This window comes from Dipodomys spectabilis, unplaced genomic scaffold, assembly GCF_019054845.1.
Source record: "Dipodomys spectabilis isolate Male_0828 unplaced genomic scaffold, ASM1905484v1 ptg000057l, whole genome shotgun sequence".
Lineage (NCBI taxonomy): Eukaryota > Metazoa > Chordata > Mammalia > Rodentia > Heteromyidae > Dipodomys > Dipodomys spectabilis.
In genome coordinates this window covers 4,143,578-4,215,666 of record NW_024870734.1, presented here as the reverse complement: position 1 = coordinate 4,215,666, position 72,089 = coordinate 4,143,578, and the positions used below count along the sequence as shown (strand labels likewise).

The window sequence follows — 72,089 nt, the reverse complement described above, 5'->3', positions numbered from 1 at the left end:
AGTATGAATGATTTCCTGTTTATTATAATGTTTTGAAATTATTATATGATGGAATTAAAAATTTGTAGAGTCTACTGAAATTATCTCATTTTGTTTGGATTTGTGATGCTAAATCAATAAGACCATGGTTTCCTGAAATTTATGCTAACAGACTATATCACCAAATTATATTCTAATTACATCTTATTCTTGTATTTTTATATAGTGTTCTACTGTTGCTGTTTTATGATATAGAAATTTGTGAAGCTAGACTGAAACTTGCAACCCCACTGCCTCCAGTAACAATGTTTTATCACCAGGTTATGGAGGCTGATAAGTATAACTCTAACTAATCAGGAGTTTGAGACCTGAGATTTAGTTCAGACAGCCTGAGCATGAAATTTTATGAGTCTCTTCTCTCCAATTCACTACAGAAAGCTTGCAGTGGAACTGTGGCATAATTGGTAGATCACTACAGTCACCAGAAATATACTCGGGCTTGTCATATAGCCCCTGAATTCAAGACCTAAAACACAGATATGCAAAACACACCCTCACACACATACACACACACACTCCAACACACATGTACACACACCTTCTCTGGCAATGTTGTATCTTAAATTCTTATCCAGAGATTAGGCAACAGGCCACTAATTTGTGAAGGTTTTTTTCCTGATTATTTTGAAGGAGGAGGATAGCTCATGGGACAAAGATGACAAGACTTTAGTAAGGAATTCTTTATAAACGACTAGCTTATAAAAAGAAACAAGAGCACAGTTTTTATATTTAAAGCTTACATTCCTTCAACTATAGTATTTCTCTATAATAATCATTGAATTATGAGAAGACAATGCTCCACCTCTTCCCTCCTCCCCTTCCCCTCTGTCATAAAATATGACAAAAGTATCAAAAATACTCTCTTATCTTACAAGAATGTACATCTATAAAAAGGTCTGACAATATGTGTAAGGTTTATTTTTAAATACTTGTATGATTTTCCCACCTCTAAGTACTTACCTTTTTTCCAGATGACAGCACACTGGGGCTTCAAGGGCAAACAAGATTTGGAAACAAAACCTAACAAAGTCCTAGGATGTAGATGTCAAAAATAGATGCAAGAAGTACATGGCAGGCTGAGAGGGCTCAGAGAGGAAAAATGATTTCTGGAGGATGAGATGAATAGTGACAAATAAGGCATGGATCTGACCTAGGAAGTGTTCCTTTAGGCTGAGAGCATACTAATTCCCAGGCCTAGCTGAGGATATTGGGATTTGACAATGTTCACATATGTATAGAGTGATGTGGGAGGGGAGATTTCAGTCTCCAGTATGTCTTTGGGATGGTCTTATGTGAGCCAGCAGCTTAGATCATTGGGCTCTGAGAGATGACACTCTCTACCTCATAATGGAATAGAATATGGAACTCTGAGAACCAGGCAACTGTAACTGACAGTCAGCTCAAGCCAGCTCAAGTGGCCTGTAGCTCAGGAACAAGAAAGATATTCCTGTGTTGTTTACAAAGTTCAAGAGACTCATGTCTCAGGCATAAGAGGTGTTAGTGCTACACTCAATGCTGTAGACCTTGGATCAGTGCCAAAACACGAATCCATATTCTCAGGCCTTTTTTAAATTTTTTTTTTTAAATTTTATTTTATTTTACTTGAGAACATACTGTACAGAGGGGTTACAATTAAGATACTATACAGAGGGTTACAGTTACATGAGCAAGATAATGAGTACACTTCCTATTAAGCATTGTTACCCCCTCCATTGTTTTCCCCCTACCATCCCTTCCCTGCCTACCTTCCCCGAGGTTCTTTTTTTTTTTTTCCTTTAATAGTGATTAGGTGATTATATAATTTCCCAAATTTCACAGTATTGGGGAATAATGATGCTCATTTAAAGTCACAAGTTCATTCTAATTTTCCTGGAGCTAATTGTCTATCACAGTCTATAACATATAACGGTGTACCCATATACACCATACATGTGATCATCAGTATGGGGATAATTAGTATTGGTTCGACCAGATGAGTGCGAGTTCTTTGTTTCTTAAATCCTGTTAATTTTGTCATAACACCTAACATTTTGGATTTAGCATCCACTTATTAGGGAGACCATGTACCGTTTGTCTCTTTGCTCTTGGCTTACCTCGCTCAAAATGATTCCTTCTAGCTTCATCCATTTCCCTGAAAATGCCATTATTTTGTCATTTCTAATGGCTGCATAATATTCCATTGTGTATAGATACCACAATTTTTGGATCCATTCATCTGTGGTGGGGCATCTGGGTTGTTTCCATATCCTAGCTATTGTGAACAGTGCTGCAATAAACATGGAGGTGCACGTGTCCTTGAATATTGGTTCCTGTTGTTGAGGATAGATGCCTAGAAGTGGTATGACTGGGTCATAAGGGAGGTCAATCTTTAGCTTTCTAAGGACCCTCCAGACTGCTTTCCAAAGTGGTTGTATAAGTGTACATTTCCACCAGCAGTGTAATAGGGTTCCTCTTTCTCCACATCCCCTCCAGCATTTATCGTTGGCTGATTTGTGGATGTGGGACATTCTGACTGGGCTAAGGTGGTATCTGAGGGTTGTTAGTTGCATTTCCTTCACCACCAAGGATGATGAACATTTCCTCATGTGTTTCTTTGCCATTTTTATTACTTCATCTGAGAAGTCCCTCTTTAGTTCCTTTGCCCATTTAATAATTGGTTTGTTAGGTTTGGGAGGGATTAGTTTCTTGGGTTCCCTGTATATATAGGAAGTTAACCCCTTGTCTGATATATTGCTGGTAAATATTTTTTTCCCAATTAGTTGGTTGTCTTTCTAGCTTGGTTGCGATAGATTTATCTGCGCAGAAGCTTTTTATTTTAAGGTAGTCCCATTTGTCGAGTCTCTCTTCAATTTGTTGTGGCCCTGGGACTCTGTTCAGGAAGTTCCTTCCTGTGCCTATTAGTTCAAGGGTCTCTCCTACTCTGTCCTGCAGGAGTTTTAGAGATTCAGGTTTAATGTTAAGGTCTTTAATCCATTTTGAGTTGATGTTGGTGCATGGTGATAGGCTGGGGTCCACTTTTAGTTTTCTGCATGTGGCTACCCAGTTTTCCCAGCACCAGTGGGTGAAGAGGCTGTGTTTCTTCCATTGTATGTCTTTGGCTCCTTTGTGGAATATCAGCTAGCTGTAGGCCTGTGGATTTATTTCTTGATATTCTATTCTGTTCCATTGGTCTTTGGGTCAGTTTTTGTGCCAGTACCATGCTGTTTTTGTCATTATAGCTCTGTAGTAGAGTTTGAAGTTCAGCATGGTTATCCCTCCCATGTTGTCTTTATTCCCTAGAATTGTTTTGGCTATTCTAGGTCTTTTGTTGTTCCATATGAATTTTTGGACTGTTTTCTGTATTTCAGTGATGTACATCACTGGGATTTTAATAGGAATTGCATTGAATTTGTATATTAATTTTGGAAGTATTACCATCTTTACTATATTAATTCGGCCTATCCAAGAGCATGGGAGGTCTTTCCATTTCCTAGTGTCTTCTGCAATTTCTTTCTTTAACTTTTTATAATTTTCATTAAATAGTTCTTTTACCTCTTTGGTTAGGTTAATTCCTAAATATTTTATTTTTTTGAGAGCTTATTGTGAATGGGTTTGCTCCCTTTATTTCCCTCTCTTCTTGTACATTGTCAGTGTACAGGAAAGCAACTGATTTTTGTGGGTTTATTTTGTATCCTGCTACTTTGCCGAAGTGATTTATGATTTCTAAGAGTTTGGGGATGGAGGTTTTGGGATCGTGAAGGTATAGTATCATGTCATCTGCAAAAAGGGACAGTTTATTTCCCTGAAGTATGAGGTTGGAATTTTGAAAGGTATCATGTTGAGTTTGTAGATAGCCTTGAGAAGTGTTGCCATTTTCACGATGTTAATCTTTCCAATCCAGGAGCATGGGAGGTCTTGCCATTTTCTAAGTTCTGTTTGAAGAGGCAATCCAAAAATTCATATGGAACAATAAAAGACCCCGAATAGCAAACACGCTCCTCAACGGAAAGAACACTGCTGGAGGAATGTCAATACCAAATTTCAAACTCTACTATAAAGCCATAGTAATCAAAACATAAGAACAGACCTCAGGGCCAATGGAATAGAATTGAAAACCCAGAAATGAACCTATAGACCTATAGCCATCTAATCTTCGATAAGGGATCTAAAAAAAATAGAATGGAAGAAAGACAGCCTCTTCAGTAAATGGTGCTGGCAAAATTGGTTAACTACTTGTAGAAAACTAAAGCTAGATCCTTATATATCACTATGCACCAGAATCAACTCCAAATGGTTCAAAGACCTCGGAGTCAAAGCAGACACTCTGAAAACATTACAGGATGAAATAGGAGAAACCGTAGGTCTCCTTGGCACAGGCCGAAATTTTCTTAATAGAGACCCAGAAACACAACAATTTCAAAGAAAGTTTGGACAAATGGTATTGCAAGAAGTTGCAGAGGTACTGCATGGTAAAGGACATAGCTAGCAAGATCAATAGAATGTCCACGGATTGGGAGAAGATCTTCACTAGCCATACAACGGACAAGGTTCTCATATCTAAAATATATTTGGAACTCAAAAAATTAAATTCCCAACCAGAAATCCTCAAAGAAACAATTGCCCAATAAATAAGTGGGCTAAAGACTTCAAGGGAAACATCTCTGAAGAAGAAAGAAGGATGGCCAATAGACACATGAAGAAATGCTCAACCTCCCTAGCCATAAAAGAAATACAAATCAAAACAACATTGAGATACCACCTCAATCCAGTTAGAATGGCAAAAATCAAGAACTCTAACAACAACAGATCCTGGAGGGGATGTGGACAGAAGGGAGCCTTACTTCATTGTTGGTGGGAGTGTAAACTTGTTCAACCACTTTGGAAAGCAGTATGGAGGTTCCTCAAAAGACTTCACATAGAGCTCCCCTATGACCCAGCAGTCACACTTTTGGGCATTTACCCAAATGTTTACAAACAAGGCCACACTAAAGCTACCAGCACAACTATGTTTATTGCAGCATTATTTACCATAGCTAAGATATGGAACCAACCCACCCAGATGCCCCTCAGTAGATGAATGGATCAAGAAAATGTGGTATATATACACAATGGAATTCTATGCCTCCATCAGACAGAATGACATTGCCCCATTTGTTAGGAAATGGAAAGACTTGGAAAAAATTATATTAAGTGAAGTAAGCCAAGCCCAAAGAAACATAGGTCCCATGGTTCCCCTTATTTGCAATGTCTAGTATATGTATGAGTCAAGCAATAAAGATCAGATAATGTGATGTTAGGAAAATGAACCTTTAGATATGTATTTTAATGTTTTTTTTTCTTTCATGCATTTGTTTCTAACGCATTTATAAGATTATTTCTTTGTTGCTTTGTATGTCCCTCCCCCACAGTATATCACCTGCTTTCACTATATTTGATGTCGGTATAATTTGTGGAACAGATGGGGAAAAACAAGTCGTTTAAGGATACAGGTGGACCTGTTGCAACAATGAGAAGTACAAGTTGTCATATCGAAAACGAACTTTAAAACTTTGGTGCGCTGCAGGGGGTGGGGAGAATTGGGTGGGTGGCAGGGAGGGAGGCTGGGAAGGGATGTTAAGGGTAAACAAATGAGGATGATAAGAAATGTACTCTTTATCTTGCCCATGTAATTGTAACCCCTCTGTACAGTATGTTGAAAAAAATTAAAATTAAAATAAAAAAAGGGATAGTTTAACTTCTTCTTTCCCTATGCATATCCCTTTAATGTCTTTTGCTTGCCTTATTGCCCTGGCTAAGGTTTCCAGGACTATATTGAAGAGGAGTGGAGACAGTGAGCATCCTTGCCTTATTCCTGATTTTAGGAGAATTGGTTGTAGCTTTTCCCCATTAAGTATAATGTTGGCTATTGGTCTGTCATAAATGGCTTTTATTGTTTTTAGAAATGTTCCTTCTATTCATATTTTCTCCAGAGCTTTTAGCATGAATGAATGTTGAATTTTATCAAAGGCCTTTTCTGCATCTGTGGCAATAATCATGTGATTCTTGACTTTGGTTCTGTTGATGTCTTTGATTACATTTATTGACTTACGTATGTTAAACCATCCCTACATCTCTGGGATGAAGCCTACCTGGTCATAGTGTATGATTTTTTATGTGTTTCTGGATTCTGTTAGCTAGAATCTTGTTAAGGATCTTTGTATCCGTGTTCATCAAGGAAATTGGACTGTAATTCTCCTTTTTTGGTTGGGTCTTTACCTGGTTTGGGGATGAGTGTGATATTGGCTTCGTAAAATGAGTTTGGGATAGCTCCCTCCTTTGTTTCTCTGAAGATCTTGAGGAGTATGGGTACTAGTTCTTCTTTAAAGGTCTTATGGAATTCTGCTGTGAATCCATCTGATCCTGGGCTTTTTTTTCATGGAAGACTTTTGATAGCATCCTGAATCTCATTGTAGGATATTGGCTTATGTAATTGGTTTACTTCTTCTTTGCTCAGTTTCGGCAACTTGTATTACTCTAAAAATGCATCCATTTCTGCCAGGTTTTCTTCCTTTAGACAGTATAACTTTTGAAAGTAGTCCGTATGATTGTTTGGATATCTTGGATTCGTGTTGTGATTTTTCCGGTGGCATCCATAATGCTGTTAATATGGGTTTCCTCTCTTCTTTTTTTAATTAATCTTGTTAACGGGCCATCAATTTTGTTTATTTTTTCAAAGAACCAGCTTTTTGTTTGGATTATTTTGGCTATAATTTTCTGATTTTCTAATTGGTTAATCTCTGCTCTTAATTTGGTTATCTGGCTTCATCTATTAACTTTAGGTTCCATTTTTTCTTGTTTTTCTAGCTGTTTTAATTGCAACATGAGATTATTTACTTGGTCTGTCTCCATTCTCTTGATGTTGGCACTGAGGGCAATGAATTTGCCCCTCAGGATTGCTTTTGCTGTGTCCCACAAGTTTCTTTTTGAGGTGTTTTCATTTTCATTGAGTTGTAGGAAATGCTTTATTTCTTCTCTGATCTCTTCCATTACCCAGGCATTGCTAAGGAGTGCGATGTTCAATTTCCATGTATTAGAGAAATTTCTGAGGTATGCTTTGTTATTGAGAACTAGCTTGATTCCACTGTGGTCAGATAGGATATAAGGGATTATTTTGATCCCTTTGTATTTGCTTAAGTTCCTTGCTTGAACTATGATATGGTCTATTTTGGAGAAAGTTCCATGAGCTGCTGAGAAGAATGTGTACTGTGTTGTTTTAGGGTGAAATACGTGGTAGATGTCAATTAATTCTGCTTGAAGTATGGCCTCACTAAATTCGGTAGCTTCTTTGCCAATCCTCTGGTTGGTAGACCTGTCCTTTGGTGAGTGTGGTGTGTTAAAGTCTCCTAGTATTATCTTATTGGGATGTATTTTATTCTGTAAGTTTGAGAGTATTTGTTTAACATATCTGGGTGCACCAATATTTGGGGCATATAAGTTGATGATGGTAATATCCTCCTCTTGGATTATTCCCAGTATTAATATGTAGTGTCCATCCTTGTCTTTCTGTACTGATGCTAATGGAAAGATTATTTTGTCAGATATCAGGATAGATACACCTGCTTTTTTACTGGGGGTATTTGATTGGTAGATCCTTTTCCAACCCTTTACTCTGAATTTGTATGTATGTTTGGCTGAGATGTGGGTCCCCTGAAGGCAACAGATGGATGGGTCATGTTTTCTGATCCAGTCAGCAGTTCTTTTTCTTTTGATTGGCGATTTAAGACCATTAATATTAAGAGAAAGTATACAGCGGTGCATTGTTGTCCTTGTCATTCTGTTTTCCTAAGTTTTTCTTCTTTCCTTTCCACCTGTGCTTGCTCAGTTAGACCTTGATTAATGCCTGTCTGGGTGCAGGTCCCAGTTACTGGTTGCTTTCTTCAGGTTGTGTCCCCACTCTTAGTATTCTTTGTAATGCTGGCTTAATGTTTATGTATTCATTTAGTTTTTCTTTGCTATTAAAAATTTTCAGTTCCCCATCGAATGTGAATGCTAGCTTTGGCGGGTATATCAGTCTGGGTTGGCAGTTATTGGCTCTCAGGGCTCATATGGGGCTTTCCCAGGCCTTTCTTGTGTTCAGTGTTTGTGTGGAGAGATCTGCAGTGATTCAAATTTTTTCCCATTGTAGTATAGCTCCCTCTTCATTTTTGCTGCATGCAAGATTGTTTCCTTATTATTCAGATCTATCATTTTTACTATAATGTGTCTATAAGTGTTTCTCCTAGGATCTTGCTTGTTGGGTGTTCTATATGCTTCTGTTATGTAGGTAAGATGTTCTTTTTTGAAGTGGGGAAAATTTTCACCGATTATCTTGTTGAATAGGTGTTGCATTCCCTTGCTCTGAAATTCTTCACCTTCATCCACTCCAATTATACGAAGGTTAAATTTCTTGGTATTATCTGCTTGCTCTTCAATTTCCCTTTGGCTTAATTTGAGTGATTTTTCCATATCTGTCACTTTTTGATCCAGTTGGTGTATTCTGTCTTCTGTATCTGACACTCTACCTTCCATTTCGTTCACTCTGTTGACCATGGCTTCTATTGTGGTTTGGATGGAGGAAATGGATTCCTTTATAGATTCGATGTTGGTTCTCAAAGTACTGATTTCACCTCTTAATGAGGTATGTACTACCTTTAATTTGGCATTCATCTCACTTCTTACTGAGGTTTGTGCAGCTTCTATTTTTGCATGTATCTTCTGTTTGACATCATGTATCTCTTTTGATAGTTCATCCTTGTGCTCTTTCAATTTCTGATCTATTTCTTGCTTTATTTCTTGAGTCATTGCCTCCAGCAACCCTTGGAAGTAGCTTTTGTCTTCCATTCCTGCTTTGCTCCCACTGGGGCTCTCCCCTGCATGTCTGCTGGCTATTGAGGATAGCTTGCTATCCTGGTTGATGATAAACCTTGTAATTTTTCTCTGTGATTTTCATATAGGGCGTTAAGGAGACTAATCTGCAATTTTGTTTTGGTGTGCCTGTCTTTGCTTGGTTGCTGATTCTGTATTGGTAGAGGGAGTCTGTGCCTGATCTGGGTTCTGTTTGGAGCCTACCTCCAGCTGCTGGTCTGACCTACTTAGGATTCTCGGCTCTCTGCTGTAGATCGCTGGCAATTCCCTCCTTTGGAAGGGTTGACTCATGTTTGCTCCTACGGGTGCTCTTGGCAAGATCTGATACTCTGGATGCACTCTCCCAGATGTTGGAGTCTGCTATGGGCTCCTGATTTTTTTGTTTGTTTGTTTGTTTTTTGGGCTGGTTGTGTGCTTGAACTCTAGGTTTGGGTGCTGTCCCTCAGCTCTTCAGCTCAAGGCTGGCACTCTACCATTTGAGCCACAGCATTACTTCTGACCCTTTTTGCTGATGTGATGCTGAGGAATCAGATCCAGGGCCTCATGTATCCAAGACTATCACTCTACTGCTGAGCTGCCTTACCAGCCTGAGCTCCTGCCTACTATCAGGTGCTGGTGGTCTGTGTTGCCCAATTCCCAGCCTAGAGTATATGGTTCAGTTTGGTGGGGTTTGGGTTTCTCTTATCCTGAGCCTCCAGGTCTTTTGTTGTCACAGGCATGCTTCCCAGTGGGTGTAGTTCCCTGTTTTTCTCCCTTCTGCTGAGGCACATGCTCAGCTTTTGACTTCAGTTGGGAGGAGTTGGTTGTGTTGTTCAGGTGCCGGATCCCCAGGCCTGGTTCTGGCCCCCCCACCTGGGACGTGCCGGTTGGGCCTGTGCTGCTGTTTATACCACCTGGGTTATGCAGCCTGGGGTACACAGTTCAAATGTCTTCTACTGTTGGTTGTCTTGACCCAGGAGCACTGTTCCTAGATTGGGCTGTTAAGCTCCCTTCCAGGGCACACTCTTGCTCTAGCCTGGCCAGAGGAGTATGCTCCATGGGCTGGTGGAGCTCTTGAACAGTCCCCAGTTTTAGTGGGTCCTGTGGTGCATGTTGGGGTAGGGAGTCTGGGTCAGGGTCTGGGGATTCCCTCCAGCTCTGGTCTCCCTTGAGGGCTACACTGTCCCCTGTGGGGTACTCACCCTGGAGCTAGTTGTTTCTGTGTGGTGTAGGTCATCAGTTGCTGGTGCAATCCGAGTTCAGTAGGGGTGGTTGTGGGCTGGGCTGGGCGGTGGTGGCCCTGTGTGATTCTCTTCTGTCTCTGTCTCTTTCGAAGCTGTCGGGTCTACAGTGTCCATGCTCAGGCGGCTTATTAGCGAATTATCTGCATGCAGCTCCCTGTGTATCTGGGTCCCCTGGCAGCCCCCGCCGGGAGAACGCAATGGTAGGGTCTGACACCAGTGCCTCAGGCAGCTTCTACACATGTGACCTGCAGGCAGCCCCCTGTGTCTCCGACCAGGGCAGGCCCGCCTTGTCGTCACAATCGGCGGGTCTGACACCAGTACCTTAGGCAGCTTCTGTGCTATCCGCAGACTGCTCCCTTTGTCGAGCTGCCAGTGCTGGGTGGCTTTGGCGGGATGGAACCTCTCAGCTCGGATGGAGAGTGAGGGGTGGGTGTAGGATCTTCGTGGAGACTCCCGGCTGATAGGTTTCTCTGTTTGTGGTGATCAGCGGGTCTGCAAACCGGTACCTCAGGCTGCTACTCTGTGGGTGATCTGCAAGCCCCCTGTGTCTCTGGGATTCCAGCAGCCCCCGCTGGACCAGCTGGCCATGACTTGGCATGCTCCCGCGCGCCCAGTGAAGGCTGGGGGAGGGGTCTTCGCTCTCCTCTGTTCTGAAATTCTTCTTTTCCTCTCTTTCTTTTTTGTTATTTTCCACCTCCTGTTTTTCTCTGAGTGTTCATCTTTTTGCTGTCGTTGGTCTCTTGAGGAGACTAAGTGCTGCAACTCGAACTCTCTTTTTGGTTGGGGAGAGCTGTGGCATTTCCTTACTGCCTCGTCACCATCTTCTCTCAGGCCTTTTTATAAGAAGAAACCAGGGAAATCACAAGGCCACTCAGGCCAGGTATAATTATGACAGGAAACCTATTTAATCTCATCCTAGCCCACAGTACAACCTTCTTCTTGTGTGCTTTTATATGTGTATGCTGAGAAAATATTTATTGTGTACTTTTCAATCCACTCTATTACTCATTTTGAAGTGTACTCCCAATTCCATGTTTCCAAAATCCATTCTTTTTACCACCCCAGTGTGACAACGAGTCAGCCCAAACCCTGAATGTGCCTTATAATATAGGGAGCTGGGACTCAGGCTTGTTGGAAATGCTGGTAATGGACATGGGCCCTGCCTACCAGAAAGGTGATCTTTTCTGTGTTGGAAACATCCTTCACCACTATAGAGAAAGAGACAATGGAGCAGTTGCTGGATATTGTTTTAAAAGTGAGTGTTCCTCTTTCAAACAGAGCTGATGAGACACCCTTGCAGATTATTGGAATACTTGGTACCTCTCTGAGACTGTTTCACTGGAGTCTCATCACAGGAGCTTGTCTTGAGACAAAGAAGTTCACTCCTCGCCTAACTCCTTAAGACTGGGCTGCCAGAGCATTTCATTTGCCTGAGAAGCTAGTGGAGCCTTAGCAGTTTGCTTGCTGAGAGACTAAGATTAAAGGAATGAGCCAGTGGAACCCAGTGGCACCCAACGTCCACCATCACCTAGGAAACCACTATCTTGAAGGCCTTTGAAGGAATATAGACAAAAGAAAGAATGCAACTTGAGCTTGAATTCGGGGCCTGAGTGCTGTCCTGTTCGTAGCCCTCTATAATTTGATCCCCAGGTCCAGGTTTGGCCTTCGGCTGGTTAATTGAAGTATTTTTAGAATTTTACAAATTCTGACTGTGTTCAAACTCTGATACTCAGATCTCACCCTTCTGGTTAGTAGGATTAGAGGCATGAGCCATTGTGCACTTATTTGGACAGATGCATGTAAGCATCCTCACAGAATTTCCTTGAAATTGTGTAGACATATCTCCACTTTTTGTCTGTCATTTTTACATTACTCTGTGGGACTTATCCATTCCCAAGTGTGTCTTGTTAGTTCAGAAAAAGGAGAAGCACAGAGTTATTCTCCTTCTCTCCTCCCATTGGTACAGATCCTTCTACCGTAACTGGGAGGAAGATGAACAAGATGAAGAAGGAAGTGGATGTTGGGACAAAGAGTTCTGTCCTTGAAAAAAATGGGTATCTTTGAAGTTTCTGATTCAAAGTCAACATTCTCTTTTGCACACCAGTTGTGATTTTCACCAGGGGGTTGAGGCTTGGCACTTCAGTGGATAGCAAATTACACATTGTGGATGCGGATGTTGTTTTGGACTCTCATGGATGACAAGGAGGTCTGTGTATAACAAGACAGATTCAGTTGGGAAACAAATTTCTCCTCCTATCCCAGGGAGAATTTTAGAGTATTGTATTTGAGAAATTGTGAGGAGCATACTGGTGCAGGAGTCTCTTTCCACCTCTGCCAGAAAAACGCTAGAGGCTAAGGATGTGGAAGGTGGGCTCTCATTTTCCTTGTCTGCCCACAGCATGGTTTGTTCCATCTTTCCTATGTGGATGGACTTCTAACATGATGATTTCTATGAGCACAAGTACCATGACACCATGAAAGCACTTACACAGTATGTCAAGCTCAACATGCCCTCTTCAGACTTGCTCTTCTGCTCATATATTCTTCTGGAGCAGCTGGAGGAAAGCATGATCCTTGAGATGGAACCTGAGTCTCTAGGTCTATGCCTGACTGGCCAAGAGCCCTTAGAACGCCCCAGCTTGGAAAAATGTCCTTTTATTGATATTCTTTGCCAGGTAATATATGGTCTCCTTTTGCAAGAACTTGGAAGTAATCACTCATTAGAAACACCCTACCGTCTTATCAGGGTTCAGTCCAAACTCAAGTTCTACAGCTTCCCCCATTTGATCTTCATGAAAGTTTAGTCACACCTTAACTTCTATAGTTCTAAGACTCCTGAACCTATTTCCATGCTCAGGTTTGCATCACCGTAGAACAACTCCTGCAGAACTCCAGATAAAGAACCCATCAGTGATGTCACCTATGGTGACTGATAGAGATGGGAAGCCATAACTAATCTCCAGAAAGCATGTGAACATAGAGGGCTTTTGTTTTCTTTAATTTGTGGAAAGGCCCAAACAAGTTTTGAGTTTTGTGGACATCTCACTGTTTCTGAACACCACATGTGATGCAGGTGCACCTGCACATTCAATCAAGGAAGAAGATGATCCAGAATGTCTCCCATTGATACTCACAATCCACCTAGATAGGCGCCAAACCAGTCAAAAAGACTCGTCTGGGTGTGCAGGGTAAATGTGTGCTAATGGAAAATGACCCAAGTCTATGTTCAGGAAAACCAATAAGAGAGGTCCAAAATCTAGATTCAGTTGAGGAAAGAGATTCTTTCCTCACAGAATACTCAGACCAATCTGTCCTCCTTCAGGGGATCCAATTTCCAATTAAGAAATTAGAATCTGTCCCTCCGTGGGCTCAGGAAGAAAATCCGGTCTTTAATGAAGAAGTAAATCCCTTTGAGGTCTCAAAGGCAGAATTTCTGCATGAAGGCAACTTAGAGGAGAATCTAGATTTAGAGATTCCATTCCCCCTTCCTGGAAAAATCTTTATTTTTCTTTTTGTTCTGATTGTTGTAAAGTGTTAATTCTATTTATTTTTCTAACTTTATTAAAATGTCAATGTTTTTGATATATTGTAGATTCATGAATCCTAAATATGTTTCTTTTTAAGCCTACAATCTGAATCATCGTGCATACGTATGCTGTTGGGGGGAAAACACAGAGTGAGAGGGGGCTGTACAAGAGAGCCTACTGTGTATAAAGGGAACTGTTAAATGCACTGGGAGTGGCAAAGAAGCCAGGCCATGCCTGGCTTGGGTGATAAGGTGGCTAGAAAAGGTCTTGGACAGCAGATAAGATGTCCTAGAATGCTATTCTGTCAATTGGGACAAATGACACAATACTTATAGTGGTATGTGGGACATTCTTCCAACAGTGAGTTCAAATATGTATATATTTTCTTTGTGCTTTGGGTAAAAATGGAAGAAAAATTTGGCTCCAGTAATATAAAAATCTACTTATGGTTGACATGTATACTGGAAAGTAAAAACCCTCATTAATAGAAGAAAGAAGGCTTACATAGATGAACAAACACAAAATCAGGAAGGAAAATAACAGAATTAAATCAGTTGTATGTAAATGCATGTTATATTTTGATGTTATATATAGTATATTATATAATATATAAAATTGAATATGATTTTTCAAATTACAAAGTATAAACATTTTAGTCTTGAGTAATTATTTCACAAAATATTAGTGTAAAATATTTTTGGGAAAATATAGCTATAATTTGATTATAATCATATGATTATATAAATATATATTTGTGTTTCTAGATCCAACACTGATTATAAATAGATGAATAAACATATACATATAATTGTATATATCTCTCTATGAAGTTAATATAATGAAACTGACTAAACTATGTATAAAAATGCAGCTATGAGTTGAGTCCATGAGACTCAGGCCTGTAATCCTTGTGATGTGGGAAGCTGGGTTCTGAGGTTTAGTCTCCCTTACCCCTAAGTCCTTAGATTTTCAGAGGAGGCCTGGGCCCTTCAGTGTAGCAAAGAGACACATATGCAGTGGGACCACACTCCCCAAACCCAGAGGAAAGTCAGTTGAAATCAGGACAAGCCTCTTATGACACTCTACTCAGTTTCTGTACCAAGATGGCCATCTGTAGAACATCAGATAGAAAGTAGGCCTTCCCTCCAAAAGGATCTAAAAAGAGCCTTCTGCACTATAATCTCTGAATATACTGAGTTAAACCTTATTTCCCTTCCCAAGCTACAAACACATAGATATATGGCAAGGGCTCAAGAGAGATGGACAAAGACTTACAAATACATAAAATTATATACTCTGTTTCAGTAATTCAATGACAAATCACCAAAGCATGTCTTGAATTTTTTTAAAGGAAATGGAAACATTTTCTGAGTGTATCAGGAACTGAGTGACAGTTTGGTTGTTAAATTGTTGAATGCACTGCTGAGCAAAGGAGACACATATATGGAAGAAATTATGTGGGGGTGAATGTCCTCACACAGCTTCACAAAATAATGGCTATAACTTCTATGATGTTACAGCCACCTTTGCCATAGCAACAAATAAGTGTCAGGCACTGGTTTTGCCCTGAAGTGGACTCAACAACACCAACAGGCACAAAGAATGAGAGAGAATGTCTACTAGCCACTAGAATTCAGCTTGAAGAGCTGTTCTGACCAGAAGCTAGGATAAATTGAGCTGGGGAAGGCTGATCTCCATGTAAGACTCCAGAACACTAAGGATTAGGCACTATTATAGGTATTGGAGAAGCAGAAGTGAATGTGGCTCTCTCCTCACCAATTTCATGCTAAAACGAAATCCAGAAATCATAATGATAATTTCTATATATCAGAGACATGACATTGGTGATTTTGTAGCAACAACTTCATAGTGAGGATGGGAAGAGACAACCCTGAACAAGAGATTGTTGATATGAGAGCCATCATCCAGGCAATTATCTAGGAGCAGGTACTCCAGGCAGTAAGAACAGCAAGTACATCCCCCATTGATGGGAATGGACCTGACTTGCTTCAGAAAAGGAAAACAGCACTGACATGCTTGCTTGTGAAGTAATAATGGAAATGTACAATGAAGAAAAAAGAGGTCAGAAATGAAGAGAAGAATACATTAGATAGATATGGGATATTGTGGATTACAAGAAGAAAAGTTTTGATTTTAGTATAAAACTGACATGACCCACAGGAACCAATATGCTAAAATAGCAGTCAGACACATCTGATTCTCTGAAAGAATACTTCTAAAATGTGATTCTAGCTGGGCTCTGGTGGCTTACCATTGGAATCCTACTTACTCAGGAGGCTGATATCTGAGGATGAGTTTTAAGGAAGCCCAAAGAGGAAATTTGTTAAGACGTCCAATTAAACACCAAAAATATGGATATGAAGCTGTGGTTCAACTGGAAGGTCAATAGCCTTGAGGAAAAAACTAAGAAACAGCACTCAGGCCTTAGGTCCAAATCCCAGGACGTCAAAAACAAAGAAGCCAATAAATAAAATTTGGTGTTCAGTCATTCATCACTTAGCACTCTAGTTCAATGTATTTGGTATGAGTCTTGGAAATTATGTCTTTATCATTTGCTAAGCATTTGCTCTCCCCGGATATTTTGCTTCATTACCAACTTTCAAACCCCTGGAAGCACCAGTGTCTCCTCCCAGTTAGCATAGCAGTCAACCATTGGAAATTTGAAGATATATTTTATTAATCGTAAGAATTCTAATCATCTTTCCACATATATCAAATGAGTAGTAGCTACATTCCACTATTCTGAATGTTTATAATCCTCCTTTGAATTAATAAGCATTAAAGCTTAAAAATTCGAGAGTGGTTACCAAATAATTTAATAGTCCTCATTTTTTCACCCAATCTTGTAACATATGTTTATAAAAGGAGAGATTATTTGAAAGTGTGTACATGATGACTTCTATCTCTAATAATCTCAAGGAATAGGGTTTTACAGAAACATCCTGTTTTGCCAAAGGAAAGGATAAGAGATTTAAATAAGCGACCTAACATCTCAGAAGGAAAATGCTATTGGCTTTAGAACAATTTCATTTGTCTAGAACTGTGGAAATCAGTTTCAGAAATGCCAGAGGCAAAGGGTATTATTCAAATCACATTATCATGAGGTACAAGCAGTCTGTCTAGATCAACCTTCCAGGAAATTAATCAATGAATGAAAAGCAATGCTTCTAAAACAAGCCAGTTGGTGATGGTTCATGCTTGTTATCCTAGCTAGTTAGAAGTCTAAGATGAATGGATCCCAAGTCAAAGCCTGGCCAGGAAAAACCTTCCTGTCTGAAACCAGCAGACAGGAAACATTACCTCTGTTCCTAAAGCCCAGATGGACGGCCTCTGACAACAGATATCCAGACACCCCTATTTGAAATATTATCAAATACATTCACATAATATCTCCTGCTAGGGAGATAATGTTTAAGAGATGTATCAAAGACAGTTCAAAAAGGCATTTTAAAAAGGCAGAGTGAAATTGGAAATATGTACTCACTGACTGAAATGTAAATTACTTTCAGAATGATGTCAATGGGGCTAGAGGACCATTTGGTAACTTACCCACTCAACCATCTTTCCTCACATCTTGTCAGCCTGAACAGTGAGACTTTGGAATGCAAGGAATGTGTGTGAGCATATAGCTTGTAAAAGTAATAATGAAAAGTTAGGCATTGGAAGCTCAGGCCTGTACAACTAGCTACTTAGAACTCTGAGATAGGAGGAACTCAATACAAAGCCAACTGAGCAAAAAAGACTCTTACCTCCATTTAAACAGTAAATACCGAAAGCTGAGCTGTGCTTCAAATGGTAGAGTGTTAGCATCGCATATAAAAGCTAAGCAACAGTACCTAGGTCCTGAATTCAACACCAGTACTGCCTCTCATACACAAAATAATCATTATTACACCACAGTATATGCACATGTTGACAAGGGATGTAGATGATGGGATGATGACATCAATTACCTCACCTTTAGTCTCAAGCATTCTGTACAGCGTAGCCCAGTCTGTAAAAAGCCATAGGTGAAATCTTTCCTCAAAATCAGCAGATACATCCTCATTTCCTTCTGCACATTTATATTATATATACACACATATAAAGGCTATGTTTTCTAACTAATTTTCTTTTTTATTGTGAAAATACTGTACAGAGAAATGCATAATCTTACACACATCCTTCAGAATTATGTGCCCTTGTTTAGGTTTCATAGGGAGCACAATATATCCAGCCTCTGGATCATTCTTGTAATCTTAGCTGTTCACAAGGATGGGATCTGAAGATCACAGTTTGATGCCAACCCAAGTTAATAAATCCTCAAATTCTGGGGCTGGGAAGGTGGCTCAGTGGTAGAGTGCTTGCCTTGCATTCCTGAGGCCCTGGGTTCGATTCCTCTTCACCACATAAGCAAAAACAAAAAGTCGGAAGTGGCGCTGTGTCCCAAGTGGTAGAGGACTAGCCTTGAGCTGAAGAGCTGAGGGACAGTGCCCAGGCCCAGAGTTCAGGCCCCACGACCGGACCCCCCCCCCCCAAAAAATCCTCAAATTCTTATCTTCAATTCAGTAGAAAAAGCCAGAAATGGAGATGTGGTTCTAGGTGCACACTGACAGCATTGAGTAAAGCAATCTAATCTAGAGCTCCATACCCTCAGTTCAAGCCTGAGTACTGGCCCACTAGTACTACAAAAGCCAACCTCTCCCCAAACACCAAACCAAAAATATGTCAAAATATTTTGTAACTTGTGAAGCAAAATCCAATGAGGCAACATAGTTAGTAGTTTGTTGAAGAGTTGGGGGTGAAATCCCAAATTCAACATGTGTTCAAATGACATAATGAACAAGCAAGCAAGTAAAATTCCCGAGTAAAGAAACTTCCTTAGTATTCACTGGGACCCCTGACAAAGAGAACTTTTTCTACGCTTTTTGAAAATTAGTGTTTTTTTCAGTAAGGTGAATAGGATAAACATTTACTGTAAGTTATAGGAGTCATTGGAAGCTCCAACTGAAGTGAATGTACAACAAAAAGCATACAATATTACAAGTTTCTATGCCTCTGTTGAGACACTAGAAACTTGTTATAATGTGGCCCCTCGGAAACAGAAGGGGGATGCTCAGCATCACTGGTCATGAAAGAAATGCAAATCAAAACAAAAACCACATTTAGATCCCACTCACCCCAGTTAGAATGGCCATTATCAAGAAAACAAATAATAACAGATGCTGGGGTGGATATGCCTAAATGAGAACCCTACTACACTGATGGTAGGAATGTAAGCTGGTTCAACCACTCTGGAAGGGAGTATGGAGGTTCCTAAAAAGTCTAAACATAGAACTCCCTTAAGATCCAGCAATCCCACTCCTCACAGTTATCCGAATGATCTCAAACTAGGGCACAATAAGCTACCAGAACAAATATGTTCATTGCAGCATTGTTTACCATAGCTAAGATATGGAGCCAACCCAGTGGCCCCTCAATAGACGAATGGATGAAGAAAATATGGTATATTTACAGAATTGAATTTTATGCTTCTATCAGAAAGAATGGCATCGTCCCTTTTATAAGAAAATGAAAAGACTTGGAAGAAATCATACTAAGTTAATCAAGCCAGGCCCAAAGAAACATGAGCTGTATGATTTCCATCACTTGCAATGATTAGCATTAGCCTATTACTCCTGAAAGTGGATCATAATAGCGCAGGAGTTATGAATATATATATGACCATACAAAATGATGCTAATTGAAATGAATGCCAATACATAGAGACACAGGTCTTCTTTTGTTTAGTTGTCAAGCTTGATGTAACTAATGTACTGCAGATAGTTCATTCTTCTTACTTTATTTTTTTTCTCCTATTGGTTTTATCCATGGCAATTGCCATCTGTGATTCTAGTACCCTGCATTCTGTATATTCATTTATCTGATTGTGGCAAGGGAAGGGAAATAACAAAATGCTGAAAGAAGTTTAAATGGTGATGCATTCAACCATGATACTCAGGACATTATGGAGGAAATTAACTTTACCACGGGGAGGGGGGATTGGAGGGAAGGGACAGAGGGAGATAAATAATGGAGTGGGTAACAGTGTTCATTGAGAAATGTAACTTACTCGTGTAAATGTCACCCCTCTATGCAGCATCTTTATAATAAAATACATTTTTAAAAATATAAAAATTAAATTTTTTTCATAAAATCTCAAGTTGATACCAATGGAACTTCTGAGTTCGTGTCAAAGAGTTTTTCAGGACTTTCAAGAAGCTAGTACTAAGTACATATAACCACAATTAAGAAATAATGAGAACAGTAGCGCTTTTTATTTTGATAGATGAATAAAGGAAAATTTGTTTTGTTTCTGTTAACATAGAATATGTGTTTGCTATCTGCGTTGTTCCCAAGTCAGACTAATCTCCTGTCCTTAACTTTCTTTTGTATGTATAACTTGGACATGTAATCTGAGATATAAGAAGTATTCTTTGTTCAGTTTGGAGGCACTCCTCCCTGGGCAAGAAGTCAAACTGGAAGACCCTTCACACTTGCTGTGGTTTCTCTCGCACAGCTTACTGAGAAACTTAGGAGTTTGAGAAAATGACTGCTAATTAAGTGCCTCTTACTGATAAGAATTATTGGTAGAATCTGAAAACATATTTGGGTAATAAATAGAATAGAAAAAGGTTAAATTTGCTATTTTATATAACTACATTTCTTTTTGTCTATGTGAAGCCAGACTTACCCTAATGTCCTAGAAAAAGCAAAATGGTTTATAGAACTCAGATCATTTCCTTTCACAGAAGATGACAGCAACAGAAGATATACAGGTCCACAAGTGGCACAAGGAAGTGAGAGTTTGATGTCTCTTTAAATCTTAGGGTCGAATGCTCAATGAGGAATCCTATGGACTGATGACAACTTAAGGACGTAACATTTCCTGTGTCGTTCCATCTGAGGAAGCTGTCACCAGTCTCCATTCACACTGTAGGTGCCACGCCTGACTGGTGACCTTGGCTGTGTCTTGAGAATGTCCAGCAAGGCTCTGTAATGTTCACTGGAGAGTCAGGATTACACTCTAACAGGACATACAGGAATGTGGCAATAAGGCCTGAGTCAGGGTTTTGTCAGATCTAGATGATTTTAACAGTCACTACTGTCTTCTGGCTAAGAATGTGGATATATTATCAGGGTCCTGCACACAAATCTATCACAAGTGTTAGTTTGCACCATTTCCTTATGAAAGACAACAAAAGATCATTAATGCCCTCTGACATATTCTCAACAATATTTACTAGATTAAAAGCTATATAAAATCAAGTTCATCATGAGGAAAAAACCCAGACAAAAACCAAAAATGTTTTTCTGTACATATCATATGTGACAAAGTATTAAAAGTTAATGAAGCTGGGAAAGTTACATGGATTTCTTTTTACTATGGTTGCAACTGTCTTTTACATTTCAACTAAACAAAAAGAAGGTAGGCCAATCACGGCCAGTGGCTCACATTTGTAACTCTAGCTATTTGTGAATCTGAGAATGTGAATGTGAGATCTGAGGAAAGTGGATTATAGCTAGACCAGGTTAGAAAAATCTGTTAAATTTTGATCTCCAATTAACCATTCAAAATCAAGGAGTGAAGGTTGGTTCAAGTCCTAAAGGGATAACCTTGAGTTAAAAAACTAAAAGTCAGCTCCCTGAGTTCAAGCTACATTTTTCACACACACACACACACACACACACACACACACACACACAAACACATTTTATCTCAAAAGTAGCCAGTGACCAGGAAACAGAAACAAGATGATATTTTTCTTTGTTTTCTTTCATTTTTGTCATATTTCTTCATTTATCTCTCTTTGAGAAGTTAAAGGGGTCATATTAAAAGAGAGACAAATGATGAACATGTGCAACAGTGGCATTCAATTGGTACTATATTGAAAATGACCTATGAAAGGGAAAGGGTAACATTGTCCAAAAAGAAATGTACTCAGGGAAGTAGAGCTGTGGCTCAATACGAATGCCATTCTTCAGCAAAAGAGCTCAGAGACAGTGCTCAGGCCCTTCGTTCAAGCCTGATTACTGACAAAATAAACAAATACAAAAGAAATGTCGTCATTACCACACGTATGTAACTATCCTCTCTACAGCAAAATAATTAGAAGAAGACGAAGAAGACGAAGAAGACGAAGAAGAAGAAGAGGAGGAGGAGGAGGAGGAGGAGGAGGAGGAGGAGGAGTAAGAGGAAGTTAATAAAACCAAACCAGTGAGAGAGAAAAATTGAGAGAGCAAGGGAAGGGGTGACATTTCAAAAAAAAAATATATCCATACCTGACTTATATGACTATAAACTCTGTGTAACTCATCTTTGTAATGATAATACAAAAGAAAAAACAAATATAGTGCTGGAGGCATAACTCAAATGGAAGATGTGACTAATATGTATGTGATATCAAGTTCAAAACTCATTATCAATTTCCCCTTCAAATATGGCTCTTTTCATCATGTGTGCTTTCCTTAGCTTATGAAAAGGGGTGCAAACAGTTAAAGAGAGAGAACAATAAGTTGTCAAGCACAGAATTGTGCTTTCAAAGAGCAGCACGTGCTAGAATATGTGTGGACTAGAACAGATGATGACTCCATGTTTTCTGAAATAAACAGACCTAGTTGAACTTGAATAAAGTCTCCACTGTATACGAGATAGGGACTCAAAATTAACTAAACTCTCTGGAGCTCAAAGTCTTCATAGTTAAAGTGAGCATAATAATACATATCTCACATTATGAGTTCTGGCATGATGTTTACTATATTACTTAACAGCAATAATACAGCCTCATGCCTGTTATCTTACAAATGAGGCTGAGAAAAGAGGATCAAGGTTCTAAGCCGGAACAGGAAAATGTAGCAGACTCAACTACATTGACCTCTAAAAATGCTTGAGGTGGAGTTTGGTTGAAGTTGTAGAGTGCTAGACTTGAGCAAAAAACTTAGGATCAGTGCCCAAGCCCTGAGTTCAAGCCCTAGGACCAGCACAAGCACACATACACACACACACACACACACACACACACACACACACAAACACACAAACAATTTGGTATGTTCCTATCACCCCACTTAACATTACTTTCCCACTTCCAAGCTCACCAGTTGTTGTTGTTTTGTTTTGTTTTAATAGGGACTTGCTGTGTAGCTCAGGCTGCTCTTAAGCTTACAATCCTCCTGGTTGCTGTGATTACAGGCATGTCTACTATACTTGGCTTCACTCAGTAACTCAATCTATAACATTTTTTGCAAGAAATTCATTCATACTCATGAAGATATGTGGCTTAAAGCAGTTCATATTAATATTCTACTGTACAAAATATAAATAATATAGCTGGACATGGTACTAAATTACCACATGATAATGCCAGACAAAATTAGGAGTTGAGGAAAGCCAGATTTACACTGCAGAACCTTGTCTCCAAGAAAAGACATTCTATAAATATAAATCTACTATGAGTCATACAATATGTTACATTTATATAATGGAACAAATAGATTATTGTTAATGGAAATAAAATCTTGGCAGAAATTTTAAATACATACATATGTACATATATTTAAATTTGGAGAAATAAAATTTCAAATGGTATTATCTGCATTTTTCAGTCTGTCACCTACCTATTTACTGACACATTAATTTCTGTTTAGTCTTCACAAAACACTGTTCTCTCACATAAGTACAAAAAAACTGCAAAACAAAAAGTACAAGAAGTACATTATCATAAGAGCAAATGTAGTTTATTCCCTACCATAATAATTTGGAGAATACATGCATTAAGTTAATGGCACTGAATACAGCTCAAGAAGGGGAGTCAAAGAGAATGTAGATTTTGTGTGTGTGTGTGTGTGTGTGTGTGTGTGTGTGTGTTCCGTGAGTAAATAATGGAGTCAGAAGTAGAACTAATATTCCTGTTTAGTCTTTTTGCTCAAAGCTGACACTCTACAACGAGAACCACGTCTCCACTCTGGATTTTGGTTTCTCAATTGGAGAGATATCTCAGATTTTTCTGCATAGGTTGCTTTAAACCAGGATCCTCTGATTTTTACCTCTAAAGTAGCCAGGTTTTAAAATATGAGCCATAGGTGGACAGCAACTACATTAATATTTTTGCATGTTTGAATGAATTTTAGAGTAAGACATATATGTCACTTTTGAGAATGTAGGAGAATAGTAATTAATATTTAAGAGATTTTTAAGGCATACAAAGCTGAAAATAGAATTTAGCTGAGAATAGAATGGAATAAGTCAAAATTACCTATGACAGTTTTCAGTCTGTGCACAGAAATGATTGCATTGTTGGAGCCCAACGCTATCAGATAGCTGAGCTCCAGCTGGCTGCTATGATCATGAGGCCAGCTAGTGCTATTCACAAGAATGTGATGTTGATTGGATGGCAGGGATCAGCTTCAAGTTCAGAATCTGAAATATTTCTTTCTTTATTTTTTTGGGGGGTCCGGTCATGGGGCCTGAACTCTGGGCTTGGGCACTGTCCCTCAGCTCTTCAGCTCAAGGCTAGCGCTCTACCACTTGAGCCACAGCACCACTTCCGGCTTTTTCTTTTTGCTTATGTGGTGCTGAGGAATCGAACCCAGGGCCTCATGCATGCAAGGCAAGCGCTCTAGCACTGAGCCACCTTCCCAGCCCAGAATCTGAAATATTTCTATTGATCTAGAAGTGGAAACACAGGACAATAATGTGATTAAAAGCGCTGAATGCAAAAACCATAGAGTGCAAGGAAGACAGAATAACTCTTTCTATATCTGAAAGAGTATTCTCTCACAAAGAATCCTGAGCCGAATATGGGGGTCAATGTTTGTAATCTCTGAACTTGAGAGGATGATTTAGAAGTTAGCTGGAGACCAGCCTATGTTTTAGGCCAACAGAAGGAAACATAGTAAAATGCTATCTTTAAACAACAACAACAACAACAAAAGTCCCAATAACTGGGAATGTGGTTAGTGGTAGAGTGCTGGCCTCGCATGCATGAAGCACTTGATTTGATTCCTCAGTATGACATAAGCAGAAAAATTGGAATTGGTACTGTGGCTCAATTGGTAGAGTGCTAGTCTGGATCAAAGAAGCTCAGGGAGAGGGCCCAGGCCCTGATTTCAAGCCCCAGCGCTGGCAAAATTAAACAACAACAACAACAACCAAATGCAAAATGATGTTTGTTGAAATAAATATGTTGAAGAATTGTTGATGCTCACTAGAAAATTGTGCTGCCACCACTCATAATGAACTTTGTTAGGAAAAAGTAAAATAAATGAATGAAATATTATCTGGCATTAGACAGGACATAGTGAAATCCAAAAATGATTGCTGCCTATGGTGACTTGACACAACTAACATTACAGATACACTTTCTAGATTGTAATTTTTTAAGGATACAATCATGGGTTTTTTTCTTTTTCAAAATAATTTTACTGCTGGGGGCCAGTGGCTCACACCTGTAATCCTAGCTACTAAAGAGTCTGAGAACTGAGGGTCTCTGTTCAAAGCCAGTCCAGGGAGGAAAGTCTGTGAGACCCTTATCTCCAACTAAAGGTTTAGAAAATGTGAAGTGTCACTGTTGCTCAAGTGGTAGAATGCTAGCCTTGAGCTGAAGAGCTGAGGGTCAATGCCCAGACACAGAGTTTAAACCCCACAACTGACAAAAAATATAATAACAGTAATAACATTAATTTTATTGTTACTATTAAGGTGTTATATATAAGGGCTACCATTTCATAATTTTGTTTCTTTGCTCAAAGAAACACATATGCATCTTCATTGCCAACAGCCAGGATTTGGCCATCTGCTTTCCAGCTGATCTCTGGGTGTAGAGACAATGTGTAATACAAAGCAATACAAACCAGTTCTGACTATAAATAATTTTTCTCTGCACATCCTAAAAATCAATGATGATAATATGAAATAAAAAAATCCCTAAGTTTAAAACATACTTCTAGACAAGTTAAAGGAATCCTGAGAACAAGTATTTTAAGAATAATTTCAGATAGCTAAATCTCTGGGCCTAGGTTCTGTCTCTGAAATTTATTACTCAAGGCTAGTGCTTGCACTTTTAGCCACAGTGAAGCTTCCACTTATCTCGTGGTTAATTGAACAGAAAAGTCTCACTAACTTTTCTCTTCAATTTGGCTTTGAACTAGGATCTAGGGATCTCAGCCCTCTGAGTAGCTAGGATATAAGCATGAACCCCTGGCAACCGGCTAGAATAATTGCTTACCTGGGACAGAAGCCAGTTAGTATTAATTGTCAATCATGTTTAACTTTGTAAAATAAACTTTACTGAAATGCCTTACAGTAGAAATAAGGAATAAAATGTGTCTGTGTGTTACAAAGTTCTTAATAAAAGCTACATATTTTACTTGTTTTTTTCTTTCAAAATTGTGTGTTTTCCAGAATCATAACTTATCTTGCCTTGCTGTTTCTTTAGTTTATTTCATACATGCTCATTGCTACTTCAACTATCATTTCTTTATGTGTAGAGCTTGTACATATCTATTTTCAGTCCAAATTCCTTGTATGCATCTATCATCCATATATCCAACTGCCATAAAAACTTGTGAAATAATAATCACTTCTTTCCATTACTGGATATTAATATGTAAGTAAAATTTAGGAAAACAAAGAATAACATCAATAAATATAACTAGATTTTAATAGTAATGTTAAACATAAATTCAATGTTGATTATTTTCTGAGCAATTTAATAAAAACCTCAAGGAAAAGAAATCAACTATTTTGAGTGCTGATATTGTGGTTTAAACTCAGGATCTTACCTTCTCACTTAAGCTGTTTCCCTAATGTGTGGTGCTCTATACATCAACCGCAGCTCCCCTTCGAACTTTATTTTGGGGATTATATAGAGATAAGAAACTCATGGAATAAAAAATCAGTTATATCCCTATCTTGGAGTTCATTTCAATTAACATCATATTATATGGTCATATGGTACCATGTACTAGTTACTACAAGTAAAGGAAACTATGGGACCTATGTTTATTTAGGCCTGGCATATTTCATTAAACATAATTTTTCACATCTTTCCATTTCTTTACAAATGGGGCGATGTCATTTTTCTGATAGAGGCATAGAATTCCATTATACATATATACACACACACTCATATATATACATATATATATATATACATATATACATATATATATATATAAATATATATATATATATATATATATATATATCACATTTTCTCTTTTTTTTATTGGGAAAGTACCGTACAGAGGGTTTGCAATTACGTGGGCAATGTAAAGAGTACATTTCTTATCAAAAATTGTTGCCTTCTCCTTTGTTTCCCCTTCCCATCCCTTTCCATCTGGCCCCAGCTCGCGTCCTCCTACCCCAAGCCAAAGTAGTAAAGTTCGTTTTTCGACATAATGTCTTGAACATCTCATTATTGCAATGGGTCCACCTATACCCCTATTTAAACAATTTGGTTTTCTCTTCCCCTCCACAAATTATACCAACATCAAATACAGTGAAATCATCGGTTATACCGTGGGGGATTGCCATAAAATGCAACAAAAAGAAATCATCTTATAAATATGTTAGAAACAAACAAAAGAAAGAAAAAAATTCTTTTGAAGCCTTATCTTGGGGTTCATTTCGCCTCACATCAACTTATCTGAACTTTTTTACTTGTCTCAGACATATAATAGTTATTGCAAATAAGGGAAACCATGGGACGTATGTTTCTTTGGGCCTGGCTTATTTCACTTAATATAATTTTTCCAAGTCTTTCCATTTCATAACAAATGGAGTTATGTCATTCTTTCTGATGAGGTATAGGTTTCCATTGTGTATATGTACCACATTTTCTTGATCAGTTCATCTACTGAGGGGCCCTGGGTCGGTTTCATATCTTAGCTATGGTAAATAATGCTGCAATAAACACTGTTGTGCTGGTAGCTTAGTATGGTTTTGATTGTGATCATTTGGTAAATGCCCCAAAGTGGGATTGCTGGGTCATAGGAGCTCTAAGTGGAGTCTTGAAAAAAATTATATATGTCCGTGCCCTGCATCTTAAATACACATTTCTCTAGCTTGGGGAGGAGAAAGAAAAAAAATGTTTAAATAGGCAAACAGACCAACCCATTGTAACAATGACATGCATAAGAGAATATGTTGAGAAAAGAAGTTTACAATTTAGGCAGGGAAGTGGGGAAGAGGGGAGAGGCGGAGTGAAGTTGTGGGAGGTGGGAGGGAAGGGGGGTAGGAGACAAACAGGAGGAGGTAATACTGCTTGATAGAAAATGCACTCATTACGTTGCTAGAGTAACTATAACCCCTCTATACAGTATTTTTACAATAAAAACCTCTTAAAAAAAGAAGGTGTCATGTACACCAAGTATAGTAATCCACTTCTGTAATCCCAGCTGATTGGGAAGAAGAAATGACAAGATAATGGGCTGAGGCTAGACCACAGAAATAACTGCCAAGACAGCAATCTCCCATCTCAACAAATGAGCTGGCCATCATGATTCACATCTGAAATCCTAGCTAATTATTGGGAGGCATAGGTAACAAAGTCTCCATCAATCTAAGATCACAACTGTGCAAAAAGTTCAAGACCTCAAGCAAATAATATGGACTAGAAGTATGGCAACAGTGGTTGAGCTGATGGGTGCTATACAACCAAAGTCCTGTCTAGCAAGCAGAGAACTCCTGGATAGAACCCTAGTAATACTCCACTCTTCCACCAAAAAGCCTAAATAAGTTTGTCCTATTTGAATATCTAATTTCAAGGCCACTGACAGATCAGAGATGGTGACATTCTCTTTAAAATTAGGTATTCAAAAGAGACAAAGTTATTTAGGCTTGAAAGAATTGAAAAGGAAGGAAAATGCATGTGATTTTTGTTAGCTCCATAATTCTTGAAAACATAAAATGCATATATCCATGTATGTATGTATATACATGTATGTAAATATATGTACAAGTAGTTCATCTCTTTTCTGTGTAGCAAATGGTACAAATGAATCTGCACAATCACTACTCAAAGGCATGAATAGACAAAGAGAAGGAGCAAAGTACTCATATTCAGGAATCTATGGCTAGCCAATAACCCTGAAAATCTTTTACATCAGTTTGCATGCGTCAGTTACTGCAGTACAGGGACAGTAAGGCGACAATGGGATATCAGACAGAAGAAATGAGAGAAATGAGAGATGAGAGATACAAATGGTACAATATTCTTTCTGATGGGTAAGTAGAATTGCCAGTGTGTTGGTGTGGGTGGTGTGTATTACATTTTCTTCATTCATTTCTCTTGAGGGGTATCTGGGCTGATTCAGTGAGCATGGTTGTGCTGAAACTTTAACTATATCCTGGTTTGTAAACTTTCAGGTAAATGCCTAGGAGTAGAGTTGATGGATAATATGAAAGTGGGTAGTCAAAAGAGAGGTGAAGGGAGGAAAGGTACAATGAGGAGGAGGAGTTGGTGGAAGTGCAGAAAGGAATCCAGTAAATTTCCTACAAAATTAAGAAGAGTGAAGGAAGATATTCATAGAGGAGTGATGGATGAGAATGTTGAAAGGGTTGGCATTGATCAAAGTATACTGTATGCATTAATTGCTTTATTTAATGATAACTCAAAATATTGATTAAAAATCATGTCCCTAAAATGTTATGCAATTAGAAGCAAAGCATGAGAATGTGCTCAGATCATCTCTAGGGTCTATAAATCCTTTTTTGTTAGGATGAGTTTTAGAACAACAGTAATGATGCCTATCATCTGAAGAAAATTTAATGATTTCCAGCTATTTAAAATAATCATTTTAGGAGATATGGCTCAAGTGACATTGGCTACCTCGTGACCAAAGCTCTCAGATATTAAATTCAAGACTTGGTCTTGAACATAAGTAAAAACAATCAATAAAAGTCAAGCACTTTCCTGGGCACTGGTAGCTCATGCCATTAATTCTAACTTTAATCAGAAGGCAGAGATATGGAGATCTCAGTTCAGTATCAGCTTGGATAGTAAAGTCTGTGCGATTCTTGTCTCCAATTCACTGCCAAAGAAATCTGGAAGTGGATTCGTGGCTCGTTGCCTACAGTATTAAGCTCAGGAACAGAACCCAAGCCTTGAGTTAAAGCCTTAGAATAATGTATATATATATATATATATATATCTATATATATAGATAGATAGATAGATAGATAGATAGATAGATAGATAGATAGATAGATAGATAGATAGATAGATAGATAGATAGATAGATAGATATGTATATATGTATATATATACATATATACATATCTATATATACACAAATGAAGTAAATCACTCAAGTTCTCAACCTTCCATTTCCCAAATATTAATTCTAATCCTGGTCAAAACCCTAAGAGTAACCTTGATGATATAGTAACCCAATCCTAAAATTAATGGACATTACTCGAGTTTAGATACATCCTTACAGATACCCATTGTATTTGAAATGATTTGCAATTTGCTCCAAATCCTACAGATTCCCTAACTTGGACTCTGAAATCTATCTTGTCCCCTGTTAGGAATCATTAACCTCAAATGCTCATATCATGAAAAATACCATAGTTTCCATTGATCTTAACTTTTATTGAACTCCTGTATATCCAAAAAGAAGCTGCGGGTTTACTTAAAATCTGCTCTACTTCCAAACCCTAACTATATATCTAAACCTTACTAGAAATCTAACTCTAAATTTAACTCTATTGAACCCTGAATAGGAAAATTAGGGAAACTCTGTAGTTTTTTTTTTAAATTTTGCGCTTACTTTACTTGAAAGTTTTAGTAGAAACTCAATTTTACCTTAAAGCTTACCATTCCCTAACCCTAAGCCTAAACTGAATTAGGAAATTAAACCTAAACCTAGAACTAATGGCCTTTGGAGTCTAAAAACCACACAAATACATCAGTTTTTCTTCATCCTAACTTCAATTCAAATCATCTTTCTAAAAATAGTTTGTAGTTTCACTCATTATCTTGTCTTTATTGTAATCCTAACCCTAACTGGAATATTGATGTTAACCCTCACCGTAATCATACCTTAATCTTAATATTATTAGCAGTTTTCTATTTCACATTCATCCTAATTCTAACTCTACTTATTATTCGAAGATTTACTTTCAGTTTGACCCTAAATTTTCCATTTCCTTAGTGCTTACACTAAGCCTAGCTGGAACTAAAACCTAACTTTCACCCTAATCATAATCCCATTCTAATGTTTAAGAAAAATACTCTAGTTTTTAATCATTCTAATGAATACTTCAGTTTTCACTATGGAAATGAGTTTCAGTTTGCCCTAATTCCCTCAAATTTTCTGACTCTACCTCTAAAGTTATCTTGTTTCCTAACATGAGCCATTATATTACTTGTCCTCACATTCTCTTACCAGGAAAAATACTGTAGTTTCCATTGATTCTACCTTTTCCTGAACCACTGTATCTGAAAACAGTTTCAGATTTATTTACCATCTAGTCCATTACTTAACGCTAACTCTCAACCTAAACCTGGCTGGAAAACTCTCATTAATCACTACAAGAATGATCACTGAGAAATAAATATAATGATAATGTTCTAGTTACTATTCAGTCTCACATATTTGCTTCTACTTGTTACTGAACACAATTTTATATTAAAAGCTTTCTTATTCATAACAGTATATATGATCAGAAGAAAATACTGACCCTAATCTCAATCCAAATTATATGACAATACTAACACTATCACAAGTACACTAGTTTTCACTCATCCTTCCAAACACAGGTTTCATTTTTTCCAATATCTTAGTCATTTTCTAACCCTAAACTTAATCTTTCTTAACTGGAACATTGAGAATAACCATCAGCCTAATTGTAAGTAGATTCTAATATTAATAGCAATACTCTTGTTTACATTCATTCTAATTCTTATCAGGCTTATATTAAAATTTACCTTCAATTTGACCCTCATTTTTTTCTCCTTCACTCTAAGCCTAACAATGGCTTGAATCCTAACCATAACCTTGACACTAATCATATCCCAGTTTTAAAATTTATGAAAAATGCTCGTTTTGTGCAATCCTAACTGAAATTCCACTGGTAATTCTTGAAATAAATTGCAGGTTTTCTGTAGACCCTATAGATTTTTTCACTCTTAACTCTGAATGTATTTTGTTCCATAACAGGTATCATTATACCCATTGATCTCAAATCCTGATATTATGAAATACATTGTACTTCCATTATCCCAGCTTTTACTGAATTCCTAGAACCTAAAAAAAAAGGTTCAGCTTTACTTAATATTTAACGTTTCTTTTTTCTTTTGTCAGTCGTGGGCTTGTACTCTGGCCAGGGCATGATCCCTGAGTTCTTTAGCTCAAGGTGTGCGTTTAACCAATTGAGCCACAGCACCGCTTTTGTGTTTTATGGTGGTTAATTCGAGATAAAAGTCTCATGGAATTTCCTGCCCGGGCTACCTTTGAACTGCGATCCTCAGAAAACAGCTTCCGGAGTAGCTAGGATAACAGGCGCAAGCCACTAGTTTAACCCATTTCTTCACTCTATCCTCAACCCTGGTTAACCAGAAACTCAATCCAAATCACATTCTGATTTAACACCAAATGGATAATGTAAGGAAATTTGTCTACATTCTATTCATTCGCACATTTTTTGGCTTCTACTTCTTATTGGAAAACTAAAATTTACCTTAAAGCTTATCCTTCCCTAACCCTAACCGGAACAAAAAAGTATCTCACACTTTAAACCAAATTATTTCTGAATGTTTAAAGTAACACAGACTGGTTTTCATTCATTCTTGCCATTCATTCTTCTTAAAATATGTGGCAGTTTTACACAATGTCTTACATGTTTTTTTCATCCTAACCCTAACTGGCACACCTTTCCTAATCCTAAGCATACATATAACCGAACCATCATGTTAATAACAAGCCACTTTTTTCATATTTATCCTAACTCTTGCTCAGTGTGTAGGTCTAAATTTTACTTGCATTTTGAACATAAATTTTAAGTGTTTTTCTATTTGCTGTCAGGTTTTATTTTTCATTATTTTTTAAAAATTTTATTTCGTTGAAAATATGCTTTAAATAGGGATTAGTTACATGTGTAAGGTAAGGAGTAAGTTTCTTGTTGAGCATTTTTACCCACTTCTTTCTTGTTCTCCCACTATCCCATCCCTCCCCACTTCCCTTACCCCTCCCTCCCCATGGTGTAAACTTCATTTTCAACATAGTGTCTTGTGAGTATCATTGTTGCAATGGGTCATCCTGTGATGAACCTAAATTTTCTATTTCTCTAATCCTAATTCTAATTCTGTCTGGGATCCTAACCCTAACCATAATAATAATGATAGCTCAATTCAAAAGTTAACAAAAAATATTCAGGTTTTTATTCATCCTATTAATTCACTGTACATCTTGAATTAACTTGCAGTTTAGCTTAAATCTTCCAAATTAGTTTATATGCGCATATATAAAGATGTAATTTTATGTGAAAAAGAGAAGATCTTTGGAGGAAGGAGTAATGAGAAGGAAATAGAGGGAGTATAATCAAATACGTTAAATATATTATGGAATTGTCACTTCTGACAATTAATATCCATTATCAAAATAACTAAAAATTAATAAAGAACACACTGCTTTCTAATGTTCTTTAAGAGAGCCATGATCTGTCTTCTGAAAAAAAACAAACAACTCGTGTTAGATAAACTTTATCCATGCATAATGTATATTGTTGGCCAATTATTTAAGTTAATGAATAAATATTTATCGAATAAGATTCCATGACAAAAAAGTATAAAACAGTTACTTAGAAATTATTTGAGAAAAAGTTATTGTCATGAGTTTTAGGAAACGGAATTGCTATTTCCCTATAAAGCAATGAATTAGGTTTACTAATCTAGTATTTGTAGTAAGTTTAGAGAACCTAATTGGCATGAAAAACAACTATCTGTACATCTTGTTTCTTGAATGAGTGATATTTTAAACATTGCCATTTATTCAAATAAATACTTAGGTTTACATTTCAAAATAAGTGCAATTTTATCTCCTTTCAGAACTAGTACTTACCCTGCAATTAAATATACTAGCATATTCATATATTTAAAAGCTAAATTTTCTATGTTTTATATGTAGCTCTACATATTCAGAATGACATGATTTTTTTATTCATAAATGTCTAACCTCAGATTTTTGCTTCATCAATATAAATTGTCTCATGAGGTTGTAGTGAAGGCTCCAGTAACGAGAGTGGTCAAAAACATTTCCTGAATTCTAAATTTTAAATCAAATCATTTTTAAGCTTTGATAATATCATTTATGGTCTCTTCAGAGCAATTAAGCTAAAACAAATAATACTTTTTAAACATTTCACTCACATTGTAAAGAATATTAACATAGGTCAAAAAGAGTCTAGTTATTTCAGACTCATCATATTTTGTGATTTGGTTTGAAAAATGTAGAGAGTAGAAGGTCCTTATACTCAATAAATAGTTTTGGTTAAATTAAATCATATATCTGGATTTCTAATTTGGAGGATAATCACATGGAAACAGGAAAATAATAAAAAAATTACTTTGGGATCAACAGATAAAGATATTTGTGCATGTACCACAGTTGCTTTATTAGTTTGTAGTTGAACACTGGACGTCGAATTATATCTTGGCTGTTGTTGTGAATAATGTGAATAACAATGAACTACAGATATATTTATGAGTTACCGAGAGAGAAATAATCACGTGATTGGTGGGTCAGATGGTATTTCAACTTTGTATTTCTTTAGAAAACTGCATACTACTTTCTACAATGAGAACACAAACCTGTATTTTGACCAAGAGTGTAGACAATTTCCTTTTCTCAAGTGTCGCCAGCCAACATTATTACCTTTTGAGTTTTTTAAAGGGCAGGTTTTTACTGTGTGCAGTACCCAAGACTGGCCTTAGACTCCAACCTCCAATCACTTGGAATTACGAACCTTTACCACCACACCTGGTTCCTTGGATATTTTAGGTAAGAGTTATAATAGTTAAGAAGTAGTAACATAGTAATTTTGAATTGCGTTTCTCTAATGACTTCTGCTCACAAAGCATTAAGCTAGCATAGAAGTTGTATTAAATACAAATTTGTAAATCCACAGGCGATTTTCAGGGCTTTTTGGAAAACATGTCTATTCAGAACATTTGTCCATTTTTAATCAAGTTTCTTGTTAACCTCATCTTTAGTCTCTCTATAGAAAATCAATAATTAATTCAAGGTAGTAGAAAGGAAAAATTTAAGCAGCTCTTAACATTTAAAAATTTTTAATAGCATGATATTGCTTAAATCATTTTCTGTTAACGCTTGAGACTACATAACTCAATTTAGTTAGAACTTTTATATATATTTTATTTATTTTATTTTGATTGTTCTTTCCAAAGCCTGCATGACTAATTTCACTTGGTTTCTTTCAATCTCATGTAGTACAGATTTCAAACTGAAGAATAAATGGAAGGAAGCAAACAAAAAATATAATTCCCCTCATCTGATGATGCCTCTACAAGAATGAGGAAAGTGTTCAACCTTCTAAGGACCTATGATAGAATATCAAAAAGACAATTTATTCTTCTAGGTCTTCCTTATCTTTGTGATGAAACTTAAATGATGTAAAACACAATACACTGCTCAGATACTTTTATGTTTTATCAGTTTTGCACATTTTTATATGGATTTCACCTCAGTCTACAACATTCCTTCATCGTTCTGTCCCTGATATTTTTACATTATCACGACATAACATAACCAGTTTGATATACAGCATGAGAAGTTATCCACCTGGCTTCCTTGGAAGCAGAGCATGGTCAATAGATATTACTTCTGGTTGCTCACACTACATGTAATGGTTTCTGTACTAATTATCACATTCTATTTGGTATTTAAAAAAGAATGCTGGCTAAACTCAAAGCTCATTCATAGGTTTATGTTAAGGGTTTCAGAAGTTTTATTCTGTTAATTCTTAAGATAACATCTGCTATAATGCTAATGTTATTACCATTGTAGTGTTGAGAAAAATTGTAGTTTTTTTTTATTTTTTAATTTTTTTAATTTTAATTTTATTTTATTTGTGAACATACTGTACAGAGGGGTTACAATTACATGAGCAGGATAATGCATACATTTCTTACCAAGCATTGCAGCCTCCTCCTTTGTAGTTAAAGACAGTAAGCGTATGGCCCAAAGACACACACAGTGAGGAAGGAAATGAGTCAAAGTTTCCAAAAGTCTTTCAGCAATACCAAAAAGGTGGGTAAAATCTCTCCATTCTCTTACATTCTCAATTCAATATTCATATTGTCCAAGAAATAATAGCATAGCAAATATTGCCCATGGTGATTGATTACTGTCACATTTTGTCTTCAACACAGACTGTGTTCGTGACATTGGGTCATCATGCACAGAGCTGAGCTTACAAATTGAGGGCCGAAGACAGCCAAATTTCTTCTGTTCCACAGTTCCAGTTTCTTTTTCAAAAAGTACTAAAACTTTTAAATATAATCCCTTACTATCTTTTAACAGTCCCTAAATGAATTAAATTGACATATACTTACTCCAAAAGGCTTTCAAATTAGGAGATGATAAAACAGGCCCCATGAAGTAAATTTTCTTTTATTTTTAAAATTATTCTAAAAGACTTGTGCTGGCTGGTCATACCTATCTACTCTGAATATTTGCTCAGGAGACTCAGATCTGTGGATAACACTTGGGAGCCAATCAGGGCCAAAAAAAAAAAAAAAAACTTCATGAAATTATTTTTCAAAATGTTTAATGAACTAGCAAAGAGCGAGGAATTGAGATGTAGCTTATAGAGTAGCTCACCAATCTAGATAGGAAAGGTCTAGCAAGACTTTAAAGCCCTGCTTTTAAACTCTGAGCACGCCAATATACATGCATGGCATGTTTGCATGCACGTGCGTGTTTGCTTTCGGGCTGCTGCACTCACACACACACACACACATTTATTCAAATTACCTTCATATCAGTATTCTGCATTAATTTCTTTGTTAACGATATTATATGGGTAAAATAGAGGAAATAAACTCTTGCATCTCAAAAATGTTTATATGTTTTTTATTGTAATAATACTGTAGAGGGGTCACATTTACATGAACAAGGAAACTAGTACATTTCCTAACAAGCATTGTTACGTCCTCCTTTGTATTTCCCCTACCATCCCTTCCCTCCCACCTCCACAAGTACACTCCCCTCCCCTTTCCTGCCTCTGCCTAAATTGTAAAGTTCATTTTTCAACATAGTGTCTTGTGCATCTCATTGTTACAATGGGTCAACTTGTATCCCTATTGGAGTATTTTTTCCCTTCCCCTCCCCAAATTAGAGAAGCATACATACAAGATGTAAGTGCACCAACTTCAAATACAGAGAATACAGGGGTTATAGCGTGGGGAGAAACATACAAAGAAACAAAAAAATGACATTTCACATTATAAGTACGTTAGAAAAAATAGCAAGAAACAAAAAAACACTTGTATCCCTACTTGGGGTTCAATTTCTTTAACATCATCTTATCTGAGTATATGCACATATCTTTTGAACTTTTCTGCTTATCCCAGACATATATTCATTATTGAAAATAAGGGAAATCATGGGACCTAGGTTTCTTTGGACTTGGCTTACATCATTCAATAAATTTTTTTCCAAGTCTTTCCATTTCCTAACAAATTGGGCGATGTCATTTTTTCTGATGGAGGCATAGAATTCCATTGTGTATATATACCACATTTTCTTGATCCATTCATCTAATGGGGGCATCTGGGTTGGTCCCATATCTTAACTATCGTAAATAATGTTGCAATAACCATAGTTGTGCTGGTAGTTTTAGTATGATCTTGTTTATGATCATTTGGGTAAATCCCCAAAAGTGGGATTACTGTGTCATAGGGGAATTTTATGTGGAATCTTTTGAGGAACCTGCATACTGCTTTCCAAAGTAGATGAACAAGCTTACACTCCCACCAAGAATGCAGTACGGTTCCCTTGTGGCCACATACCTTTCAGCATCTGTTGTTGTAAAAATATGGAACGCTCCACAAATTTCTTTGTCATCCTTGCGCAGGGGGCATGCTAATCTTCTCTGTATCGTTCCAATGTTAGAGTATGTGATGCTAAATTGAACACAGAACATTTTTTATATATAAAGTATAATTTTTAGTCATTTTATTAAACTAGACAATTCAATAAAAAGTAAGTTCAGAAGAATTGTTGTGAAATTTTAGAATCATGTATGTCTTACATAAGCACACCTTTAAGAATAAAATCAAGATAGACATGCCAAAAACAAAATAATTCCAGATATTTGTAGTTCAAGAGATGTGTAGGAGGAGGAATTCAATTATTCTATACAAGGCACCTGTCAAAATGAACATTGCAGCAAGTGTTAAGGTTTTTGAAAAGTTTTAATGTTTTAAATATGGTTAATTTGGGGATTTTACTTATATATGCCAAAAATAGGACTGTTAGGCAGGTATAAAACTTTTCTATAAAGTATTTAAAATTTATGGTAGCAGACATTAAATACTAATTATGTACATTTCAGAGTTTATGGAAACTTTATTAATGAGAATTTGCAAAGTCTTTGTGTAAAGAAGCAGATTGAAGAGTTAAGACTTTAACTACAGTTTCTGTTAAATCTTTAGGGATTCCTTACTAATTTGTTAGCAAGGAGTAAATGATGATATAAGCCATAATGTACACATGTATATTACTATTCACAAACATACATATACACATGTATACGTGCACACATGGACAAAGACACATAATTACAGCCAACACAAGTTTCACCAGTTGTTGAATATGCCTTAAATGGAATACTTGGAACAATATAAGTTGAAGATGTATTTGTCTCTAAGAGTTCTTTTACCAGTCCTCTTATCTCTTAAAACTGGTATTTTTAGAGAGCTTTGACTTACAAAATGCAGTACAAGTGATACCAAGTCACTTGGAAATCTCAGTAAGTATAAGTCATATGGTGTCTCCCTGCTCCTCATGGAATGCAAATTCTTGTAGACACGCTCAACAACCAAAGTAGCAGGACAATACCCTGGTAAAGAGTAAAGTTATAAGGCTTTAAATGGCATCTTTACTTGAGCTCTTTTTCCAACAGCCAGAATGAATTCCTAGGCAGATGAGTTAGAAAACTGGACTCAGAAAACTGGACTCTACATAAACAGTTAACTAACCCATTTGATAATTCTATATGAGAAATGCTGACTGAGGTCTTGCTGATTTCCTGGCCAAGAAAATAAGAAAAAACGAAAGTATTTTTAATGTTTTAAAGTTTGAAAATAAATTGTAACTTGTCAATAAATGTGTAGAACACAATTATACCAACTGACAAAAAAATTATGGCATTTCATTTATGTGCTCTTGGACTTGGTCACTGATTTTAGATGTGTCTACACAAGTAGAATCAGCATAAATCAAGCCAGCATATGTTCATTTAAGATATAAGGAAAGGATACTGGTTAACCCATTGTAACAATGAGATGTACAAGACACTCTATCAGAGGATGGGTGAAGGGGGGAGGTGGGGATGTGTGAAGGAAAGGGATGGTAGGGGAAAAACAAAGGAGGGGGGTAACAATGCTCAATAAGAAATGTATTCATTACCTTACTAATGTAACTGTAACCACTCTGTACAGTATTTACAATAAAATATATATTAAAAAGATACAAGGAAAAATTCTGTACTTATTTGAAGTTGTATTTGTCACTCAGTATAAGTAAGGTATTGGTTTTAGGACCACAGGCTTGTTACTTTGGATACTCAAAATCTTTACATGAACACAGTATATTATTTACATTAGAATCTGCCCACAAGTTAGTTCAGTATAATTGCTATGAGAATTTTTACTACATTCTATATTTGTAATGAAAACTAAAAGTATATGCACTATCAACAGATACAAATTTTTTCAGATAAATTTAGTATGCAGTTTGTGGATGGAATTTGGAGAGCAATTTTGAAAAACACAAATTTCGTCAAAAGACCTGTCTGCAAATTGTAACAAGGAGCTAATACAGCATCATTGAGTAGTATGGGACTCCAAGGAGAAGTACTTGAATTGAGAAAATATTAGAAAGTGTATCAACACAAGGACTTTTTAGAAATGCAGCTGCTATATTTCTCATGTAGAGCTTTCATAAGTTTGTGAAGCACAAATCAGAACCTCACTGAAGTGTAGATGGTTTTCCCTCAACTTTCTGTCATGATCAGTCATTATCAATCAACATATAGCTAATCTTGAATAGTCATCTAATAAAATGTTGATAGAGTGTTTATATGTAGAAAACCTCGGAAGGCTAACTTTTTCCAATTAGGACAGTCTATATTCTGTGATCCAGCCGAGAGAAAATTAGGTAAGCATCCACTTACAACCTTCTGAATAATTCTGATTCTGCCCACATCACCTATCTATCCATACCTGTGCCCGAGTGAAATGATTTTAAAAGAATTTATCATTTAAATTTAAATTTAGGGTTCCGGGAAGATAGTAGAGGAGAAGCTGAAGTTAAACAAGCTCTCACATAGAAAGCAGTTTTAGTCCTCCAGTGAACAGTCCTAAGCCAGAGAATCACACCAAGTGTGCCATCACAGTACAGAGAGTTAGGCCAGAGAGAGAAAATCCAGGCAAGGAGACAAATCTTAGCACTTTTCAGTCATGGTTGCGGCTGTGGCAGGGGTGGTGGCGGCTGTAGCCGCCATATCTGCAACACAAGGAGTCTAGGACAAAGGCGCCAGATGCAGCAGGAGAGAGGATTCTACTCAAAACCAGCAAGAACTGACAAGGAGCAGACATCTTCATCCTTCAGATCCCAGACCAGAGAAGACACAGGAAACAGACTCCTGTGTGAGTAGAAGCCTGACTTCCTCACTCCTTCTCAGGGAGCACAGAAGGGAAGGTCACTCCACCCTGCCCACTACTGGAGATCTTCATCTTTGATACTGGCAAAAGCCTGGCTGACCAACTAGCTCCAACTCAGTCCTTGGATGAAAACAAAAAGCCATTTAGCAGGTCACCGGAACCTAACCTGACCTGCCAGGCTCAGCTCCACCTAGGGAAATTTCACCCAGCCCAGGCCTGCACCAGCCCCAGGACTGGCTTTCTTCACTGGGTAAACAAAGCCAGAGGCTGCCCCCTCTCTACAGCAGCCAAGACAATCAATAGAAATTCAGTTACAAAAAACCCTGAGAATGGCTCCTGGCTGGGCTCTGTGACTGCCTCAGAAGCTAGCTCCTCAAGGAAAAGCTACTGTTTGCTGAAAGGCCTCAACTCTACCCAGAACCTAGCCCCATCACAGCATCTCCAAACTAGAAGAAACAGCCATCACCTTCTTTTGTGATAATCAAAGCAGATCTCCCTCTTATTGAACTAGCCTGGGAGAAGGATGACAAAATCCTGGGTAAAGCAAAACATTTTTCTGCCTGCTCTAACAAACTGACTTAAGAAAACAACCAAGCTACAGGAAAATCAAACACCACAAGCAGACCAGAGATTCCAACAAGAGACTGGTTATGGACAAAAGGAAGATAAAGCATCTTCCCCTCTCACCCCAAAAAAGCAAAGAACTCTTTTTTGGTACCTTTTATTAAATTTTTTTGAATATTTTTAACCTTTAACTTTAATTATTAACTTTTTTTCTTCCTCTTATAATTTTTTTATTTTAAGGGTATATGTGTGTGTGTGCTTTTTTTCATTTTTGTTTAGTTCTACTGACCTTTTGATCCTTTTTTTTCTTTCTTATTCTTTTCACTTTTTCTTCTCTTTCATTCTTCTTTGCATGATTTAATCACTGTTCTGCTCATTCTCAGATATATCTGTAGTTGATTATTAGACCTTATCCCCCATTGTATACACACTTGATCCAGAAATTTATTACTGAATTTAAAACCTCTTAGACTTAAATTCCCTAAGAGCCGTACTACCTCTATATACCTATATAAATTATAAGCATTTTTATTTTTAAATTTTTCACGTTTTTGTTTTACTATTTTTCCTTGTCTTTTTTTCTCTTTCTTTTTTCCCCAGTCTCTAATATCATTCTATTTCCTATTTTGAGATTAGGACTACGTTAGCTCTCCCTCTACCTTTCCACATCCCTCTATTCCTATTTATACCCACATCTCTCGCTAAACATAATAACTTCTGGTTTGCCAAATTCTTCTTTGCGGTTCGTAGCCTATTAATACATAGTTGTTTGATGTTGAAAAATATACCTGTTGAACTAGATTGTATCTGTAGACTTTTGACTGTGCAACTACAGACTTCATTGATGCTTGCCTTAAGATAGTTTTCTAGCACAAAACTGGAGTTACTCTCACCCCAAATGGGCAGAATAAGCCAGAAAAACACAAGAAAAATGGTAAGTCCGGGTATCTCAACTCCCACTCATGATAATCAGTGGACAGAACAGATAATGAATAATCCAGAGGAGAGCCCCCAAAAAGCTCTACAAACACTAATGGTAAACATGGTAAATAAAAAGATTGAAAATCTGCAAAGGACTCTGTGTGAGCATGATAGGGAGAGAGAGGAGGCAAACCAAAGATCAAAACAGGAAACTCATGAGTGTGAGGAAGCTACTCAATAAAGATAAAGGAATTGCATGAGCAGCTTGAGAACACTCAAAGAGAAATAGAAGAATTGTGTGAGCACGCTGAGATCAGTCAAATAGAACTACAGGAATTGCATGAACGTGGGGACGCTAATCAAAGAGTAATACAGGAATTGAGAGATCAGGATGCGAATAGACAAAGATCAGTAGAGGCATTCATGGAATCCATAAACAGAAAGCAGAAAGAAGTCAGGGAATCCACAAAGGGAATGCTGAATGGATCCTAAAAGAAGGAATGGGAGTACAAGGAAACTATAACCAATCAACTAACTTATTTGAGAATAAACACTGAACACCAAATTAAGGAAGTAAAGAATTTCATACGAGACATAAAGCAAAGATCCAACGAAGAATTTGAAGCCATAAAAGCCGACCAATTAGAGGGAAAAAAAGTAGAAAGTGTGGATAGTAGGATAGACCATGCAGACGATGGAATCCTGAGGATAGAAGACAGCCTAGATATTATCGAGAAAGAATATACAACCATCCAAGACAAATCAACGAATTATGATAGATCTATTCAACATTCAACCCTAGGAAGGCAATATTAGAAGGCCTAATCTGAGGATAATGGGCGTACCGGAGCACCTAGAGCCAGAAGTCAATGGTCTAGAAAATTTGTTTTACAGGACCCTAGCAGAGAACTTCCCAAACATGCAAAAAGATAGGCCTATTCAGATACAAGAAGCTTTTAGAACTCCCAATAGACCAGACCAGAACAGGACATCCCATTGTCACATTATAATACACACAGGATCAATTCAGACCAAGGAAAAGATCCTTAAAGTTGTCATGGATAAAAGATCAATCACCTATAAAGGGAAATCAATTAGAATCACCTCAGATTTCTCAGCAGAGACAATCAAAGCAAGAAGAGTCTAGAATGATGTAAGCCACGCTCTAAAGACAAACAAGTATCAACCAAGAATAATTTACCCAGCTATACTCTCCTTAATGATCGGAGGTGAAATAAAACCCTTCTATTGCAAAGAAAAATTGAAACAATATATCTCCACAAACCAGCCCTACAAAAGTATCTTAAAGATGTACTACACAGAGAAAACCTACAAGACCACAATAAAGGCAAAGAAACAGCACCCAAACTAAGAATCCAAGAACCATAAGAAGAACCCAGTTTTCCCAGCCCCCAAGAAGGTACATAAAATAGCAGGAACTCCCAAATACCTCTCAGTTCCATCTCGCAACATTAACGGACTTAACTCACCAATTAAGCGACAATATCTGTCTACTTGGATTAAAAAGCAAGATCCTTCTCTCTGCTGCCTTCAAAAATCACCTCTTGCCCACAAAAACAAACACATTTTCAATTTTAAAGCTGGGACAAAATCTACCAAGCAAATGGCCCCCATAAACAGGAAGGAGTTGCAATCCTAATATCAGATAATATAGACTTTTAATTAAAATTAGTAAAAAAGTCGGGACATATTAATTAAGGGATCACTCCTTCAGGAGGATATTACAATTCTAAATATTTATTTGCCAAACAACAGAGCACCCAAATTTATCCAAGAAACACTACTTTCCCTCAAATCCCACATAGATCCAAAGACATTAATTGTTGAGGACTTTAACACACAACTTTCCCCAGTAAATAGATGAACTTCGCAAAAACTCAACAGAGAAACTGCAGATATAAACAACTGCATAGACCAACAAGATTTAACAGACATCTACAGAATATTTCATCCAGCAGCATTAGAAAATATGTTTTTCTCAGCAGCACATGGAACATTTTCCAAAATAGACCACATTTTAGGCCACAAAGCAAACTTGTCCAAATTCAGAAACATTGAAGTTATACCTTGCATTCTCTCAGACCACAAGGGAATAAAATTAGAACTCAACACCAAAAGCCACCAAAGAAAGTAATGTAACACATGGATCCTGAACAACACACTGCTGAATCACAAGTGGGTCATGGAAGAGATTAGAAAGGAAATTCAAATATTCATGATATTCAAGAAAAATGACCACACAAATTACTAGCTCCCCTGGGACACAGAAAACGTATTATTCAAAGGCACTTATTATAGCTCTGAATTCTTACATCAACAAATTGGAGAGACCTGAAACAAATTTAATGAGACATCTGAGCCTCCTTGAAAAAGAGCAGCAAGATAAACACAATCCAGTAGATGGAAATAAATAATTAAAATTAAATGAACTGGAATGTTAAAAAAAAAGAATCAAGAAACCGAAGAGTTGATTCTTCGAAAAAATTAACAAAATTGACAGACTCTTAGCAAATCTTTTCAGAAAAATAAGAGAACACACCCAAATAAACTTAGAGATGAGAATGTAAACATCATCACAGAACCAACAAAGATTTAGAACATTATAAGGGAATACTTCTTAAGCCTTTATAATAATAAGTTTGAGAACTTGGCAGAAATGGACCTTATCATAGCAAATACTGACATGCCGATACTAAGCCAAGATGAGTCAAACTATCTTAAAAGGCCTATATCAAGCATTGAAATTGAAAGAGCAATAAGAGATCTCCCATCTAAGAAAAGCCGGGGACAAATGGTTTTACAGTGGAATTCTATAAGGCCTTCAAAGCAGACATCACACCAATACTCCTCCAAATCTTAAATGAAACTGAAAGAGAAAGTTCACTACTGAACTCATTCTATGAGGCCATCATAACACACATCCCAAAACCAGGAAGGGACTCATCAAGGAAAGAGAACTATAGACCCATTTCTTTGATGAACATTGATGCAAAGTTTCTCAACAAAATTTTGGCCCATCAATTTCAACAATTCATCGAAAAAAATCATACACCACTATCAAACAGGATTCATTTCAGGGATGCAAAGCTGGGTTAATATACGCAAATCAATTAATATTATTCATCACATCAACAGCAGCAAGGATAAAACCACATGGATATCTCAATAGATGCAGAAAAAGCATTCGACAAAATCCAACACACCTTTATGGTGAAGGTCCTGGAAAAATGAGGAATCCATGGAACATTCCTCAATAAAATAAAGGTTGTATATGAGAAACCTATAGCCAGCATTATATTTAATGGTGAAAAACTAAAGCTATTTCGTTTTAACTCAGGAATGAGACAAGGATGCCCACTCTCTCCACTTCTCTTCAATCTAGTATTGGAATGCCTATCTACAGCAATAAGACAAGGCGCAGACATAATGGGGATCCAAATAGGGAAAGAAATAAAACTCTCCCTCTTTGCAGATGACATGATCTTGTATTTAAAGAATCGCACAGAGTCCACTCCAAAATTACTCAAGCTGATTCAAAACTTTGGCAAAGTAGCAGCATATAAAATTCACCCTTAAAAATCAATGGCTTTTCTGTATGCCAACATTGAGAGAAGTGTGGCTGAAATTAGGAAAGCAACTCCATTTGTAATAGCCCCACAAAAAATAATATACATAAGAATTAACTTAACCAAAGAAGTGAAGGTCCTCTATGATGAAAAATTTAAAAAACTGAAAACGGAAATCAAAACTGAACTTAGAAAGTTCACTTAGAAAGTGGCAAAAACTCCCATGCTCCTGGATTGGAAAGATCAACATCGTGAAAATGGCAATACTTCCCAAGGCTATCTACAAATTCAATGCGATACTTATCAATATTCCAAGCTCATTCTTGAAGGAAATTGAAGAGGCAATCAAAAAATTCATATCGAACAATAAAAGACCCTGAATAGCAAAAATGATCCTTAACAGAAAGAACAGTGCTGGAAGAATATCAATACCAAATTCAAATTCAACTACAAAGCCATAGTAATCAAAACACCTTGGTACTGTCACAAAAACAGACCTCAGGACCAATGGAATAGAATTGAAAACCGGGAAATGAACCTACAGACCTATAGGCATCTAATCTTTGATAAGGGAGCTAAAAATTAGAACGGAAGAAAGACTGCCTGTTCAGTAAATGTTGCTGGTAAAATTGGTTAACAACTTGTAGAACACTAGAGCTAGATCCTTATATATCACCCTGCACCCGAATCAACTCCAAATGGATCAAAGACCACGGAGTCAAAGCAGACACTCAGAAAACATTACAGGATGGAATAGGAGAAACCTTGGTCTTGTTGACACAGGCCAAAATTTTCTTAATAGAGACCCAGAAACACAACAATCAAAGAAAGGCTGGACAAATGGTATTGCAAGGAGTTGCAGAGCTTCTGCATGGCAAAGGACACAGCTAGCAAGATTAATAGAAAGCCCACGGATTGGGAGAAGATCTTCAATAGCCATAAAATAGACAAGGGTCTCATATCTAAAATATAACTGGAACTGAAAAATTTAAATCCTCCAAAAAATCCTGAAAGAAACAACTGCCCAATAAATAAGTGGGCTAAAGACTTAAAGAGATACTTCGTAGAGGAAAGAAGGATGGCCAATAGACACATGAAGAAGGGCTCAACCACCATAGTCATAAAAGAAATGTAAAACAAAACTACATTGAGATACCACCTCACCCCAGTTAGAATGGCTATAATCCAGAACTCTAATAACAACAGATGCTGGAGGGGGTGTGGAGAGAAGGGAACACTACTGTATTGTTGATGGGAGTGTAAACTTGTACAACCACTTTGGAAAGCAGTATGGAGGTTTCTCAAAAGACTCCACATAGAGCTCCCCTATGACCCAGAAAACCCACTTTGGGTATTTACCCAAATGTTCACAAACAAGACTACACTAGAGCTTCCAGCACAACTATGTTTATTGCAGCATTATTTACCATAGCTCATATATGGAACCAATCCAGATGCCCCTTAATAGATGAGTAGATCAAGAAAAAGTGGTGTATATACACACTGGAAATCTATGCCTCCAACAGAAAGAATGACGTTGCCCCATTTGTTAGGAAATGGAAAGACTTGGAAAAAAATATATTAAGTGACATAAGCCAGGCCCAAAGAAACATAAGTGCCATGGTTTCTCTTATTTGCAATAACTAGTATAAGTCTGAGACAAACAGAAATTGTCAGACAAGTTGATGTTAGGTAAATTAACCCTAAGACATATATTCAAATGTTTTTTCCTTTCATACAATTCTTTCTAACACATTTATAAGATTATTTGTTTTTTGCTTTGTATGTCCCTCCCCCACTGTACAAACCCTGCTTTCACTGTACTTGATGTTGGTTTAATTTGTGGAGGAGAAGGGAAAAAACAAATCGTTTAAATAATAGGTATACAGTTGGATCCATTACAACAATGAGATGTACAAGTCATTATGTCGAAAACAAACTTTAAAATTTTGGTGGTGGGGAGGAGGATGGGGTGGGGAGCGAGGAGAGGACGGGAAATTCTGGGAAGGGGAAACAAAGGAGGAGGCTACAATGTTTGATAAGAAATGTACTCATTATCTTGCCCATGTAATTGAAACCCCTTTGTACAGTATTTTCACAACAACAAAAAAATAAATTTAAATATAGAATGAAATTAGTTCCAATAATGCATTGCATTAAGGTATTTAGAAAAAACTGAGAAATTTAAAGGTGCATAAGATTTTTTATTGGAAATGAAGGGATATTGGAATTTGGTTCTCTACATTTTAAGCAATTTGCTTAAAAGAATAAGCAAAATAAAATTTACATTTGCAGCAGACTTGACACGCTAAATTTTGTATATTGAAAGGGAAACAAGCCTCAACAATATGTCAATTCTCTGTTCTTATTTATTTCTAAAGGTTTATGCTTCTGGTATCTGAATATTAAAAATTCAAAAAAATTATGTTTAGCTAGTTGTGGAAAGGGGTTTTGCTTCATCATGTCAGTGTTGAATGGAGTGTAGGTGCATTTCAATAAACAGTGCATCTGGATCATTGTCAAACTTCACATTTTTCTTCCTTCCCTTACCCCAAACCCACCTATCCCTTCATGTTTCCTACTTATATTCTGACATGTGTACATTGAATGTTATTACTGTATTAGTCCACCATTTCCCTCTCCATTCTTCTACCCTACTCCCTTTTAGCCCATATCTCCTTTTAAGACTTGTTTCAACTTCATGGTATTTTGTTAAATATCTCTACTTTGGCATTTGGCTATGGGCTTGCCACATCTTCTCTTTCACCTACATAAATGAGCACATTTCTCCACATTTCTAATCTCTGAATGGCTAAGATAGATCTCATTTACTATTCACCTTCTGTCCTAAATTTAGAATTGGACTTTCAGGGCCATCCAATAGAGCATTTTTATTCTCTACACACTGAAGATGGAAGGGAAATAATTTCCATGCTGTCAGCATTATGTTATCCATCATGAATTCCCATCGCTTATCACTTCAGCAGTCTAAATGTAAAGTCATATTTTCTGCATTATATTCACACAGTATAAGTGATTATCAAGGGTAACTTACTTAGTACTGGAAGTTTAGGGACGATCTTCACTTTCTGATGATAGAAGCAGGAATCAGTTTCAATTTTCAGATTCCACTACGTAGTGAGCTCTGTAGTCTTCTAAATTTTCGATAAATTTCGAGTTACCTTTTGTTAATAATTTAAAAAGTTTTATTTCAGTATTTGAAATTCTGCTCCAATTATTTTAAAAGTTTCACAATAAGTTAGACTGAAATTTTTCCTCCCATGTTCCCCACTAGTTCAGGTTAAGTCTCCTTTCGCTTTATTTTTTGAGAGACCAAGGGAAGGGGGTAAACAGAGAGATGATCAATACACAGATATCTCTTTCCTCTTATATTTCTGCTGTTCTTGTTGAGAGGAAGACTGGAGCAGGGAACAAGAGTGATGCTTGACTTCACCATACAAGGGAGCAATCCTGGCATGTCAATTATTGTTTCTCAGAATCACTTATATTGCTTACTCTTGCTTCTCTCTGACAATAACCTAACTGTGGTTTCCTTGGTGCAGAAGGAAGCACACTAACCCACAAATTGGTATTTTATATCTCAGCTTACTATACCAAAAATAAAAAATATTTGGCTACATAAATGCAAAGGTACTGATTGTCCAAAAAATCCTTAGTGTGGAGCAGACAATTCTACTCAGCTATCCCCTCCTCTCGTATCCTCCCTTCCACTCCCCTCCCTTCAGTTAACCCCCCTTCCTTTCTTCTTTCTTTGTGTCTCTCTCCTGCATATTCATCTCTATCTTCTCTCTTTTTCTCTTCCAGTAGCAAGTGCTTTGGTTTATCAGAAAACACAAAAATAATTGAGCAAATATTTTTCTCCTCTTTTTGTGTTTTTTTTTTTTCTTAAGAACTGCGTTCTAGCACAGCACCCGTGGCTTACACCTAGATAGTCGGTAGGTTCTAATTTGACAATTGCAATTCGAAGCTTTTCCAAGTAGATAAACCTAAGAGATTCTTTTCTCCACTTGTGGTAAATGGAAGAAGTGAAGGTTTGTCTCAGGTGGTATAGATCAAACATTGAGAGTTAAAGCCCAGATAGAGCTCAAGGCCAGGAGTTCAAACCCCATTACCAGCACAATATTTAAAAAAATGAGTCCTTTGTCTTTGAAAAGGTATATTTCTCCAAAAATTCATACCCAGGACAATTTTCAAGGTCCAAGACTCTTTTTAAGGCTCTTTTACATCTTAAACTGATTCCTCTGCTTGATTCATATTATGGAAAATAGGAGTCACACTTCATATTAAAAACTATGCACATTACTGAACAGTTCTTACCATTTTTAATGTAAAGGAAGCATGAGAGAATTCACCTCACTTGGGTGAGTTAGGTTTGACTCACCGACAGACTTTTGCAAGTAAATGAAGGTCTGTTTACATGTAAAGAAGTCTATATAGATGGTTTTCTAAGAGAGAGAACAAGCTACCAGTTTCCAAGTTTGATTCAGATTGTTTATTCCTATGATATGGTAAAGAGAAGCTCATCTCATACAACACTATGCAGACAGTAATTTCAAAAATATTAAAAACCCATGTCTATGTTTTGAACAGCTAAGTTTTCACAAATAAAAAACAGTTTACTGAGCCAAGAAAATATAAGTTAGAGCAATAGGAGCTATGTGAAATATAGTTAATGGCTGAGTGATATGTGTAAAAGAGTTCTGTAATCACAACTAAACTATAAATTTTTTCATCATATCCCTAACAAGAATCTCTAAGATAGTCCTTGATAAATATGTCATAGAGGGCTGTGTTTATGCAATCGTCAGGTTTCTTTTGGGTCCAATATCTTCCGCAGTCGCTTGGGTTGTAAACTGCTCACACCACATGCAGTGTCTGGAAACACATGCTGTATTGCTAGGCACCTAAAGAATTTTTGTGCCACTGTGAATAGTTATTGTTTTTCTTCTTGTAATTATACCTGTCAGTGTGAAGTCCTTTCATGATAAAAATAATAGTTTCTGTTTCTTTGTTGCACTAACAAATCTCAGATATAAGTATAGTCGGGTGCCCATGACTCATGCCTATAATCCTAGCTACTCAGGAGGCTGAGATCTGAGGATCACAGTTCAATGCCAGCTCAGACAGGAAATTGCATGTGATTCTTATCTCCAATAAACTACCAGAAAACTGGAAGTAGCGCTATGTCTCAAGCTGTAGAGCTCTTGCCTTGAGCTGAAGAATACTTGGATAGCACCTAAGCCAAGAGTTCAAGCCCCACGACTGACCAAAAAAAAAATCTATCTATCTATCTATCTATCTATCTATCTATCTATCTATCTATCTATCTATCTATCTATCTATCTATCTATCTATCTATCTATCTGTCTGTCTGTCTGTCTGTCTGTCTGTCTGTCTGTCTGTCTATGTATCTATGATGAGATGAATTACATTTAAATATAAATCAATATTTGTGATACACATATAAATATAAGTAAATATATGATGTATTTATAATATATACACATATTTACATATATAAGATCATATTATATCTGTATGTTTATAAATATACTTGTAATTTATATCCAAAGAGTACATCTGAAGATTTGGGGGAAAATGTTGAGTGTCTAAAGGCTTACTACTGACCCACCATACTTTCAGTAATTTTTTCCACTTATTACAATGTCTGGAGTACTAAGACTGAATGATTATGAAATAGAGTTCTTGTTTTATTCCTTATGATTTTGGATTAGAAACATCTACTTACTTGGTATAAAAGCTACCAAAATGTGATCTTGAAATCACACTCCACAAACTGGACATATCCATCAATTTAGCCACTTATAGGTCTCAAACTTTTATTTGAATCCTGTATCTCACATACATTCAGTTTCCTTCGAGTCATCTACATGTACAAACATGCCTAGATTTTCATGCTCACATACATCCCCATACTCACATGACATACTAAATGTAACATTGTAATAAAAAATAATATATATACTGAAAAAGAACACATTTGCAAATGTAATTAAATTTTATTTTTAAATACAATGCATTATTGAAATACTGATGAAAGAGCAACTGAGAGATGTTTCAAATAGTAGAGTGCCTGCCTAACGAGCATGTTTCTTATTGCAAACATCATTATTTTCATTCTTCCTTCTCCCACATAAAAACATAAATAACTACAGAATTAACTACATGTTCCTTAATCACTCATTGAAGAGAGAAACTGTAATATATATATATATATATATATATATATATATATAATGATATGCTATTTAGCCACACATAATTATGAAATCATATCATGTTCAAGAAAATAGAATTGGAAGCCTTCATATTAAAGCAATTAATGATACTGTGAAAAACAAATATTAGATTACTCATATGCAGCCTCGAGATCCAGAAAAATAATATGAATTACCCAGGTGTAAAAGATGGAACTGATTAAGTTTGGAAAAAAGTAAGAGAGGAGATGAAGAGAAATATTTTGGAGTAAAAATGTTCAAATATTTCATAAGATAGTATGAAGACATAATAAAATATAAGTATAAAAATAGGATAATGAAATTAATAAAAGGAATAAAATGTAACAAGCTACATTATGTGAAAATATGTGTATAACACAATAAAATACTTTTGTGAAATTAATATTTGCTAATAAAAAGTAAAATTCATTCCAGTTGTTATAGATTCATATGTTAATTTCCATTTTTAGCTCAGATATTTCCCTGATAAAGTAAAAGGAGAAATAGGTTTTGCTCATTTAGAAGAACAATCTTATCTAATTAGCATTAAATATTCTAGATAATTACTGTCAATGTGAAATGTTCAAATTATTATATTAGAATATTTCCAATTGACTCATCAAAATCTTACCCTATAGGTATATGCTTTTTGCTATTTATTGAATATTTTTCTACTCAATTACTATATACCATTTTCTGAATGCAGTTTGGTATATGTAACTAGGATATATTATACCTGACCAGGAAATCAATTATTCAAACAGTTTTTTTTTATCAAAAATGCCATTAACAAAATAAAGAGGTAAATCCAAATTATGTATATTTGAAGACAATATTTGCTTAGTCCTCTTCTCACATTCTTCATTCTCTTCTTGAGAATAATACACATTGTAAGGGAATGCTTAACATGTTTTAGAGAAATAGGTTGACTTTAGTCGAATGAGTTGCTCTATGCTGCATTTTGGTTTACTTTATATCCAGAAGAGCTAAATTCTTACCTTATGATTTTCCTTAGACTTTATACTCAGGTTTAACATCTGATGGGTGACAGATAAAGGTATAAACATTTTTTAAAAGTGGCTAAATTTAGGCTGAGGAATCTAGGTAGAACTTTACTCATGCAGATAGATCTCATTAGTCATGAGACAACGATATCAAAATGTTAACCTATGCTTCCTGAAATCATGCCTATGAGATTTTGTGTATTATAAACTGTGGTTATTAGAATTTGTTTTGTAAACAACATCATTTCATGGGTTAGGAACTGAAGTGAGATATTATACCCAGAACAAAATTTAAGGAGGCATCCAAAATTAGTTACCAAGATATAAATCATTTAACACAATGTTTTAAAAATGCAAGACAAAAGAAATAATTTATGAAAAAAAGCCAACATTTAAAATAAATACAGAATCAGTATGACTGATTTTTCTTTTTATCCCAGTTGCAATACGGATTGCCTGGTAACTTTTCTAGTTATATGTTTAGTTAGGTCTTGATATTTAGTTGGAGAATTTATGTCTTTTCATATATTCATTTGTCAGAACAAAGAGGAAATGAATTCCATGCCAGAGTCAACATCCATAATAATGTTAGAGTGTAGTCTATTAAATTGCCAACGTTTCAAATCAGCTCGAGTAACTTGGGTCTTCTTTGCATTTAACTAATTTGGTATACAATTTGTTCAGTACTAGATTTTGACCACCATTTATTAAAATATTATTTTTCAGAAACTACTACTATTCTCTCTTTTCATGAGATTTTTAATTTCATTTATAAAACGTGCTGATGTTTTCCTTTAGATAACCCACATTCAGTCTTCTAAAAACAGTATAATTTGGAGTATTTTTTAAATATGTATACTCGTGTACACTGCTCAGATTCTATTATTTGCACATTTTGTTCTTGTTAAGTCAGTAGTGTTTAGTTCTCATTATGGATATTTTGGAATTACTAATTGCATTTCTGAATTTTTAAGAATATTATGATTTTTGTGATTTAATACTGTAGCATTTTTTCTTTTAAATATATGCAGATCTTACTTTACATACAGTTACAGTTGTTTTAAACAATTTGATCCATTCAAGGGATTTTCTATATTAGGTTGATCCAGATGAATTTAATTACAAATTAACACAACTTTATTTCTGAGAGACATTTATACTTATAGCTCTACTTAAATTAACATGTTTGAAGGTTTTGTAGTTTAAAAAGTAAGCTGTGCACAACATGGTTTTGTTCCTGGGGAAGTTCCAATTTGTTGGTTGTTTTTCCAACTGTGATGACTCCAACGTATGTGTGCATTTTATTTCAGTTGTTTTGTGCCTATATTTTGTTTCATATAACAGAAAATACAAAAAGAATCAGTGATTTAGAACTTTGTCAAATAGAATTCTAAGAGAGACACTTGAAATTTCCCAGACAACTGGGAAAAGGGACGTCTTCTTAATGGAGGGGTTAGCAGAATAACAGAGACATTGTTTGATGAGATTTGAATTCTGCCACTTCCTCCCTCAATATTTCCAATGGTATGACTTCAACGTATTTACTGGAAAGAAAATAATTTTGTCTGTATGAATTCACAATTTTTGGTTTAATTAGGCCACACTACACATTCATATTTGATTTTACCTCTAAAGTCTTTTCTCCTTAGTTTAAAACCACAGATGTGAATTTATAATGTAAAATAGCACCTAGAATTTATATGAAATGGTCCAAACTATTTAGAATGTAATGATTATAGTGTGTGAGATAGTATGTAATAATTGATTTTGGGGAAAGTCAATTACAGTGGATTTTTGGGAAATACTGAGTAATAGAATTATATTTGATTCTATAAAAAATTCACGGTTACATCTAAAAATAACTCAGTTATAAGTTAATTCTGAAAAAATAAGATTGTTTACAGGAAAAAGCTAGAAGTTTCAATAAGCTTGCTTTTAAAAAATTGGCTTGGATTTTGGTAGCTCATGCCTGTAATCCTCACTACTCAGGAGTCTGAGATCTGAGAATAATGGTTGCAAGCCAGCCTGGGCAGAAAAGTCTGTGAGACTCTTATCTCCAATAAACCACCTTAAAACCAGAAATGTCACTGTGGCTCAAGTGGTACAGTGGTAGCTTTGAGCTGAAGAGCTGAGGGACAGTGCCCAGGCCCAGAGTTCAAGGCCCACAACCAACAAAAAATAGTTGACATGGAGTTTTACTATATTATATCATGATTTTTTTATGCATGGTTGTTCAGTGAAAATATCATTGGTTTTTATATTTTGTGATGGCATAAATTGAACCTACTATTGTCTTAAATTAATCAAAAAAATTGTATTCAATGACTGCATAAATTTTTTGTGTAATGGTTAAAACCAAGTTGCCTTTTTGAAATAAAATATTTATATTACCCCCCAAAAATGGAACAAAATAAAATATATGCCAGAAACTTACTGTGTAAATCTTCATGGACTAATAGCCTGTCAGTTTGTTTTAACTTTTAATCAAAAATTAAAGTAATACTGGGTAATATGAACCCATTTAAATTTCTTCATCCTTGTCATTTAAGATTCACTTTAAAAAAGAACTTCAACAGGTGTTTTTCCTTACTTTTCCAAAGAAATGATCATTTCATCATTATAGTGTATAGCTCAGTTTACCCAGAAAGCATTTCTTAAGGAAAAAGATTTTTTCCCATTCTTTGGTTTGCTTCAGTCTATATTTAAACTGCGTACAACAACTTACCCACCCTTTTGTCTGTCTTTTCATTTGAAACATTTCAAAAGTTTTCCTTCCTTGGTGTGTCAGCCAGCAAAGTTTTACAAAACAGCATGCTTTCATTCATTGTGCTTTCCAAAAAATATCTCACAAATGCCTAACAATGAAACACAGTCTGAAACATACGTGGACTTTTCCACTTTTAGTGGAAAAATCACTTTCCATACCCCTTAGAACCAGCTGTTTACAGGCATTAATTGCTTTGTCAGTTCCATGCTTTAGAACAGCTGCATTTGACAATGGCGTACTTGCTAATTGGTTTACCACATCTGGTTTGTTTTCAGGAAGGACTGTGTTCATGGAAGATGGTAATAGGTGAGTTTTGCAATTATGTATTTTAATAGAGCTCTGAGTTGTGGATATAGAACATCCATTTCAGTGACTAAATATTTAAATTAAATCCCATAAAGTATATTCCTTCAATTTTCTAGGTAAAGTGTTCTACAATCTAGGTATATTAAGAAATATTATATGTTGTTTCCTTGGTGACAACGTAATTGGAGGAGTTAAAATTTTATATACCATGGCCATCTTAAATGAGGTAGATTTACTTGGGTTGGCATGCAAAACTTTTGGTAAGTAAGGTAAGTGCTCTACCACTGAGCCACCTTCCCAGCCCTTCAGGCATGCAAAACTTTTGGGACAGCATTAATGTTTGAATCTTGGATAGGATTTGATTGGGAATTGTGGCAGACTTTCATGGTATAAGAAGAAAAACGAAAGGCCATACTAATGTTTTTTTGGGGGGGGTCCAGTTGTAGGGTCTGAACTCTGGGCCTGGGTGTTGTCGCTCACCTATTCAGCTCAAGATCAGCGCTCTACCAGTTGAGCCACAGCGCCTCTTATGGCTTTTTTCTTTTTGTTTATGTGGTGTTGAGGAATCGAACGAAGGGCCTCATGCATGCAAGGCAAGAGCTCCTTGCTCCTAAGCCACCTTCCCAATCCCACTAATACTTTTCTCTGCTACATTGTTATATTAGTTTATTCAAACACACATATACACACATACAAACATACAGATACACACATTTATAGTATAAAGACCCACTCCATCTGCAAGGAAATATTTTAATAGGAATTCCATAAAATATTTAGTATGCTGAGTTCTGATTAGAATTTACAGAAGTATCTATTTGCTTCTTACCCTGGACAAGTCATTATCATTTGTGAAGGTGTTGCCAATTGAATTTAGAATGCCCCAGAAAGATCTACGTGTTAAAGACAAATGACTTTCTATTTCCTCCCAGACTGTGGAAAAAATCTGAATAGTTCTGGAGATTAAGTTCTTCAGCGTGAAAACTATGAGAACATAGACTCTCAACTACTTTCTTATTTTATCTTTTAATCAGTCTAGGTCAAAAGCTTTTCTCTTTGACATGCTCCCTACCTTGCCATTGTCTTGTCACAGGCTCCCAAAGCAATAAAACCCACTGAACATACAATGAAATCTTCAAATTTGTAAATCTGGATAAGCATTTCTGTTTAATAAATCGACAACATTACTTATTATGGTAGGTTATAAAGCTAACACAGAAGTCTAGTCTTTCTAACAATGTAGAGTATATTAAATTATGATTCATTATAAAATATCTAACTCCATTTTCTTTTTATATTTTTGTTTCTGTTGATCCCAGGGCTTGGATGGTGTTTTTGTGCTCTAAGTCAATGCTCGACATACAATTTGAACTGGAACTCCTAGCCTCTTTACTAGCTAAGATTACATCCTTGAGCCACCAGTGGCTACCCATGTTGCATATTTTGTGTAATTCAAATTTTCAGCATTGTATAGATGCTCCTACTACAATATAAAAAAAAAAAAAGTTAACCTATTTTTCACTGTATTTGATGTTGGTATAATTTGTGGAGGGGAAGGGAAAAACCAAATTGTTTAAATAGGGATAAGGTACACCCAGTGCAAAAATGAGATGTAAAAGATGTTATGTAGAAAAACGAAACGTACAACTTTGGCTCAAGATGGGAGAGAGGGTCGGGAAGGGGAGTTGGAAAGAGATTATAAAGGGATAGTAAGGAGGAGGTAACAATGCTTGATAAGAAATGTACTCATTACATTGTGCCTGTAATTGTAATGCCTCTGTATGGTATTTTCACAAAAAAAAAACTTAAAACATAATAAGGATATTTGTAAAGTATATAATGAAGGAAGAATTTTCATCCTTTGCAAAATCTATGCTAAACTATGTATATTTTACTGTATCTTTCCTGCAAACAGTTTGATATAGTTTAATACCTGTCACACAGTTTCTCTATATTCTGCTGGAGATTTAATTTTTCAAGTATGTATGTATATGTATATTTATATGTATATATCTATCTGTATATATCCCAATGTAGATCATCAAACTTGAAACTTTGCATTTTTTGCTGTTCAGCAGTTAACCTGGTCAGCTCAATCTGTGACAATATCTGTGCTCATTCTGATCATTCCTTTATTTACCACACCATCAGCCTTTTAAAATCAGCCTTATTTCCAGAGATGATTACCAATAAGTCCAACCAGTATACACCCAGAGGATTTTAATAAAACAAGCTTTAAGGAAGGAAGATAACATGAAGTGACAACTAAAAAAATTTCTACGGAGACCTGACATCTTTCAAATTTCTGCCTTCCTCCTGATACTTAAGCAAGCATTGACTAACACTATCAATAATACTGCAATTATAACTTAAAGATCAGTGTTTTTGCAACCTGAAGGCTTCTTTCCATGATTTTTGACATAAACTTTTATGAGACTTTTTTGATTGTGATGGGATTCCATCCAAAACAAAGCCAATTATATCAAGAAAGCCAAAGAGGGAGAAAATTAAGGTTAGCTATATATGTTAAACACAAATATAGGCAATATCAAGATATTTTGTAATTGTATACTTTTACTGGATAAAGTTTCTCAAATCTATAATATTACCTACTTGGAAAACAGAGTTTAGATAATTCTAGTTCCAAGCAAAATGTTTTATGCTTGTGTTAGGAGGACCTCAGTCCAAGCAGGCCCAGGCATAGTGATACTACCTCAAAATAAGCAATCAAATTATAATCTGCAGGTATGGTAGTAGTAGAGATGCTGTTTCACAAGTATAGGTTTTGAGTTCAATCCTCCAGTAGCGCTGGGAATTTAAGTGTGGCATGTCTGAGGTCAAGACCTCATACTTTTCTTACAAGCTCTAATAAAACCTTTACCTCTTTTGTTATTTTTAAAAGTATAACCATAACTTACATGCCCCAAACAAATAATTTCTTATTAGAGATTTTCTTCTATCTGTTAAGTAATATGTTATGTCCCACTGAAATCAGACTAACGATAAAAAAAACCATTGTCTTAAAAAGTGACTGCATATGGAAACATAATCTCAAAGGTAGTATTTAAGTTGAAGTCTACTCCAAGAGAAACAGAATGCCTTGAATATGCCAAGTAAAGATGAATCAGAAGCCAACTCTAATCTTGGAGTTCTAAATCCACCAACTCAGAGACAATGTATTTACAATGTTAATGCTACCCAATCTGTGGTAGTTTATTATTGCAATTCCTAGCAAACATGTGGAAGCTATAAGACACGAAAAGTCATTGACTCTTCTGATCCAAGACTCATCTCTATAATCCTAGTGATTAAGAAGTACGAGACTTAGGGGATAATGGTTTTCAGGCTGGAAGGAAAGTTCATGAGGTTCTATCTCCAATTAACTACAAAAATTTCTCTGCTGGTGCATGGTTCAAATAGTAGACTGACTACTGTTAGCAAAAAAAAAAAAAAAAAAACTGAGAGCATGATGTATGTTCAAGCCCCAAACTGGCAGAAAGAAAGAGTCCTTAGAAGAATACTATGAGAAGCAGAATTATAAATAGGAAAGCAGAAACAAAACAAATAAACTTATTGATATAGACAAAGCTTCTCAATGTGAAATATGGCACAAACTGTTATATTTAGGGTTTTCCTTCCTATACAGTAAAAATGGCATTTTTACTTGACGAAACTAAAATATAAAACTGTATGCAATAAATAATCACATTTCTTTTATGTTTCCATAATTTAACTTGTTTTCCTAAATATTTCTCGAATAGTGTAGCTTTTGAAAATAAATAAATGTTGCATTTTCATATATGATTACATATCCTTCCAAGTGTTGTCTAAAATTGATCTACACTGAAATGATTGCCATTGACATCTTTCTCAAGATATTTATACTTTAAGCTGAACTTCCACAAAACTCATACGCAAAATATAACTTTTTAGTTTGTTCATGCAAACATAGGAACATAAACATATGCCTCAAAAGGTTAATTGCTTTTATCTGCTGTCATTAATGAAGTATAACTAATAGAATTAAGTATATACCCTGAGGGAAATAAGATACAATCTTCTAAATACAGACTTGCAGGCACACACACAATCACACACACACATATATAGCTACCACTCTGACTCAGGTTAGATTCCTGACATTGAGTGTCAGAAGTGATCTAATAGTCAAATTTTCCTGCCAGACATAAAATACATTCATAATTCCACAAGACAAAACACCAGATCACTCAAAATAATGAGAATATTTAACAGAACCAACCAGCACTTGAGCCATCTACTCCCTGATTTCATTCATGATGATGCATTTTTCATATCATAATTAAAAATATTTTTGTCTCTGATTAGCAGAAAATCATGCTATCATATAATAGAAATTGTAGGTAAAATTACTTCTAATCTTTAATGTATCTTATCAGAGACTTCTGTTTCCTTCTTGCAGAGTTTTTCTGGCATTTTGCCCTAATGTATATAATTAAATTACAAAGGACATGCCATATACCTTAATTCATTTTTCCTAAAGGTTATGCTATGGAGTTGAATCTGATTTGTTTGATTATTCTAAATTAAATATTCTCAACAATTTGAATTATTGCTTATGTTACTCCTAATCCATTTGAAATATCAAATAGAACTGGAAATTCCCCTCGGCAATGACTTGTGAATGTCATTAATGTTTGTGGAGGGATGAAGGATTTGGATTATCTAGAGTGCATTAAAAATGGCACTGTTATTCAAAGGGCTAATCATTTAGGCAGGTTTTAAAGTGTGGTCTTCTTATTTCATCTAAGAAGATAACAATATGCTTTTCATCACATTCTTGCCTGCAGTAGAATTATTTCCTTTGTACAGTTGATGTCCAGCTGTGACTTTAGTGAAACCAACAAACAACTGCATAGGTGTATTAGCTGCTCTAGATTTTGAAATTTTCTTCCTGTAGCCCTTGTGATTTGAGCCCAGATTCATGTGATAGTCACATAATCCACAATAACAGAGCACCACAAAGACCACGTGCAAAATGAGGTTGAATTTTTCTTTGTTGTTTCCTTTTTTATTGTCTTTTAAGGAGCTAAGGGTGTTTATTTCTCATTATCTTTGATGTGACTTAAATAAATTTTCCAGGTTTTTCAAATAAAATAAAGATATATAAAAGAGACCTATTTAGTTAAATACAGCTAACCATTTACGTGATTTTTTAAATTCTAATGCTGTTCTCAGTTATCTTCAAATAACGTTGAGATGAGCCTAGCATATGTGTAAATTGACATGTATAAATCACACAGAATTCTGGAATCTTTAAACTGTGATTTCTATATAACTTCATTTATAAAAGAAAATTTTCACTTTCTTCATGTCTTAAGTAATCTACTTAAAACAAGTTTTATTAATTTTACTAATAGATGTCATAATCTATGGTACTGATGCATTGCATAAGTATTTGATTCCTTATGTCCACTGAATTAACATTACATTTATTTTATTTTTTTACACATGAAATGATGACATTCTTGAGGATAAAACAGCCTCTTTTTCATTTTGGTTGCCAAAAGGAATTATTAGACATTTGGAACATTTAAATCTGAACTTTCAAATTTCACTAGGACTTGAATTGTGTTACAACTTTAATATTAAAATAAAAAGCATCATTAAATAGAAAGAAAAATTATGTTATCAAACCTTAATCCCTGAATTGACTTCATGATAAAAAACAATTAGATGTATATAACAAGATATACATACTCAAATGAATTATGAGATATGGAAAGAGAAAACTTCTTTTTTGTTTTGTGTTTGTTGTTGTTTATAGTTTGTGATAATTCTGTCTTTTTTACCTTATGCCTGGTATATTCATTGTATGTCTTCAGGAAGGTGAGGGGTGGGCACAGATCTTTAGGGAAAAGAGAGAAAAATTGCAGCAGTGGAGTTCATTGAACATTGATGAAAGTGAAATATTTAACACATGGGTGGCGACAGGAGGGTGGGACTGGGAACAAGTGAGGGCCCTGAAGACATTTCACAAAAGGAAATGTACTCATTACCTGATCCTTGTAATTGTAGTCCATCTATAAATCACCTTAATAAGAACAATAGAATAAATTTCTGTTAAAAAGGCAAACAAAGTGTTTCTTAGGATCCTAGAAGTTTATTTGGTTCACTGGTTTTAGCTGGTTGAGTCTACCTCTGAAAACAGCTACATTGACATTCATTGGGCGAATTATTGCGCTACTAGTAGATAAAAGTCAATTATGATTGTATTTTTTTGAGACTGATTCATTTATTTCTTTAATCTAATTTGTATTATTTCTGTCTACTGGTTTTTGGTTTTGTTTTTCCTGTTTTGTCAAAGACTTAGTGATGCATCATTAGTGCTGATTTAAGATTGTTCTAATTTGTTGATGTACATACTCAAAGCTATAAATATTCCTCTGAGTATTGTCTGTGCTGCTGCTGTGTCCCAGAGGAGGTAGTATTTTGTGTGGTCACTTCCACTGAATTCCATAAACGTTGGAACTTCCCTCCGTATCTCTTCAGTGACTCACTAATAGATTTAGCAATGTGTTATTCAGTCTCTGTGAGTTTCAGAATGTTATGTGATGCCTTTTGATGTCGAGATCCAATTTGGTTCCATCATGGTCTGACAGGATACAAAGAGCAAATTCTTTGAATTTTGAAAGATTTTCCTTGTGATCTAAGATATGATCTACTTTGGAGAATATTCCATGGGCTTCTGAGTGGAATATATATTGTGACACTGGTAGGTGAAATGCTCTGTATATATCTGTTAGGTATAGCTTGTCAATACAGTTATTTAGCTCTAAAGATTTTTGCTAAGTTCACCTGGATGGCCTGTCCAGAGGTAAGAATGATTTGTTCAAGTAAACAACAATTAATTTGGATGTATGCATGTTTTTAGGGTAAGTAGTATTTCTCTGATGAATTTGTGAGCTCTAGGATTCAGGACATTTATATTTAGAATTGTTATATCTCTCTGATGGAGAGTTTTCTTTGTCAATATTTAATGTCCTTCTTTGTCTCTTTTTACTTTCATACCACTTTTATTTTAAAGCCAATTTTATCTAATATTAGTGTAGCTACTCTAGCCTGTTTATGAGGTGCATTTTTAATTTGTAAAGATTATGTACAGAAGGGTTACAATTACATAAGTCAGATAATGAGCACATTTCCTTTTGAACAGTGTCACATCTTCACTCATGTTCTCCCAGTTTTTTTCCTTTCAAACTCCCTCTCACATAAGTTGTATAGTTCATTTACAATGTAGTGTCTATTGAGTAGCACTGCTGCATTTTATCCTTTGTCCCACCATTTCTGTATTCCCCCTTGTCCTATCCAAACCTACATATAAAACCAAAGGTGCAGAAATTAAAAAAAAAAAAAAACGGCATCAGAACACTGAAGAAAAAAGCAAAATCATAAACAAACTCTCATAATCATGTCTTGGAGATCATTTTAATGAACATTATTTTATATGATAATATTCGTACATCTATTGATCCTTTGTGATCCTCTCCAAAGGGCATCCTCCTTTGATCTCACTGTATTAATGTTTAGAATCCCATAAAATTTATCATGTCCAAGTGTAATGTTTTCTCTTTTACCATCCAACTGTGTTTACTTGAAGAATTAGAGGTACATTCTACTACAACAAATGAGGGAAATTAGGCAAGGTATATTTCTTTGAGTCTGTCTTTCTTCATTTAATGTAAGTTTGTTCCAAGTCTTTCCAATTCCTTATGAATGTCGTAATATCATTCTTTCTGGATCAATAGAATCGCATCATACTGAAGAGTTTCTACATGGCAACGGAAAAAGTTAGCAGGATATATAGAAAAAGAACAGAATGGAAGAAGATTTTTACTAGCTAAGCATTAGACAAGTGTTTTCATAACTAACCCATATTTAGAGATCAAAATTTAAACCCAACAAAAATAAACCCTCAAATAAACAAGAACCCAATTAATATATGGGATAAAGACTTAAAGATAAATTCTTAGAAGAAGAAGTTAGAATGACAAATAGACGCATCTTTCTCCATAAAAGAAATACAAATCCAAACAACACTGAGATTCATCTCACCCCTCTTACAAGGTCATTATGAACAAATGAACAATCACAGATACTGATAGGGATGTGGCCCAAAGGAAACTCTATTACATTGTTGGGCGGAATGTAATCTTGTTCAATCACTTTGGAAAACACTATGGAAATTGCTCACAGAAGTGAATAGAGAGCTACCTACCTGTGATCCAGCAATTCCACTTATGGTCATTTATCCAATAGAGCAGAAACAAGGCCACACTGAAGCTACCAGCATAATCATGTTGATTATTGCATTATTTTCTGTAGCCAACATATGGAATCCGCCCAGATGCCTCTCATTTTAAAAAGAGATCAAGGAATATATATGTATATATAAGTTATATATACATATATATATATATAATTTTATTGGTCCCAATTTGCAAGTATATATGTATGTATATAAATGTATGTATACAAACATACATACATATATATTCAAACATATAAATACATACATAATGGAATTCTGTTCATCCATCAGAAAGAATAATATTGAACCATTCTAAAGGAAAAATGAAACACTTAGAAATAATTTTAAGTGAAATAAAGCAGACCCAGAGAAACTTAGTTTGCATGACTTTCCTCACTTGTGGTAGATAGGAGTGTCCATAAATGTAAAAGTAAACACATTGGATGGTGTGCAAGGAGGTACAAAGGAATTATCTGAAATGTCAGAATCCATGGAGAGTGAAAATACTATAATTCTCTTAAAAGGCTAAGTCAAAGCCCAACAAAACAAATACCAGTAAATGTGTAGTGCAAGAGAGGATAGTGGGGGGCAATGTGAGAGGGGTAGGAAATTGAAGGGGAAAAGGATAGAATACATGCAAGAATCCATTTGATACTTCCCAGAATTGAAATATACAAAGCAATGGGTAGTGTGAAATGGGGTTGAAGATGTTGAAGTGGTAACACAATTCCAGGTGCATTGTACACAGAAACTGCTTTGTTAAATGGCAAGAAATTCCATAACATATTATTGAGATACATAAGGATTGGGGTTGATTGGTAGGGGCGGATGAGAGTGTTGTAAGGAGTGACATTGATCAAGATGCACTGTATACATACACTGTTTCAGTGAATGGCAAATCCTTTGTACAATTAAAGATAATAAAAATATTTAAAAAATTAATTATGATAGTTGAATAAAGTTGAACTTCAATTCAATTCCCATTTTAAAATATTTTTAACGGGGGCTGGGAAGGTGGCTCAGTGGTAGAGCGCTTGCCTTGCATGCCTGAGGCCCTGGGTCTGATTCCTCAGCACCACATAAGCAAAAAGAAAAAAGCCAGAAGTGGCGCTCTGGCTCAAATGGTAGAGCACTAGCCTTGAGCTGAGGAGCTGAGGGACAGTGCCCAGTCCCAGAGTTCAGGCCCTACGACCGGACCCCAAAAAAAATATTTTAAACGAGGAGACTTGGAGAATAAAATTCAAATAATAAAACCTTATGAATCTTTTTTATCAGAATTTGTGAAATATAAATCAAAACTTTGCTTTTTGTCAGCCATTGGGCTGTTAAAATATTTCAAAGTAAGTGGCTTAAAAACATCAGGAGTATATTATCCATACTCTAGAAGCTTAAACATTGATTTTTAAAATGGTTATTCAAAGCAATTCTTTGTCTTATAGGGGTCTACTTTGTGATTCATTATAATCTATTTGTTGGACTTTCATATGGCAGAGTAATTATATTGGGCTTCTTTCGCCAGGATCATTACTGCACGGTCATCTCTGAAAGGTTGATTCTAATATCACCAGACAGGAGAATAGAATTTTAACATGTGTATCTGGAAGGAGTTACATCGTCCAAAACACTTTGCTACTTTTGCTTTAACTCAGTGTGGTGTACATTTGGATATTATTTCATAGAACATAATAACTTAAGGACAAGATTATATCAGGTAATTATGTGAATGATTCTTCTTACAATGGGAATATTATAGTGATGGCAAAGTGAAGTATGATTGTTTAGTGGCTCTTGAATCACATCATAGGTAACCATGTTAACGTGGTGCAGCCTTTCTAAGGCCCTTCTGATGTATTTGAACAATCTCCAATGACTTAATTCCTTTCAGAAATATTTGTTTGTGCCAACAAGTACAGATTTCCTTTCATTTTAATTACTGTCCACTATTAGGACTCCCACAAACACCAAAATCAGAATATGCTAATTTCTCTGATAAAATACATCATAAAATTGTTACAATTAATATAACATAAAGACTAATATTAATAGCATTATAATTACTAGTATTCACATTATATAATATTTTGATATCCCTTGGTTACCTCAATTTTTAGAATATTTATAACTAAATGTAAATTGTTTGCAAATAAGTATTTGATGATGTATGGAAAATTAGAAAAAGAATTGCATACATATTTACTACAGATGCAGACATATTCACCTGATTATTTCTGAACCTTCATTTGTTGGTTTCATTCATGCATGGGGAACATGCAGAGAAATGAAAATTGAAAACTTGCATTTACTAAAGAGTTAATTACAAGTTTATGTTGGGCTAAATAGCACATTTTATAAATTAAATTGTTTTTTCCCTTCCTTCCTTCCTTCCTTCGTTTCTTCATTCCTTCATTCCTTAATTCCTTGTTTTTTTTCCTTCCTTCCTTCTTTTCTTCTTTCCTTCCTCCCTTCTCCCCTCCATCCCTACCCCTCTCTCTTTCTCTCTTCCTTCCTTTTCTTTCCTTCTTTCTTTCATTCTTTTTCTTCCTTTCTTCCTTTCTTTCTTTTACTCAGACTATTTCTTATGGCTACAGAAAAAATTCCAACTGTTATACTCCAAGGTGCTATGTGTAATTATAAATATACTATATTCATATTAATTTTAATAACCTATGTTATATCTTAAGACAAACTGTAATAAAAACAACTTCACAAAATTTCAGGATAAGTAACAAATATTACTTTCCATGATATTGTTTATTTCTTCAAACTAAAATGAGAATTTATACATAATATTGTGTGTGTGTTGTTCTAGTGATTTGAACTCCAGACCTATCCCTTGATTTTTTTTCCCATCAAGGACATTGCTCTAACATTTGAGCCACAACTCCACTTCTGGCTTTGTGTGTGTGTGTGTGTGTGTGTGTTGTGATATGTGTGTGTGAGATTAATTGAGGTGCGACTCACAAAGTCTTGCCAAGTCTGGCTTTTTAAATTTATTTTTATTTTTTTTATTGTGAAAATACCGCACAGAGGGGTTATAATTACATGGGCAAGGTAATGAGTACATTTCTTATCAAGCATTGTTGCCTCCTCCTTTGTTTCCCCTTCCCGACTCTTAGCATCTACCTCCCCCCCTCGGCCCCTCACCTGGCCAAAGTTGTAAAGTTCGTTTTTCATCATAACGAGTTTTACACCTCATATTTGCAATGGATCCACCTCTATCCTTATTTAAACCATTTGTTTTTTTTCCCTTCCCCTCCACAAATTATACCAACATCTAATACAATGAAAGCACTGGGGGAAGGGACATGTCTAAGTCAAGCAGCAAAGGTCAGATAAGTTGATGTTAGGTGAAATGGACCCCAAAATAAGTATTCAAAAGTTTTTTTTTTCTTGTAATTGTTTCTAACATATTTATAAGATGATTTCTTTGTTGTCAAGGCTGGCTTTGAACTCCAGCTTCCTGAGTAGTGAGGATTACAAGCTTGAGATACCCATATTCAGCACTGATACAATATATGTAAGAATAAAATAAATTTCTTATTTGAATTCCATTTAGATATTTATTTAGTTATTGAATCTGAATCTGCAGTGTGAAAAAAAGTTTTCATTTTTATGAAAAAATATACACTCAAAGGTTTAAATTACAGAAACTTTGTACAAATTGAAATACTCTAATATTCAAAAGCAATGAAGGGATCGTTAATCAAATTTCTAATTTAAGCTAAAACAATAGGCTCTGTCAGGGTGAATGAATTAATTTTTCATTAAATTAAATATTATCTACTGTGGTCATAGGATTTTCACTTCTTTTAAACCTAAACCTTTTTGACATAAAATATAGATTCATATATTTTTTGACTATATAAAAATCTTAATTACTGTTCATTTATTTCTGAGGTTTGAGTACGGAGACATTTCAGAGAAACACTTAATTTCATGTATTTTATGTCAATAGTCATTTTTAGAAATTGAATCATTCTCCATATGAGATAAAACAAGATACTCCAGGACTTATGCAATTATTCCTATAGACTTCAATATAACATTTTTGAATGGTATGAAATTCATATTATTCCTACTCTATAGAATAATTAAGAAATAAATGATTGTGATAGTATTTATTTTTCCTTCAACTAGAAAGAGAGAACCTAACTATAGATGACAAAACTTGAATAGAAATGTCATAAAATTATGAAAAATTAAAGTCATTATGAGTTAGAAGAAATAGTCATTTTTGAAGGTCACAAAATGAAATCTCTGAAGCTTCCTTATGTGTTAAATAAAATGTATTTGCACTCAAAATATTTCTCCAGCAATGGTATAACTAAACCGCCTCCATGCCAAATAGCCTCTCTGATTAATTCAAGTAAATATTTAAGAACAGAAGTTATCACAATGTATAGAAATATCTACCCACCATTCTAGAAATTAAATCTGAAATCATAAAGGATTGAGATTAATAATTAGCTTTCACTAAGTTGCCATAAAGAGGAGAATCCTTTCATGTGGGCATAGTTGTAGACATTTGGTCACTGAGAACTTGTGATCAAATGTGTTAAGATCAAAGTCCTTTCCTCCTCTTCCTCCTTTTTCTTCTCTGTCTCCTTCTTCTTTTCCTTCTCCCTCTCTTTCCTCCTACTCCTTCTCCCTCTCCCACTCCTATTCCTCCTCTTCTTTACTTCCTGGCTTCCATAAATACACATTTCCCAACACATATTCCTGACATGGGGTACTGTGCCACCACCAACCCAGTCAATGAGGATAAGAAACATAATCTGAAATGTGTAAAATCAGAAGTCAAGTTTAATCTTTCCCCCTTTTATGTTAATTTTATAAAGTATTTTTTCATATTAATAGGAGACTATCACAGCATGCTCTCATTTATTATAGGGGATAAGATTTACTGGAAAAAAAATCTAACCAACATCACCCTAATGAAATGATTGATTGAATTAATATTATATTAGGACAAATCTACTTTAAAATATCAGATATAGTTCAATACATGGCAAAAAAAATCACCTCTATGATTTCGTATAAAAGACAGCAGACTACAATCTGTTCCTCAAGGAAATTGACCTATAATTGGCAGTATTGTCAATTTCATAAATGATGTAAGAAGACTATAGAACAAATTTCAACTCAAACTGCATGATATAACATTTACTTTGTCCCATGTATACTATCTTTGTCTGGTTCCCAAAATTACTTGTATTTAATCATATTTTTAATTAACTTTAAGTAGTTGTGTGGGACTTGCTGTTTGACAAAGCAGTATATTAACAGTGTATAGTGAGTTTTTTTTTCTTTTTCCTCTCCTGAGTTTTGAACTCTGGGTCTGGGGGCTGTCCCGGAGCTCCTTTGGATGAATGCTAGAACTCTATCACTTGAGGCACAGCAGCACTTTCTGATTTTACTGAGATTTAATTGGAGATAAGAATATCACAGATTTTCTTGGCTGGGCTGGCTTCAAACCTCAATTTTCTGCCTCCTGATTATCTAGGATTACAGCCGTGAGCCCTCAGTACCTGGCTTAATAAAATGCATCTTTTTTGCCTAGTCCTGGGGCTTGAATTCATGCCTTGGCAATGTCCTTGAGCTTCTTTTTCTCATGCTAGTACTCTATGACTTGTGTCATAGTGCCAATTCCTGCTTTTTTCTTTATGTAGTACTGAGAAATCAAACCCAGAGCTTCATACATGTAAGGCAAGCATCTACCACTAAGCCACATTCCATGGCCAATACAATGCATCTTGGTTATACTTATCCCTCATCCTTCTTAATCTTATCTCATAGCTCAATATACATGAATTTGTAGAATATTCACTGGCTCTTAATGTCATGTATAGTCACTCAGAGGATATATCACAGATCATATTTTCTTGATAGTCTTATTCATCAACATACTAAAGTTGTGCATTATAGAATTCTGTGATTTTAAATTCTAAATTATCACTCAGATTCACCCACTACTATTCTAAAAATTTTCCTAAGGTTAATGCAAATGCAATCTGTAATTCTTCGATAAAGTACAATGATTCTTAGAATGTTGAAGAGTTGGAGTAAGAACATCACCTTCAGTTCAGGAACATTTTATCATTACTACCCTCTCAAAATACTCAAAAATTTGTTAATAGTCATTTCCTGTCATCATTTCAACCTACTCTCCTCTACAGATTCTACCTCTACAGATGTGCCAATTTTAAAAACATCATATAATTAGAAAATGTAGTCTATTTTATCCATTTCTCCCATGAAATATCACTGTTTCCAAAGTAAGTCCATGTAAATTTTTCTCATGGATAGAGCATATTGTTTTATATGCATGTGTATATTGAAATAACATCCTCAATGGGCATTTCAATGTTTTATTATATGTTATTATAAAAGGTTTCACTATGTATATTCTTGTAGATGTGTCTCATTGGACATATATTGAAATCTATTTTGTATATAAAATTGTAATTCAAAATGCTGGATCATAGAGGCAATTCTATGTGTAATGTCTTAAAGATTTCCAGTATGTTTAAGAAACTGACTATATCATTTTAAGTGCCACGCACCAATGTATAAGGATTGCAATTTCTACATAATGGTTTTTCAGGGCTGTCTTATTGGTTCTATTTCCAGTAATCTCTATATGTATGCAATGTCTAGGTATGTTATGATCTTTCCATATGTTCCTTGATTGTTGTTATATTATTATAGAGATATGTATTTGGATTTTATTCAGGATGATTAAAGTATTTCATTGGCATTAATATGCTCAATATATTTCTGCTTCAAGTCTATTTAAATAAATGTATACGTGTACACACTACATGTACATATGCATATATTCATACTTATAGGTGTATATATTCAAATACCTATATATGTATACATATATAAGAATATACAGATGTGTATATACATGTATATTTATATATACGTATATTATTATTTTCATTTGTCTGTATGTTATCGTTTTACTTTATTTGCCAAACATGCCCTTTATTGATTTTACTTTATTTTATTTTATGTTTAAGATGTTGTAAAGAGGAGCCATTCGCTGGTGGCTCACGCCTGTAATCCTAGGCACTCAAGAGGCTGAAATCTGAGGATTATGGTTCAAAGCCAGCCTGTGCAGGAAAAGTCCATGAGATTCTTATCTCCAATTAACCACCAGAAAGCCGGAGGTGGTACTATGGCTCAAGTGGTAGAGCTCTAGCTTTGAGTTGAAGAGCTGAGAGACAGCACCCAGGCCCAGGGTTCAAGGCCCAGAACCATTACCAAAACCAGCAACAAGAAAAAGAATACTGATTCAAAAAGCAATAGTATTAAGCAGTCTTAAAGATAGGATCAAGTCTAATATTTTAGAATTATCTTAGATACCAGTAACCTTCGAGTTCAATGAGCCATGAGCCCTCAGAATGTTGACTGAATTTTTTAGTTTATTTACACAATCATTATAAGTATGCATTTCCTCATCTATCTTTCTTTCATTTGACCACAGCATGTGTATTTATCCTTTATATCATACTTGAATACCAAAGCATTTGGAAGATAGTTATTAATTGGTGTATATTAATTATATGAAGATATCTTATTGAAATATCTTACACTCTCACATATTGATGAAGGGCCTGATAAACCTGGCTTTCTCCATTCCCATTGCCCTTTATATTTCAACTGTATTCTGTGAATTTATTTGTGCTATCTTCACACATTGTCAAAATGTATTAAAGTACTATTTACTCACAGTCATTGAAATTTATACAATGCTGAATATAAAAGCAAAAATCT

At 35.7% G+C, this 72,089-nt stretch overlaps 1 non-coding gene across 1 annotated transcript; it reads right to left on the bottom strand.

Annotated features, from left to right (window-relative positions):
- Positions 1–37,748: 37,748 nt before the first annotated feature.
- Positions 37,749–37,855, bottom strand: LOC122108323. Its single transcript, XR_006147534.1, has one exon. It is a non-coding gene; the product is annotated as a U6 spliceosomal RNA (small nuclear RNA).
- Positions 37,856–72,089: the final 34,234 nt, after the last annotated feature.